The sequence below is a fragment of the Amblyraja radiata genome, chromosome 31 (assembly GCF_010909765.2).
Source record: "Amblyraja radiata isolate CabotCenter1 chromosome 31, sAmbRad1.1.pri, whole genome shotgun sequence".
In the NCBI taxonomy this organism is placed as follows: Eukaryota; Metazoa; Chordata; class Chondrichthyes; order Rajiformes; family Rajidae; genus Amblyraja; species Amblyraja radiata.
Window position 1 is genome coordinate 26,480,383 of NC_045986.1, and position 70,913 is coordinate 26,551,295.

Consider the following 70,913-nt stretch of genomic DNA (forward strand, 5'->3'; position numbering starts at 1 on the left):
CAGAGCAAGACTGTGAGAGAGAGAGAGAGAGAGAGACAGAGACAGAGAGAGAGAGAGAGAGAGAGAGAGATCAGGAGAAACTACAAGAGAGAAGGTAAATTAAAGGAATGGAAAAAGTTGAGGGACAGAGAGACAGACAAGCTATGAAAGAGCAGTGAAGATGGTGTTGGATGCGAGGGAGAAGTGAAAAGATGTTGATTTAAAATCACTATTTGCTCCCTAATAATTCTGAAATTAACTGCATTTATATAGATTTACATTCATATTTACATTTGCTATTTTTAACCCTGTGTGTGTAACGGAATACCTGTCGAAGCTACTTTCAGATGATGTTTGATGAAGTTGCGTTAGTTTCAGAAAGTTGGAGTGTATAAAAGAAACTATCAAGAGCTCATTAACTGTCCAAAGAGGGAACAGTGCAGGGCCTGACATGAAATGGACCCCTGCACGTGGAACGTCACAACTTCACCGGATGGAGCTCAGTAGGAGCAGGGTAGAATCAGGAAGATATGCAAGAGTTGCGACTCTGCACTTTGGAGAAAAGATGTCGGGGTGATCTGACTAAAACCGATGTGGTGATGAAGAAATGGACTGTTTTTGAGTTGAGTTTTGTTCTAATTCCATGAGATCGGAGACATCAGCCGCATAGTCCCTTGACTTTCCTCAAGACAACCCATCCATTTCCCAGACCCCCCCACTCCATTAAACCAGAAATCCATATTTCTCCCACTTAACTCCACTCGGTTACTGAGCATCCAGCTCGCTGGAGTAGAAGGTTCCAAAGTGAAGACTTTGCTTTTCATCAATTTTGTCAACAACTGCTCCTTCCCCTGAGCTCCAGTTCCAGGCTCCTCCTTCAGGGGACACTAACCCTCTTCAAGCCCACAGATGATTCCATCAGTTTGATTCCTTGATTCCATCAGCGGCTGGTGGAGTCAAGGGATATGGGGAGAGGGCAGGCACGGGTTATTGATTGGGGACGATCACCCATGCTCACAATGAATGGCGGTGCTGGCTGGAAGGGCCGAATGGCCACCTCCTGCACCTATTTTCTATGTTTCTAGATCATCCTGTTCTTTAAATCCCCTCAGGCATCTCTGCCCATTTCACTTCAATTGTTTGGGGAATATGGGGGTCACCAGGTTGTACAAGATCCAATTTACCTTGGGTTAGAATGTCAGATGGCATTACCTTCGGGGAATACATCAGCACTAGTGGTGGGAGAGGTAGTGGGGGAACATTGCCTTGTTTCTGGCAGGGGCAGGTACAACATGTGTTCCCTTCATTAACCGGGTGCGAGAGAGAGCCATGGTAACGGAATCTCCCCTGTCTTTATCCTCCTGCAGACTACCTGAGGATTTGGGTGAAGAGGATAGTGGAATAAATCGTGGCACGTGGAGAATTTCACTGGGTGAGACAGGTTGGATGAGGGCTGATATCCCTCCTTGCCTGCCTGCCTGCCCGCTGCTGTTGCCAGTGGACTAAGCAGCGTCTTGCGTGTCGATGGGGGAACACCAGGCTTTTATTGGCCTCAGTAACACCGTGTGAATGGTTCACCCTTGTCACAATGATAAGAGCTGCTGGTTTTTAAAATCAACTGCAGCTCTGAAGATCCCAGCAAGTTCTCCATTCCCCGGCACTGGGTTCACGTTGGGTGAGGATGAAATTTCACGGGGGGAGGGGGGGGGAATGAGCACCAACCAGCAAGTTAGACAGGAGCCTCATTCAAAGCCCTCCAGGGGCTTCAGCACAGAGATCCAGGCCATTGTGTGGCCTTCATTCCACACTCAGTAAACATTCCCAGATGTGTCTTGAACGGGAAGATGTGACTCCTTCCCTTCCTCCTGATGTGGCACCGAGTTGTCCAGCCAGCTGGCCTGGGGCACCGCCACCACAGAAGAACCATTCTCCTTCCACTTCTCCGAATCCGAATCCCTCTGTTCCTCCTGGATTGGGAACCCCTCATCCATTTCAATCCCCTGCTCCTCCTCGGGAGCGCGACTCTGGTCCACGTCCAACCCTGGGCCAGAGGACTTGTCCTCCTGACAATGGTAGCAGTTGACGAAACACTTGCCGGTGTTTATCGTAACGCTCACCGTTGGGTTTCCGCTGAATTCCATGATGGGTGACGGGGTTCCTGAACAAAGACACACCAATCAGTGCTGACAAACCAACCACCGTATCACAAGAGCAATGAATAGCCTTTCATAGGGACTACTGGATTCAGGGGCATCACGTCGCTTGGTACTCCAGTGGAGTTGGAACTCCAGTGGGCACAGCCTCTGAATGGAAGCCACTGTATCAGGGGAGATGTCCTCTCAATTCACTTGATGAAGGGACCAATCCTGTACTAGATCAAGGCACTAATTTCCTAAATGGCAATCCACAGAAAGCAACTTTCATCTCATACTAAGGGTAGTTGAGTAGGCTCATACACCAACACACTGGTGAATCAAACAGCAGTTCTCTTCTTTGCCTAGTCCTACATCAGTGCCTCCCGAGCAAAGGTTTGTGGTCTGATGCTTGATTTGTGGATATTGGGGCCAGGCCGGGATCGGATGCGGAGATAGTGTCAGCACTTGACTCTCCATGTCCACACTGCTCTGGCCCGGGTATAGATTTAATGTAAACTCCATGAACCTGGTCTTATCCTACCTGAGCTGGGCCGGGATTCCCGGCTGATGTATCCCTGGTCTTCTTGACAATCCCCCTGTGAATCATTCTTCAAAAGAGCATCGTGAGTCTGCAACTGATCCACCTCCTTCAGGCCATTCTTCCTGGCGTCTCGTGACTCCTCACTGCTGGACCTGGACAATGAAGAGCGATGGTCGCCCAGTGACCCTACTCCACCATTCTGCTCCCAGGTCCTGCTCCCAGGCAACTGCTTGGCTTCAGTCTCGCTAATTAAACAGATCGTCTCCACTTGGGCCACATTATTCAGAGGCTGGTGGAGGAAGTAAATGGTTAATTAAAAGCATCTCAAAAGCATCATCACTTTCTCTCTATCCTTCTCCCCCAAACCCCCCCCCCCCCCCCAGCAATGATCAGCACCCTGTCACTAGGCAAGAGGAAAGGAATGGCACACTTTAATATAAAATCTGCTCTCATTATATTATTTTATGTAGTCTGTGTATTCACTGCCCTTCAAGTTACCACTGAACTCCTGGTCCCCCCACTATAGGAACAGAACATTGTGCATTGTAGGAATGCCGTGCTGGGGCCCTTGTGGCAGGAGGTCACCACTGATCGTACCCCGAGAGTGGACACTCCTGTTGTCTCCAGTGATGTGTGGAGTGGGGTTTTGCACATTCACCCTGTGCTCTAGTTCCCCGTGGGCCTGCGAGTTGGTAGGTTAATTGGCCTCTGTAAATCATGTCTAGTGCATCGGTGAGTGGTAGAAACTGGGGGCGGTGAGAATAAGGGGAGGATTTTTTTAAATTGGGGTTAAAGAATGATGAATACAACTGAGTGGCTGGTGGTCGGTGTGGACGCGATGGACTGAAGGCCTGTTTCCGTGCTACAATCTCTCTCTCTGGCCCTGTTGCCTGAGCTTGGTCAGTGGGCTCACATGCAATATCTGTTGACAGAGAACTTTAATCCTTACCACTCTATCTTTTGGATCAGGATCCCGCCCTGAGGGAACAACAAAGAAAAAAAAGAGTTAAATCAATGATGTAGGGTGGATGAGGAGTACAGGTTGTAATCCAGGATGCCAAGCCCAGCTGTGGGGGAACAACAGTGGAGGAAAGTTCCCTATTCCCAAATGACATCCATTATTTATTCTTGAATGGAACGTTGACATCACTGACAAAACCATTCCCTTTGAGATTTGTGAGTCACCTTGTTGAATTGCTGCCATTTTGCAGCCGCAGAATTTTGACCCAGTGGCAGTGAAGAGACTGTAACACATTTCCAAGGGAGGCCGTTCTGCATCTCGGTGGGGAACCTGCAGGTGGTGGTGATGTTACTGAGCACCAGCTCCAGGCTCCAGTACTGCGGTGGAGCTGCAGGCTTGAGTGGAGCTGCTGAAGCAGCCTTGGCGAGTTGCTGCTCTGCATTTTGCACTCGCACGTGTGGTTGGAGGGAGTGAAGATCTACAATGACCCAGTCTGGTGGCCCGCTTTGTCCTGGAATGTGTACGGATGCAGTAAGGGTCGGCCCAAGAAGGAAGTATCTCCCGTAGTTATCTATCTCTCTATAATCACCATCTATATCTCTCGTTTCCCTTTCCCCTGACGCTCATTCTGAAAAGAAGGGTCTCGACCTGAAACGTCACATATTCCTTTTCTCCAGTGATGCTGCCTGACCCGCTGAGTTACTCCAGCTTTATGTGTCTGTGTCAAGTATTGGGGAGTCAGGAGGTGAATCAGCTGCCCAATAATTTTCTTATGTGACGAATTGTGCGGTGAGCAATGCGTTGGGCCACAAGGATAGATGGTGGAGGATGGTTCCTGTGATTCCAATTGTCCACAGTGCATCGTGGTTGCCTCAGAGTTAGTCTCCACAAGGATGGTACAACAGGTAGGATTGGTGAGTCAAGGGTGAATAGGCTCATCCTTCACCTAGGTTCTTTCGTTGTCAGCAGCAGTAACTCAACCAATGAGTTACTCCTGACTACACGCGTTCGAGTCGCTCATCTAGAGTGCACCTTACTGCTTCTTGCACCTGGTGCCCAGCAGTCGAAGTAAAGGGCATGTCCCACGAGCATGCGGCCTGCATGCAGCAAGCGCCACCAAACCGGAAGCGGGGTCCGCGCGGAGGTCGAGTGAGTGACGTGAAGTTCGACCGAAGTCCGCGGGAAGTTCGCGCGTGATGTACGGCGTCAAGACGCTGCATATGCCCGTCGAGGCGGTGCGTACGGCGTCGAGGCGGCTGCGTGCCGGCAGGCGTTGCCGCCTGGAATTTTCGAACACGGTCAGTTTTTCGGAGCCCCGCACAATGTCAGGACCAGCTCCGCACAATGTCGGGACCAGCTCCGCACAACTCCATACGGCTCCGGCGATCAAAGTGGGACCGGCCCCGCGAGGCCGTACGGCTCAAGCGACCACGTTAGGTCGCGCTAGCCGCATGGAGTCGCATGCTCGTGGGACAAGCCCTTTACAATCTCTCAGCTGGACCAGGGCAGTCGATAATCAGGAGAGTTTATCCTTGTCTATTTAAGTTAGTGCCACAAGGGTTCTACAGAAGACACTGATGACTCCCACAGCCACTTTCTCCTGACTACAGTATGAACCACTGGTGGATTTGTCCTGCTGGTCAGACGGATCGCCACGATCTGGTGGACATCTCTCCCAATTGAGGCCAATGTCTCCTGACGTTCATGATGAAGAATTTACAAAGATGACTGTGTCCAAAATGCCTCCAGGGAGATTTGCATTTCCAATTGCACTTTCAGGGCATGAATTAATATGAGCAAGTGGTTTGTTCAGCCGAGTAAGTGGTACAAGTCAAGGTTGTTGTGGGCGCTCGGAGCCAGGCAGGGAGAGGGGATTGACACTGTGAATCAGATGGCCAGACAATGAGTTCAAGCTGCCACCCCGGGTCCTGAACACATTGCAGATCACAGGCATTCACTGTCAGATAGGCTGGGCGCTCCACACACAGGCAGTGGCTGCGATGGCCACCAGAGGGCAGGCCGTTGCAGAGGCTCAAGGCCACAAAGTGACTCTTGGGGATAAAGGAATAAATGGATATGGGGGAAAAAGCAAGAACGGGATACGGATTTTAGACGGTACACAAAATTGCTGGGGAAACTCAGCGGGTGCAGCAGCATCTATGGAGCGAAGGAAATAGGCGACATTTCGGGCCGAAACCCTTCTTTAGATGATCAGCCGTGATCATATTGAATGGTGGTGCTGGCTCGAAGGGCCTACTCCTGCACCAATTTGTCTAAGTGTCTCTGTTTCTTTGACTTACTGTACCTTTTCTCTTGTGAAGGAAACAGACTGTAGCCACAACGGCCAAAACGATTAAGGCCAAAATCCCAAAGCCAATACCTGGAAAATAACAAAAGCAAGTTCAATATTAACTCTGAGACAAATCAACGTGATGGAAGGTAGGGGGTACAGTTTGGTGAGGTCACTGCGTTACCAAGGGCTGCACAGTGTTGCAGCGGGTAGAGCTGCTGCCTCACAGCGCTAGAGACCCTGGTTCAACCCTGACCTCAGGTGCTATCTGTGGGTTCTCCCAGTGACCGTGTGGATTTCCTCCGGGTGTTCCAGTTTCTTCCCACATCCCAAAGACGTGCTGGCTTGTAGGATAATTGGCTTCTGTTAATCGCCCCAAGTGTGTGGGGAGTGGATGTGAAAGTGGGATAAATCAGAACCAGTGTGATTAATGGATGGTGTGAACTTGCTGGGACAAAGGGCCTGTTTCCACGCTGTATCTCTGAACTGAACCATGGCCTTGGGTCAGAGGTTGTTGGGTTTCATCCCCCCCCCTAGGGACCAGATTTGATGGCGAGCTGCAAGGCCATGGCCGGAGGGGGACGTCACTGCGATGAGTTTGCGGCTCAGAGTCCAACCAGCCTCCCCCCACCCCGGGGGAGAGGGATGCGGACACCTCCACCACTCCTGCAAGGAGGTCCCATCCCTCACAGGGGATGGAGTCTGCTGGGACAGACACCAGGTCAAGTCAACTTCCAAACTCACCCAGCAGCCAGGGACGAGAAGGAACGTGCAGGGGGGGGCCGCTGCCCGTGGCAAGAGTCTCGTTTATTGGTTCCACAGTTGTCTCAGATGTGACCTGGACCGTGAGACAAAACAGGACGTGAGTCAACACCGAGGCTTTAAGCAAAACCCTGAAGAACCCAGAGCAAGGTTGATGAGACTGCCTTACTCTGAATGGTCCACTGACCTGTACAGTGATATCAGCCAATAGCAAGAGAGGGGAGCTCATACCTGTGGCAGTGGCGGACCACCTGCAACCGTTGCAACGATGGTCCTCGGAGTCGGGGACCGTGGTTGTAGTTCATCGCTGCAAACTACATCTTCCTCGCTGGTTCCCTCCTGTAAAATCTTTCTCCCCAGCGCTGGACACCTGCAGACCAAGCAGCACATCAAACCTTGTGCATTCCTCAAGTGAAGTCCGAGGCAACAAATGAAAGCAGCAGCTGGGAAACCAATACAAGCTGCAGCAAACCCCCAAACGAATTACAATATCCTGCAGTTTCCAAAATCCATGCTTTCCCTTTGACATGTTCCCACCCACATGTATGTTGTATGAATCAGCTGCTTGTGGGCACATGTGACCTTTCCTTTCTCAATATCAAAACCAAGCGGTCTTGTGCTGGGAGTAATTGATGGAGTGGTGTAGCAGCTTTATCTTGTAGCCGGCCCATGATGTATCTCAGGTACACAAAAGGTGCTGGAGAAACTCAGCGGGTGCAGCAGCATCTATGGAGCGAAGGAAAAAGGCAACGTTTCGGGTCGAAACCCTTCGGGGGTATCTCATTGTCTATCTGAGACCACCTCTGTCTCCATGAGGAGCAGAGTAGTAACTTCTCAGAAAGCCATAAACATCAGCATAATGCAATGAAACACTTACTCAGTGTGCAGTTTGCAGGCCTCAGTGGAAGAGATGCTGTTCGAGAATGTTCCAGAAGCACATGGAGCACATTTTACATCGGCGTCTTTATCTTCTAGAATTCATAAACAGAAAATTAAACCTTGCAGGAACATCCTACCCTCATGAAACCCAGTTATCCCCAAACGTGATCTGGCCATACCTTGCGCGATCACACCAAAACCAGCCTTGCATTCATGGTGTTTCTGGCATTGGTTACACGTCCTGTCAGAAAGATCAATGCAGTGGAAGCCCTGGCGGCAGCGACATATCCTCATGGTGGTCAGTGTGCAGGGCTGCTCCTGTTCCTGGTCTGTAGTAGAGGGGTGGGGAGGAAGACATTAGGATGCGATTTGTACAACTTCCATGGCACGATGCATCTTGTATCTCACACAATGCTGATTCCGGGCGGCAGATCCAAAACCAAACCCTCCACTAGCTGCCACAAGTCGAATAACTAATGTACCTTCACAGGTGCTAAGATATACTCAAGCAAACAACTTCCATTCATACAGCACCAAGTCGGGGTAGGAGATTGCAACCTTCACGTGGTCCACCCTGTTTCGACTAATGCAATCAACCCGACGTGCACAAACAAATAGATCAAATAGAACACGTCGACTTGCAACTTTAGACTGTGCACGCCATACGCAAGAATAAGAAGAAGAACCAAGTCCTCAGCAACATTCAACACCCATCTATTGTGCCATGCCAATCTCTAGCACAGCAAAACATCCCAAGGTAGTATCAAACAAAAGACCAGTCCGAGCGCATTATTGCAGCAGATAACTAAAGGTTTGGTTAAGGAGGTATGTTTGAAGGCGAACCCTAATGGAGGAAAGAGGGGTGGAGGGGTAGACAGAGTCGGGGAGGAAATGTTGGAACTTAGGCCCCAGGCAAGATTGACGGGGTGATTCCCGAATCGAGGGCCCAGGATTATAGAGGAGAGCGGAACAAGAATGATTATTGGGTGAGGCCAGGAGCTGATCAAAAAGATACTGGGTAGACAAAAATGCTGGAGAAACTCAGCGGGTCAGGCAGCATCTATGGAGCGAAGGAAATAGGGACCCGAAACGTCACCTATTTCCTTCGCTCCATAGATGCTGCCTCACCCGCTGAGTTTCTCCAGCATTTTTGTCTACCTTCGATTTTTCCAGCATCTGCAGCTCCTTATAAAACAAAAAGATACTGGAACTCTATTCTATACCAAAGAAAAAGCAAAGGCCGTGACCAAATGTTTTTTCAAAGTCCGGAACGATTTATTAGAATGGTGAGCAACACATGCTTCCATTTGTAGAGAGGCTGAGACTAAGGGCCCTTATGGAAGTCACTAACCAAACCAATTGGGAATTCAGTCTTTACCCAAAGAATGGTCAGAATGTGCCATTTGCTAACATACGTAACGGATGAAAATGACAATGTTGCATTTGGCAAAACCTAGCTGAGTGCATTTGGAAGAACGTGAGTAAAGGAAATGCTAAAGGGTTTTTTTCTAGGAGAGGGAGGAACAGACTAGTTCAGCACAAGTCAGATGGCTAAATGGCCAGTTTCTATGCTGTGGGATCATGCCATTTTGTATGTAGAAAACTGAATCCAAGGGCACTTTGAAATCAGAGCAGTCGCATCAGAGAAACCAACTGATACTGGACAAGAATGGGATGGATTAGTGTGACTTAGAGGAGGGATGTGGATGCCAATCACACCCCACTCATCTGTATCCACCCATCACTCTGGCTCAGAGGGCGGTGGAGGCAGGTTCTCTGGATGCTTTCAAGAGAGAGCTAGATAGGGCTCTTAAAAATAGCAGAGTTAAGGGATATGGGGAGAAGGCAGGAACGGGGTACTGATTGGGGATGATCAGCCATGATCACATTGAATGGCGGTGCTGGCTCAAAGGGCCGAATGGCCTACTCCTGCACCTATTGTCTATTATCTCTGGTTAGGGTCTCGGGAGAAGTCCGCCAATGATCCCTCTAGTTGGGGAACGGGTGAGTGGTCTTGGTCTTGTGATGGGATTAAGGTTCGCAAGGCCCTCGTGAGTGTACTATATGTTGTTGTTGCTCGCCTCTGGGGCTCCTCAGCGTTATCCAGGGTTGGTTCATGCATCATCACCTGACCCTCTGCCTTTAGCTCAGGGAGTGAGTCAGAGGAGACTGTGTGGACTTCTCCCGAGACCCTAACCAGAGGGTCAGGTGATGATACATGGACCAATGTGACCATGGCTGATCATCCCCAATCAGTACCCCGTTCCTGCCATCTCCCCATATCCCATGACTCCGCTATTTTTAAGAGCCCTATCTAGCTCTCTCTTGAACGCATCCAGAGAACCGGCCTCCACCGCCCTCTGAGGCAGATAAATTCCACAGACTCACCACTCTCTGTGAGAAAAAGTGTTTCCTCGTCTCCGTTCTAAATGGCTTACTCCTTATTCTTAAACTGTGTGGCCCCTGGTTCTGGACTCCCCCAACATCGGGAACATGTTTCCTGCCTCTAGCGTGTCCAAACCCTTAACAATCTTATATGCTTCAATGAGATCCCCTCTCATCCTTCTAAACTCCAGAGTGTACAAGCCCAGCTGCTCCATTCTCTCAGCATATGACAGTCCCGCCATCCCGGGAATTAACCTTGTAAACCTACTCTGCACTCCCTCAATAGCAAGAATGTCCTTCCTCAAATTAGGGGTACAAAACTGTAGACAATACTCCAGGTGTGGTCTCACCAGGGCTCTGTACAACTGCAGAAGGACCTCTTAGCTCCTATGTTCGATTCCTCTTGTTATAAAGGCTTTCTTCACTGCCTGCTGTACCTGCATGCTTATATACTTTAACAGCCTCACCCCCCCCCCCCCCCCCCCCCCACCCCTCCCCCCCCCCCCCCTCCACGTACCATCCGAGCACTGAGCTGCACATCCCTTGCATTTCTTCATCCTGTGCCAATATGCCGTGAACTGCTTATCCCCGCAGGGCTTGCATTGTGTGTCCATCTCCTTCGTGCAATACTGGGCCACGCGGGTACCTGAAACACAGACAAGATCGCGTAAACCAGCGGCACGCTGCCGTCCAAGATCAGAAACTCTGAGCCAGAGGCAGCAAATCCCAGCGTGTGCATCAGCCCGGGGTAAACTGACTTTCAACCCGGTCCACGGGAGGAACCTGAAGTAAGGATGCCGTCGAGGGGGTGGAGGGTGATGGTGGAGGCAGATGCGATAGTGGTGTTTAAGAGGCATTCGGATAGGTACATGGATAGGTACATGGATAGGTACATGGATAGGTACATGGATAGGTACATGGATAGGTACATGGATAGGTACATGGATAGGTACATGGATGTTCAGGGAACGGAGGGATACGGATCATGTACAAGCAGAGGAGTTTAGTGAAGAAGGGTCCCGACCTGAAACGTCACCCCTTTTCTCCAGAGATGCTGCCTGACCCGTTGAGTTACTCCAGCACTTAGTGTCGATCTTCAGTCTATCTAAGCCTCATGTTTGTCACGGACATTGTGGGCCGAATGTTCCTGCACCGCATTGTTCCATGTCTATGTGATCTTACATCTTAGACTCTCAACAAAAGCGAGGGCCCAGGTTAGACCAGGAGATGGTGCCAAGTTTTGCCCAAGCCCTTTGCATTCCTGAAAGTGTTAATGATTTGTGCTAAACCAGACTTGGAAGATTCGATTTCCTGAAGACAAGGAGTTTCTCATTTACGGTATCGCTCTCTCTCAGATGCGCACTCTCGCCCCGGTTCCTCAATTGTCATTTCCTGAATGTTTTGCAAACATTTCCTATTCTCTGAGCTGGCGATGAACTCAGAACACAGATCTCTCGGAGCCAGAGAGAGGGGGGAGGCGTGACGGGGGAGGCTGAGGGTCAGGGAAAGCAGTGACTGGAGTGGGAGTGAGCGCTGGGGGAGGAGGTGTAGATAGGAGGGCAGCTTCGTAGTCTGACCTCCCACTGCTCAGTCTTAGAAATTCGGCCGCAGGGGTCTCACAGAAGAGGAATTTATTTGGACAGTAGGTGGCGAATCTGTGGAATTCAAAGGTTCAAAAGTTTCAAAGGTTAGAGGTGTTTTATTGTCACGTGAAAGAGAGAGAGAGAGGGGGGGGGAAGAGGGAGAAAGAGAGAAAGGGCAAGAGAAAGAGGGAGACGGGAGGGTGATGGAGAGAGAGAGGGGGCAGAGCCCACCATGACTATGTTTATGCAGGCTCCTGTTCTATTGGATTGCCGTCCCCTGCGGTCACAAGCCTCTGCCTCATTGCAGGCAGCAGCGCTCTTACAGGAAGTCCTGCAAGCGATTTCTGCTAAAGCTCCACCAAGAGTTTCATTTGCAAGCTCGTGTTTCTCAAGGCATACATACATACATGTGTTGCTGCTGAGCTTCCTCCCTGACTCACGCTCTCTGACTCACAATCATAACTTCTGAAGATTATACTGGTGCCTAAGGCTCGACGTGGCACTGTGCCCTGTTAATACAAGGCCGCGGAAATATCCTGCATGTCAGGATAATCCTCCCGATTACAAACCGAGTGGGAATACTTTTCCAACACACTTATCAGTCATCCCTGGAAGTGGACTACACGCCATCTCCAATCTGAGTCACCCTTCTACATGTTCAATACCCGGGCAACACATTGTCAGAGCCAGAGAGGTCACGAGTCCACAGTTCACCTGCACCAGTGAATCATCTTGGCATTACTCCACACATGGGAACTTCTGCATTTTTGATTCATTTATACAGAGTACATTGTCCCACAGACCAAACGTCAACAGTCTACGCACAAACCCATTCCTCTTAAAATGATGACGTGTGCAGATTAAATGCAGTGAACCCTTGGCCTGGTTGAGCTAAGGCATGAACTCATTACAGGAGCCAGGCCAGCCATGAGACTCGATCTCTGTGCGTTTGACCAGGCTCTTGGTTCTTCTGAAGGGAGACAAAAATGCTGGAGAAGTTCAGCGGGTGCGGCAGCGTCTACGGAGCGAGGGAAATAGGCAACGTTTCGGGACGAGACCTTGCCTATTTCCCTCGCTCCATAGATGCTGCTGCACCCGCTGAGCTTCTCCAGCATTTTTGATTATACTCCAACATTTTGTGTCTATCTTCGGTGTAAACCAGCATCTGCAGTTCCTTCCCACACATCCCGTCTACTCAATAAACGCTGCTCATTTCCATCTTATTCTTATTCATTGTCTAACAAACGTTTCGGGCCGAAACCCTTCTTCTTGGTTCTTCTCTACGCTATGTGCCCCAAGACCCTCTCAAAACTCCATCTTGTGCCCTGCTGCCCCCAGTCCCCATTTCCAAGCCCCCACCTCCTCCCCCCCTGGCTTCAGGTGAAAGGGACACCATGGATAAAGTGGAAGGAAGCTCTGGTACCTGCCTGGTTGTGCTGGCTGTTTGGATTTGCCTCTATGACCCTGGTTGAGATCGTGGCTGGAGCAGAGAAGGTGAGCAAGCACATTGGGCGTTTGATCACTGCCAACAGTTTAAAAATTAGCTGGGTAACCTGGTCTCCAAGATCCGATTGAGGGCATTTTTCTCTGAGTGGGATTTTTGTGCCTTCATTGGAGAGTTAAGGATTGCCCAGAAGATGTCTTCTCCAAGGTGCAAACATCATAACAATTGTTTTCTTAACAACTTGGGCGGAATGAACAGACTAATCCAATGCCTGTTATTTCTTTTGCTTAATCTCAAGGGAAAATTAATTCCGAGTATTGTCTACAAATGCTTGCATACACAAGATTACAGATATTACGAAAAGCAATCAAGCTTTAACCCTTCACTTCCTGGAGGTCACCAACATTCCCACAGCATGTACTGACTTCAAAGACGGTAAAATGGTTTGATTTTCTCGATAATGAGAGGTGACAATTTATTTCAGGGTATCTGAGTACGTTAGAACAAGCAAAGCCTCACATCGGTCTGATGTGTGTGCGTATGCAATGCTGCACTATCAGACTTCCTATCTCTCGACCACTTCCCAATGCAAAAGTCTGTAGTTTCCAGGCTTGTATTCTTTCACAAGATACTGTGGTTCAAATCAAATATGCTCGTTTAACATGACAACATTGAACTACCAAGATAAAAAGAGTAACTGAATAATAAAACCAGCAAAACAACAACTATATTTTTGATGTTAATAACAGATGTATTTCTATGGAGTCATAAGAAATGGCGGACGCCAAATAAAGGTAACAATATCAAAATAGGAGAGACACAATTTCACAATGTGGAATCTGAATTTACAACCTGCTTCAGGAAAAGCCTGTGAATATTGAGATCGATTCGTGCCTTTCAGACTAAGGTTGATAAATGTGATTTGGTTTGTGGCATCAATATAAGTACATATGATAGACACAAGGAACTGCAGATGCTAGTTTACAAAATAAGACATAAAGCGCTGGAGTAATTCAGTGGGTCAGGCAGCATCTCCTGGGTTACTCCAGCAGTGTGTGCTTTTAAAAAAAAATATAAGTACATAAAGTTTAGGTTGTAGATCAATCATGGTTTGAGTGCATGGGTGGACTCCTCCAAGACTGCTTCCTCTTTTTCCTAAACTCCTCTCTACAATGGAGCCTCTTGTGCTCCTGCCCCTCCCCCCTCCCCCCAACACACTCCTCCCTCCCATTAACTCTCTATATAATTCCAGGCCACAGTCTATTTCTCCTCCTCATACCCCGACTTCATTCTTCCACAACTTGCTACTAGATGTGCAAACACAATGGTTCTGTGCAGCGGGACCCATCATAGCAATACATCTGGTGAAGTAGCATCTGTGGAGGCAACGATAGATCACGTTTCATCTCTGGATCCTTCATCTGACAGATTGTGCTGGGGCATTGGGGTGGGTGAGACAGGGAGAAAACTAGAAAAAGATTCCAACATCTGTCGTTCCTTCGTGTCTTCTTTATTGAAAATAGTTTCCATTAATCCCACCATTATTTCAAACATCGGACCGAGGTTAAATCTACCGCCATTAATAAAAAGTCAAGGGAGTATTGTGCAGCCCTACCTGGTTGGCAATTGCTGCAGCACAAATTTAAATCTTTATTGAAGTATTCTGTTGTTTTATTCAGGCAGTCAGATGCACTTTTCATTGGGGGAGAATAATCCTGCACAAACACAAACACAGGTACAAATCATACAGGGTGACTAAATATGTACACACAGGGCATAGCAGAAATACAATCCCATATAAATACACCCACCATATATATTCACCCTTCTTTCCTGTGTGTTTCCGAGCCTTTACATTTAAATGCCTGTTAAGCTGGGGGAAGAAAGAATATAATTGTTCTGTAGCTGGTAAGTATGAACACGACAATCAAACACCCAGGAAAATGGCACCTTCCAACTCCCCTTTTACTTGGGGGCTGACTTGCTGATATTCCTCCGTAGCCTCCTCTGTCCCATAAAGAGAAGTTACATTGCATGAATCAATGTTCCCCTGAAATAAAACTGCCCCAGCTCTGGCAACATCCTCACAAACAGGGCTGTGGAGGTGGAGTCAGAGTCGGGTGTTTTGGGTATCGACTCCACAGCCCTGCTCACAAACACTGTCAATGTTCTGCCTCCCCATCCCATCCGCTGCTCGCCTGCTCAGCTCCATGTTCCAAAGTTGCCCAGAGATACCCACCTCAACTCTGCAGCCTCTGTGCCCTTCACATCTTTGCTAAATAGGACGAGGGGCTGAGGTGCTGAGGGGATGTCTTCTAGCGGTGTAGAAAATCATGACAGCAACTGATCGAGTGAATGCACAGAATCTTTTCCCCAAAAGTAGGGGAATGATTAACTGGAGGGCATTGGTTAAAGTGAAGAGAAAGAGTGAATGACTCGAGAGGCACCGTTTTCACACAGACGGTGGTTGCTCTACGGAAAGAGCTACTGGAGTAATTATGTATAAGAAGGAACTGCAGATGCTGGTTTAAACCGAAGATAGACACAAAATGCTGGAGTAACTCAGCGGGACAGGCAGAGAGAAGGAATGGGTGACGTTTCGGGAAGTAGCTGTGTCAGGTACAGTAACAGTATTTAAAAGATATTTGGATAGGTACTGTACATGAAGAAGAAAGATTTAGAGGGGCCTGGGCCAAACATGGACAAATGGGCCTAGCTTTAGAAGGAGCATCTTGGTTGGCAGGAACGATTTGAGCCAAAGGGTTTATTTCTGTTCTCTATGACTCAATATGACTCAATAATACAAGGATAGGTCATTTTAAAAAATAATTACTGCCCATTTATTTTTGCATCTCGAAAATATGCCTGAATACTTACATTTCCAATTCACTGAATGCTTAAAACTTTACAGCTTACTCCTATTTGTCCAAATACCGCTTTTATAGTCCTCAGTTCAAACAGTCTGGCCTCAGTTATTGACTCCACCAATCTAACGTTAATCCTCACACCATTGAATAAATAATACAACTGTTCCCGTCACTCTGGAGGTCAAAACGGCCAATGTGATGCCAAATGACAAACAACAAGGTCTGATGCAACTTTAACACTTGTTGCAACTTCTACCCACAAACTAATCCCCACATCTAGGAAGAGAACGGGTCAGGGACCTCAGAGGTGCCATAATCATGACCACCTTCAAGAAAGGAGTCAGATCAGAGTGCGATTAGCCTCCATACTCAGGGAAGTCTTCCTACTGAGTGCCACAGGGAAACCCATCGCAAGGCTCCACCTCAACTACCTCCTCCCAGCGGCCAAAGAGGTACCTCTGGATTGCAGTATGGAGGTTAATCATCCCAGGAGCCACGATTAACATAACTTTCATCTCAACAGAAATGTAGGAAGTATTACTAATCCTTGTACAAGGCCAATTTGACAAAAATCCTTTGACCTCATCAACAGAGGTTGCAGAGTTCAATTTTGCTTGTCCACAGATATTCATTTCCAAGTAAACAATTATCTTAACAATCCGGTTGAGTCAATGAGTCCTAAATTGGCCTATTTGGATACTTTGTAACCGGGATGAAAACATGTCACTGTCAACTGCAAAGGAGAGAAGGCTTCTGTAGTGCTTTGGATGAAGGAATGTTTCACACCAAAGATGAATTATGAGACATAACATATGGTGGCAGAAGCTACAGACCAGTGGCGAGGGAAGGAAAAACTATAGCAAATGGAATTCAATAATAATAATAATAATAATAATACATTTTATTTATGGGCGCCTTTCAAGAGTCTCAAGGACACCTTACAAAAATTTAGCAGGTAGAGGAAAAACATGTAAGGGGAATGAAATAAATAGTAGAGACATGACTAGTACACAAAGTAAGGACAGAATACAATTCAAAACACAATATGAGGCAATTAATGCACAGATGAAAAGGGAGGGGGACGTGGGGCTAAGGATAGGCAGAGGTGAAGAGATGGGTCTTGAGGTGGGACTGGAAGATGGTGAGGGACACGGAATTGCGGATCAGTTGGGGGAGGGAGTTCCAGAGCCTGGGAGCTGCCCTGGAGAAGGCTCTGTCCCCAAAACTGCGGAGGTTGGACTTGTGGATGGAGAGGAGACCGGCTGATGTGGATCTGAGGGACCGTGAGGGTTGGTAGGGGGAGAGGAGGTCAGTGAGATATGGGGGGGGGGGGCAGATGGTGGAGGGCTTTGTAGGTGAGGACCAGGATTTTGTAGGTGATCCGGTGGGAGATGGGAAGCCGGTGAAGTTGTTTGAGGACTGGAGTGATGTGATGTGGGTGATGAGTCGGGCGGCTGCGTTCTGGACCAGTTGGAGTCGGTCAATATTAGGAAGCTGATCATCTACTTTAGATCCTCACATACTTCCTTAATTTTAGGTTTTAGAGATACAGCATTGAAACTGTCGGTCTACCAACATGCGCCAACCAGCAATTACCCACATGATAGTTGTATCCGATACGCTAGGGACAATGTTACAGAAGTTACACTCTCACATGATACACGTCATATGAATAAGTGACGTTTAGGAGGTGACAAATCGGAGACTGTCATATGAGGAAAGATTGAAAAGACTTGGCTTGTATTCACTGGAGTTTAGAAGGATGAGGGGTAAACCTAATAGAAACATATAAAATTATAAAAGGACTGGACAAGCTAGATGCAGGAAAAAAATTCCCAATGTTGGGCGAGTCCAGAACCAGGGGTCACACAGTCTTAGAATAAAGTGGAGGCCAGACTGAGATGAGAAAAAACTTTTTCACCCAGAGAGTTGTGAATTTATGGAATTCCCTGCCACAGAAGGCAGTGGAGGCCAAGTCACTGGATGGATTTAAGAGAGAGTTAGATAGAGCTCTAGGGGCTAGTGGAGTCAAGGGATATGGGGAGAAGGCAGGCACGGGTTATTGATTGGGGACGATCAGCCATGATCACAATGAATGGCGATGCTGGCTCGAAGGGCCGAATGGCCTCCTCCTGCACCTATTTTCTGTGTCTATGTAAATGACAATTTACAGAAGCCAATTAACCTACAAACCGGCACGTCTTTGGAATGTGGGAGGAAACCGGCGCACCCGGAGAAAACCCACGCGGCCACAGGGAGAACGTGCAAACTCCATACAGGCAGCACTTGTAGTCAGGATCAAAGCCATTCCCTGGTGTTGTCAGGCAGCAACCTTACTGCTGCACCAGTGGAAAGGGACTTTTGAGGAGCAAAAGCATTTGGATGAAAATGTATAAAATCTCTGACAAACAAGACAGAAAAGTGCTGGAGTATCTCAGCAGGTCAGACAGCGTCTCTGGAGAACATATCATGATTTTCCGTAATGCAAAGCCATGTCACCTGAACCAGGAATTCAAAAAAGTGTTGTGTTTATTTATTTACTTTTTCAGATAAATTCTGTACCTGCCTCCACCACCACATCTGGTAGGATGTTCCAGGTATCCTCCACCTTCTGTGTAAAAATAACTTGCCCTGCACATCTCCTTTAAACTTTGTCTCTCTCACCTTAAAGCTATGCCAGTCTTTGACATTTCCACCCTAAGGAAAAGGTTCTGGCTGTCTACACTCTCGATGCTGCCTATCATTTTCTATACTTTTAACAGGTCTCCCTTCAGCCTCCTCTGTTCCAGAGAAAATAATCCAAGTTTGTCCAACCTCTCCATATAGCTAATATCCTCTTGTCCAGATAGTATTCTGGTAAACCTTTCTGTACCCACTTCGAGGTCTCCACATCCTCCTGTAATGGGACGACCAGAAATGCACAAAATATTTAAATCGTGGTTTAACCAAAGTTTTATAAAGCTACAACATGACTTCCTGACCCTACATGCTCAATGCCCCGACTGTAGAAAGCACTTTACCACTCAATCTACTTGCCATTTTCAGGAAGCAATGGACTTGGACCCCAAGATCCCTCTGTACATCTCTGAAAAAGAATCACAACCCAAAACGTCACCTATTCATTTTCTTCAGAGATGCTGCCTGACCCGTTGAGTTATTCCAGCTTTCGTGCCTACCTCTGAATACATCAATATTTTTTAAGAGTCTTGCCATTAACTGTATATTGTCCTCTTACACTTGGCCTCCCAAAGTGCCAACTTCGCAACCTGAGGGAGTTCCGCGACAGCTGGGCACCAAGGGGGGTTGAATGTATCCTGGACAAGGATTGCAATATAGTTGTTTAGCAGTTGCTTAGAATATTTGTTCGTCTTGTGTTATGGTGGTGTTTTGTTTTATTGTATTGTAAATACTATTTTAATATTTGAATAAATATTTTTGATTTCTTTTTTTAATTAAAAAAAGTTCCAACCTCTCACATGCTTGGTTTAAATCCATCTGCCATGTTTCCACTGTTATCTGTAACTGATCTATATCTGGCTGGATTCATTGACAGCCTTCCTCACAGTCTACAACACTACCAATGAGGGAGAGGGAGAGGGAGAGGGAGAGGGAGAGGGAGAGGGAGAGGGAGGGGAGAGGGAGAGGGGAGGGAGAGGGAGAGGAGGGAGGAGGGGGGAGAGGGAGAGGGGAGAGAGGGAGCCTTCTCTGTTGTCTCGGGGAGAGGGATGAGAGGGAGAGAGGCGCCTTCTCCTCGAGAGGGTTTCCTCTTTTCTCTCTTTCTCCTATTGCTCTCTCGAAGAGAGAGATAAAGGGAGACACACACAGAGACAGGGAGAATGACAAAAATGAGAGGAATTCTCCTCCTTGCCCACAAATATTTGACTCTAACTGGTGTTCCGGTCAATGGCAAGTAATTACTAATCAGTTTTGAAAATGTTTTGTGCAGCAGAAGAAAGGAAAACACAACAATAAATCCAAGAACTGCTCTTTGTTGTTTCCTTCATCTGGTTATGGAACTCTGAGCAGAGACCTGATGCAAATAAGCAAGAGTCTAAAAGCAAGGGTTGGATCATTAACGAACTGGCAGATCACAACTAAACATTGCGTTTGGAACAATTCCCAGCACTAGTAAACAGGAAATGTAGCACAGAGAGAAGAGGCACCAAGAGGGCGCCACAGTGATTCCCAAGGCAGGTCAGAACATGAGAGAGATTAAAATGCATCGCCAATTTCTTTCTTGTGTGCAGTGCTGTCCCACGATGTGGTTTCCACAAGCATATAAATGCCTGTCTAACTCAACAGCAAGAATCTAAGCAGGACATTCCCCAGTTCTGGTCGCTTGGAGATTCCATCCCCACAATCCTGGGTGCTGCTGATATTTCACTGATGCATGTCTAGTTCCCATTTAGTTCCAAATCAAAACTGACTAACATGTGGCCAAACACTCTGTAAATATGGCATTCAACCAGACAGGAATGATATGCAATGATGGGGGGGTAAATCTAATATGAACCTGAGGGCAACTTTTTCACACCCAGGGTGGTGGGTGCATGGAACGAGTTGCCCGAGGAGGCAGTTGTGGCAAGTACTTCCGCAATGTTTAAGAAACATTTGGACAGGTCCATTGACAGGGCAGGTTTAGAAGGGCATGGGCCAAACCCAGGCAGGTGGGACTAGTGTAGATGGGACCTGTTGGCCGGTGTGGGCAAGTTGGCCTGAAGTGCCCGTTTCCACGCTGTATGACTCTATAACTCTCAGACTTCAAATGTCATCGCTATGTAATAAATCAGAAACCATTCCTTCACAATCCTCCCCCAGGTAATTCCGTCTTAAACCATTATATTTTCTCAAACTAAACAGATGCTAGAAATGTATAAGAAAAACAGGTCAAGCAGTATTTGTAACAAAATATTTTGAATCAATGGCCTTTCATGGGAACTACAAATTGTAACATCAAAGATGATGCATCTATCAACAGCAGATAATTGAAGTGAACTGCTGACTCCACCTTGTGAATGAGCTAATTCCATGAGAGTTCAGCTCTTTTCTTACCCTGAGGGTTTAGGCTTTAAAAAAAAATGTCAGGTATAAACTTTATTCAGAATTAATAAATATATCCAAAGCAATAACAGTGCAAAAACTCTTCATACATTATTAGCTTCTATAGATTCAATCGTGTCATAATCAGTAGTGTTAGCACCTGCCTGTACACAAAACACCCTTATCACTCATGTGGCCCCGACTGGGGTGATATCCCTTCCCTTGTTTGAGGGGTTGGCCCCACTAGACTCTGTCCCTCAATGTCCAGCACAAGGTTTCCCGCTCCTCCTCCCCTGAAGAGGGTGATGCTTGCTGGAGGACAAGGCAGTGAAGCTGCTCCCAGCACCACAGTACAGAGGCGGTGATTAGGATATTCAACTGGGAACCACTGTCCAATTTTGTCCTGATCCAAATTTCCAATTAGTTCTCATTGGCCAAGGATGTAGACGAGGAATCGAGGATGTTTCACCCCTTTTGTTGCAACCCGGTTGAACCATCTTACAGACACAGTCTGGTGCAGATAAATCGCCACAGTAAGCCGTAGCCGCTATAAATAGAAGCCCTTTTCTTACAAGGTGTGGGTGTCATTAATAAGGCCAGCTCGTTTCTGCCATCTCACACTGTATCAAATATAACCACAAAGAGAATATTTGCATAAGAAAAATTCCAGTGTAGTGCGGGGCGTCTGAAAATATCCTTCAATATTCTGTCCTCATCCACTCCCCCCCAGGACCGGAAGGCATGGAGATGATCGGCTGTGATCCCGGACAGAGACCATTTCTACATCTGGAGGCTTCTTACAGAACAGCAGCAGCCAGCACGAGTGATACCTGGCCCAACTAAGCACCAGATATCTCTGCTAATTAACTTTAATATATACACAGGTCCACAAATGTAATATAACTCCAGCAGACTGTAGCTAGCATTGTTGGTCAGGATACGCTACTGTAGGACTGTAGTAGATCAGGATGGTGGATAGACACAAAATGCTGGAGCAACTCAGCGGGAACAGGCAGCATCTCGGGATAGAATGAATGGGTGACATTTCGGGTCGAGACCCTTCTTCAGACTGAGGAATGCAGCCTGTCCCGCTGACTTACAGTTACTCCAGCATTTTGTGTCTATCTTCGGTTTCAACCAGCATGTGCAGCTCCTTCCCACACAGATCAGGACCGTAGTTCAACACCACCATCCAAAGAAGAATTAGTGATTAGAAGTGAGTGTTAGCCTTGCTGGTGAAACTCACACTCACAATAAATGTCAAATAAAACCAGCAAACAGCCTACGCAGGATAGGGGGCAGTGCAGGTGGGGTGTATGGGACAAGGAACAGCATGGACAGCATGTGCTGGAACAGCAATGGTGCAGACAGCATAGAAACATAGAAAAAAAAAATAGGTGCAGGAGTAGGCCATTCGGCCCTTCGAGCCTGCACCGCCATTCAATATGATCATGGCTGATCATCCAACTCAGTATCCTGTACCTGCCTTCTCTCCATACCCCCTGATCCCTTTAGCCACAAGGGCCACATCTAACTCCCTCTTAAATATAGCCAATGAACTGTGGCCTCAACTACCTTCTGTGGCAGAGAATTCCAGAGATTCACCACTCTCTGTGTGAAAAATGTTTTTCTCATCTCGGTCCCAAAAGATTTCCCCCTTATACACAAGGTACAGAGCAAATGGTCTACAAATCAAGAACTGCCACTTTTGGCAGCCATAGAGGACAGGGTACACAAGTAATAGTATATGGAATTGGTCGCAGGATAGACAGGTAGTATACTGGAGAGGGTACAGGACAGGCGCAGCACAGATACAACAAGGTACAGTTCAAACAGTGGACAGTTCAAACAGGATAACGTTCAAGAAGGAACTGCAGATGCTGGAAAATCGAAGGTACACAAAGATGCTGGAGAAACTCAGCGGGTGCAGCAGCATCTATGGAGCGAAGGAAATAGGCAACGTTTCGGGCTGAAACCTGACGGAAATAGGCAACGTTTTGGGACGAAACCTGAGGGAAATAGGCAACGTTTTGGGCCGAAACCCGGAAGGGTTTCGGCCCGAAACGTTGCCTATTTCCTTCGCTCCATAGATTTGCCTATAGATTCAATTCTCCATAGATTCCTTCGCTCCATAGAATTGCCTATTTCCTTCGCTCCATAGATGCTGCTGCACCCGCTGAGTTTCTCCAGCATCTTTGTGTACCTAGGATAACATTCAACCAGTGTAAAGGAACGGGTACAACAAACACACAGTATACAGGATAGTGCCGGGTTCCACGTGTATATGGAGTGTGAGAGGATCCGCTGTTCCAGGTGTCAACTTCTCTACATCGGCGAGACCAAGCGCAGGCTCGGCGATCGTTTCATTGAACACCTCCACTCAGTTCAACCTACCTGATCTCCCGGTGGCTCAGCACTTCAACTCCCCCTCCCATTCCCAATCTGACCTTTCTGTCCTGGGCCTCCTCCATTGTCAGAGTGAGGCCCAGCGCAAATTGGAGGAACAGCACCTCATATTTCGCTTGGGTAGCTTACATCCCAGCGGTATGAACATTGACTTCTCTAACTTCAGATACCCCTTGCTTTCTCTCTCCATCCCCTTCCCAGTTCTCCCACTAGTATTACTGTCTGCGACTACATTCTAGCCCTGTCCCACCTCCTCCCCTGACGCCAGTCTGAAGAAGGGTCTCGACCCGTAACGACGCCCATTCCTTCTCTCCAGAGATGCTGCCTGTCCCGCTGAGTTACTCCAGCATCTTGTGTTCACCTTCGATTTAAACCAGCATCTGCAGTTCCTTCCTACACAGTACGCAGGATGTTGTACAACGCAGCCAGTGAATTGCACCAGATCCTGAACGCGGAACACTTTGTATATACAGTATTGGCAACACGAGAAACTGCAGATGCCGGAATCTGGAGTAAAAACACAAAGTGCTGGAGGAACTCAGCGGGTCAGACAGCCGGACTCCAGCACTTTGGTCAAGATGGGATGTACTGTGAATATGACACAGCGTGGGCAGATCCCGGCTAACACTACAGTTTGGCCCCTATTGTACTTAAAACATTCCTTGTTGCAATATCCTGTACGTAAAATCAGATCTGACCACAGCCCTTCCTTCAATCCCCTGACGTTCGCCTTCGGTCTTATCTCTACCTCTTACCGATTCCCTACATTTGAGGAACAATCCAATTATATGGGGTTTTTTAAAAACATTTTCAAGGGACTCTCCTAAACCGAATCAGAAACGGAATCCGTTCTCAGTCGCCCAGAGTTCAGAGGCAAGATTAATTCTTTAATTTGTTTTCTCTCTCGGCTGTTAATTAAAATGCTCTCTTCAATTCCCCGTTACTCTCCACTCCACCCCAATCTCCACTTCTCTAATGATCTGATTCCACCTTCTTAATGCCTTGCCTGTACCTGGCTGGATCCTCCACTTCAGAATCTCTGTGGAGAACACACTCACCTGTTGAACCGCGACCCCGGGCAGCGACATCAGGAACACGTACAGAAGGCGTTGGAAGATCATTTCACCCCGGGGCAGAAGGGTCTCGGACGCCGGACAGTGTTAGCGGGCGCTGGGAAACTGGCTGCCAGAGCCGCTGCAAGCGCGGAAATATTAACTGTGCTCGGAAACTCAACGTCAAATGACTCACTGGGGGTGTTGCCGACCATTGCACAACTTAAAAGGGCCCTGCATCAAAGGGAACTTCAAACCCAACACAACAGTATCAGCCAGAGAAGCCCAGGGTCCAGGGACATGCAATTGAACCCAGCCACACTCACATAGTTTACCCAGTTCAACCCAGGGTCTCCCAATGGTGCAGCTGGTAGAGTTCATCCAGCATTGAGTTACTCCAGCATTTTGTGTCTCCCTTGGTCTTTGGAGTGACTTTTCCAATTGAGGGAGTGCAGCGTAGGTTTACAAGGTTAATTCCCGGGATGCTGGGACTGCCATATGCTGAGCGAATGGAGCGGCTGGGCTTGTATACTCTGGAGTTTAGAAGGATGAGAGGATATCTTATTGAAACATATATTATTATTAAGGGTTTGGACACGCTAGAGGTAAGAAACATGTTCCCGATGTTGGGGGAGTCCAGAACCAGGGGCCACAGTTTAAGAATAAGGGGTAAGCCATTTAGAACCGAGATGAGGGAACACTTTTTCACACAGAGTATTGTGAGTCTGTGGAATTCTCTGCGGTGGAGGCTGGTTCTCTGGATACTCTCAAGAGAGAGCTAGATAGGACTCTTAAAGATAGCGGAGTCAGGGGATATGGGGAGAAGGCAGGAACGGGGGTACTGATTGGGGATGATCAGCTATGATCACATTGAATGGCAGGGCTGGCTCGAAGGGCCGAATGGCCTACTCCTGCACCTATTGTCTATTGTCTATAGTTCGCAAGTTATAGGAGTAGAATTAGGCCATTCGGCCCATCGAGTCTACTCTGCCATTCAATCATAGCAGATCTAACTCTCCCCCTCCACCCCATTTTCCTGTCTTCTCCCCATAACCTTTGTCACCCGTTCTAATCGAGAATTTGTCTATCTCTGCTTTACAAAAAATCTACTAATGTCCTCCACAGCCCTCTGTGGCAATGAGTTCCACACATTAACTACCCTCTGACTAAAGAAGTCCCCCCCCCCCCCCACCTCCTTCCTAAAAGAGCACCCTTTAATTCGGAGGCCAAGACCTCTGGTCCTAGACTCTCCCACCAGTGAAAACATCCTTTCCACATCCGCTCTATCTGTGCCTTTCATTATTCTGTAAGTTTCAATGAGGCCCCCCCTCAACCTTCTAAACTCCAGTGAGTAGAGGCCCAGTGCTGTTAATCCCTCATCAAATGCTAACCCACTAATTCCTGGAATATTAGAACACATGGTATTACAGGGTGGGGTATTGACATGGATAGAGAACTGGTTGGCAAAGTTGGAACAGGGTATTGATTCTGGATGATCAGCCATGATCATATTGCACAACGGTGCTGGCTCAATGGGCCAAATAGCCTACTCCTGCAGCTACTTTCTATGTTTCTACAGGAAGCAAAGAGTAGGAATTAACGGGTCCTTTTCAGAATGGCAGGCAGTGACTAGTGGGGGGCCGCAAGGCTCGGTGCTGGGACTCCAGTTATTTACAAAATATATTAACGATTTAGACGAAGGAATTAAATGTAACATCTCCAAGTTAGCGGATGACACAAAGCAAGATGGCAGTATGAGCTGCGAGGAGGATGCTATGAGGCTGCAGGGTGATTTGGATAGGTTGGGTGAGTGGGCAGATGCATGGCAGATGCAGTATAATGTGGATAAAGATGAGGTTATCCGCTGTGGTGGCAAGAACAAGAAGCAAGATTATTATCTGAATGGTGACAGATTATGAGAAGGGGAGGTGCAACATGATCTGGGTGCGCTTGTACATCAGTCACTGAAAGTAAGCATGCAGTTACAGCAGGCAGTGAAGAAAGCCAATGGCACGTTGGCCTTCATAGCGAGAGGATTTGAGTATAGGAGCAAGGAGGTCCTACAGCAGTTGTACAGGGCCCTGGTGAGACTGCACCTGGAGTATTGTGTGTAGTTTTGGTCTCCTAGTTTGAGGAAGGACATTCTTGCTATTGAGGGAGTGTAGCGTAGCCAGGTTAATTCCCGGGATGACGGGACAGACATATGATGAAAGAATGGATCGACTGGGCTTATATTCACTGCAATTTAGAAGGATGAGAGGGAATCTTATAGAGACATATAAAGGGATTGGACAGGCTAGATGCAAGAAAAATGTCCCCCATATTGGAGGAGTCCAGAACCAGGGGTCACAGTTTAAGAATAAGGTGTAGGACATTTAGATGAGATGAGGAAAAACTTTTTCATCCAGGGAGTTGTGAATCTGTGGAATTCTCTGCCACAGAAGGTAGTGGAGGCCAATTCACTGGATGTTTTCAAGAGAGATTTAGATATAGCTGTTCGGGCTAACGGAATCAAGGGATATGGAGAAAAAGCAGGAATATTAATTCTGGATGATCAGCCATGATCATATTGAACAACAGTGCTGGCTTGAAGGGCCGAATGGCCTACTCCTGCAGCTACTGTCTATGTTTCTACTGCAGTCCACTAGATTCTGACACAGTCTAACACAAACTGAACCACATTGACAAAGGGAATTTGAACACACTCAGCAGATGCTAATTGTCGGTGGGCATTTCACCCTGACTCAGGCAGATGTACCTGAGAAACAGAGCAGAAAACAGCCAATCATCAGCTCCCCAATCTGCTACGGTTTCTCAAATCGCTCTGATAAGCTTTTGTTAATTACAGGTCTTGACATTTGATTGCATCAGATCAGGACCGTCTCGAGTGAGGTGTAAGTGTGGCAGGAAACCACTCAACCCCAATAACTGTAGATATAATAAAATGCTGAGGAAAACATTAGTTAAACATAGAGCATAGAACAGTGCAGCACAGGAACAGGCATATCTTAAACACCACTATAGTATCTGCCTCCACCACCACCCATGGCAGTGTGTTCCAGGCACCTAACATTCTCTGTGTTAAAACTTGCTCTACACACCTCCTTTAAACTTTGGCCCACTCACCTTAAAGCTCTGCCCTCTTTCCTTTAACATCTCCACCATGGGGCAAAAGGTTCTGCCTACCTCCCCTTACCTATCATAATGCCTCACATCAATTAATATCTTTTTTATCAAGTCTCCCCTTATCCTCCGACATTCTACAGAAGACAATCCAAGTTTGTTCAATTTCACGTAGCTAATGTCTTCTAAACCAGGCATCAATCTGGTAACCTCTTCTGTGCTCTCTCCAAAACCTTCACATCCTTCCTGTAATGGGGTGACCAGAACTGCACATAATTCTCCAAAGTCCTACATGGCTTCCTGGCCCATGTACTCAATGCCCCGACCAATGAAGGCAAGTACATCGTACAACCTCTTTCTCACTCCGTCTACTTAGTTTAGTTTAGAGATACAGCGCGGAAACAGGCCCTTCGGCCCACCAGGTCCCCGCACAATTAACACACTATCCTACACACACACACTAGAGACAGTTTTTACATTTATACCAAGCCAATTAACCTACAAACCTGTACGTCTTTGGAGTGTGGGAGGAAATCGAAGATCTCGGAGAAAACGCACACAAGTCACGGGGAGAACGTACAAACTCCGTACAGACAGCGCCCATAGTGGGGATTGAACCCGGGTCTCAGGCGCTGCAAGTGCTGTAAGGCAGCAACTCTACCGCTGTGCCACCAGGCTGCCACTTTCAGGGAGCTATGGACATGGACTCCAATGTACATTAATGCTACTGAGGGTCTTGCTATTAACAGCAGTGATGTTGTCTACATTGACAAATTGGTAGGCTAAATAAAAGATTGCGGACTCTTCACCACCCGTGTGTTAGAATCACTCGTCAGTCACAAGCGATGGCAAGACTGGACTGAATAGGCTATTGCAGAATGGAGTGAAGAATGCTCATGTCATGAACAACATGGCAACTGTGGAGGTCTTCAAAGTGGTCCTTCCCATGGGCATGGATTTCCACACTTTGACAACTTTGTTCTGAGGTCTCAGTGGGCTGGAGTCATGAGTACATGTTTTCGATGGCCTTGTCAGCTCTGCAGATTCCGCACATGCTCCAAGTTGCTGGACCTCTTGCACTCTTTCCTTCCATCATCTGTTCTCAGGGATTCCTATTGATGCACTCGTCAGCTTCTTCTCACTTACTACAACTACCTGTGTTTCGTAGAAACATAGAACATAGAAAAATAGGTGCAGAAGTAGGCCATTCAGCCCTTCGAGCCAGCACCACCATTAAATATGATCATGGCTGATTATCTACAATCAGTACCATTTTTTCCTGCTTTTTCCCCCATATCCCTCGATTCCTTTAGCCGAAAGAGCTAAATCCAACTCCCTCAATTTTTAAATTCTCACTTTAAAAAAAAACACACGCCCGACCCCCACCCCTGCCCACTAAACCCCCTTCAATTCTCTCCCTCTCTTTCTGCAACTTCCTCGAACTCTGAAGCCATTCTACATCTCTGCGCCTGACCTCCTGTTGATGATTGTCTACTTTAATCTTTCAACCATAGTCACAAATGCCTTCAGTCATTTGGAATTCCCCATTAAAATATTCTGCTTCTATCTCTCTCTCTTTCTCTTTGAAGACATCCATCCCTATGTATCTGTTTCTGCAACAAAGCAATGGTGCACCTGACCTAATATCTTATGTAACTCAGTGTCAAGTTTAGTTTGCGAAGCTATTTGGGATATTTTGGTACATTAAAGGCATAATATAAAAACACGTTTTTTGTTGCTACTGACGATAATGTGGAGGAGATTTAGCTTTTACCTCACTCAGAATACCAGATATTCAAACTGGTGTTGTGTGCCCCCTACTGGCTTTCTTTAGTGTTTCAACCGTGCAGAAACTAACACATTTGAATATTTCCATTTACACATGCTGAGGTCTGAAGAATACATTTCTTCATAAGTTCATAAACAGAATTAGGCCATTTGGCTCATCAAGTCTATTCTGCCATGTCATGGCTGTTTGTCACAGGAGGCCAAGTCAATGGATATTTTAAAAGGCAGAAAAAAATAGATTCTTGATTAGTATGGGTGTCAAGGGTTACAGGGAGAATGCAGGAACACTGAGTTAGGAGGGAGAGATAGATCAGCCGTGATTGGATGGCGGAGTACACATGATGGGCTGATTGGCTTAATTCTGCTCCTATCACATGAACTATCTCTCCCTCTCAACCCCATTCTCCTGTCTTCTCCCCGTAACCCCTGACACCCGTACTAATCAAGAATCTTTCAATCTCCACTTAAAAATATCCATTGACTTGGCTATCCACCAACCATCGGTCGCGAGAGTCACTAAAAATGAACACAAGGCCAGCGGAGGAACTCCAGAAACACATCAACAAAAGGGATAAAACATTCAGACAAAAATATCAGTGAAACAACTGTGATCTTCATTATCCAGCAGCAGTGTAACCAACCGATCACTGGAGATAGACAGGGTGAATGCACGCACACCTTTCCCCAGAGTAGGGGAGTCAGAAATTAGAGGGCATAGGTTTAAGGTGAGAGGGGAAAAGATTTAATAGAAACCAGAAGGGCAACTTTTTCCACACAGTATACGGTGGGTATACGGATCGAGCTACCAGAGGAAGCAGTTGAGGCAGGTACAATATCAACATTTAAAAGGCATTTGGACAGGTACACGGACAGGGATAGAGGCCAAATCTGAATAAATGGAGCAAGCTTAAATGGGGTATCTTGTACAGCATGGAAGAGTTGGCCTGAAGAGCCTGTTTCCATACTGTACAACTCTATGAATCTATAATACAAAGATAGGTTATTTACCTACCTTGGTCCCATGTCCCTCCAAACCTCCCCTAGAATCATACAGCATGGAAACAGGCACTTCAGCCCAACTTGGCCATGTCAACCAAGAGGACAGATTGTTTGAATTGAGGAATGAGTAAAGAGCAACTTCCATTGCACTCATGGAAGTAAACCGTAGCGTTTTAAATATTCGTAGAATTGGAAGTGTAAGTATTCAGGCATATTTCCGATGTACACAATAATTGGGCTGTAATTTAATCTGTTTTGGGGAGCTTATCATAACTACTTAATTCAATGTAAATAGAGAGTAAAAACAATAGTGAAGATTCAATAGTTAAGACATGCACCACTCTGTAAATATGCTATTTTTATTATGTTCTCATCCAGAGGGCGTTACTAACCATAGGGCCCCAACAGGCAGGTAGTTCTGCTATGATTCGATATTTACCTTCCTCCGAAACCTCGTGTTGTAAAAAAGTGTGTTACAAAAAGCAATTGTGTCGGTGGCTAAAAGGGATTAGGGGCTAGACACTTTCCCCACTCGCAACAACAAAGTTATTTTCCCCACAGGATTTTCAATAGGAAAGGTCTTTTTAATAGTTGTAAGCTTATGTTTGTCATTGCAAGCTAGAATACTCAAGGTTACCGACCTGGTAAGAAATGGGTGACGTTTCGGGCCGAGACAGAGTTTGCAAGATCTTCCTGTGACCGTGTGGGCATTCTCCAGGCGCTCCGTTTTCGTCCCACACTCCAAAGACGTACAGATTTGTAGCTTAATTGGCTTTGGTAAATCGTTAAAATTGTCCCTAGTGTGTGGGATAGTGTTAGTGTACGGGGTCCTCGCTGGTCTGAATGGATTCGGTGGGCCAAACAGCCTGTTTCCGTGATGTATTTCCAAGGTCTAGAAAACTAAAGTCTAAAGCCACACAATTGAAGAACTGGTTCATAAAGATCAAAAACATTGTGATTTTTCTCTTTTATTACCATTATATTTACAATAGTGAGTGAGCACTGTTTGTGACTTTATTCCCTCTTTGGCAGTTGTCCCTCATTTGGAGTTTGCAATGGAGAAAATGTGGAGGAGATGCACCGGGCTGTTGTTGCCTGGATTCGAGCATTACAGTGCTTGAACTGCCTCATATTGTGTTTTGAACTGAATTTCTGTCTTTAATTTGTGTAATAGTCATGTCTCTACTATTTATTTCATTCCGCTTACATGTTTTTCCTCTACTTGCTAAATCTTTGTAAGGTGTCCTTGAGACTCTTGAAAGGCGCCCATAAATAAAATGTATTATTATTATTATTATTATTATAAGGAGAGGCTGCATAGACTGGGTTTTCTTTCCCTGGAGCAGAGGAGGTTGTGGGGTGAACTGATAGAGGTATATAAAATGACGAGTTGCTATCAGAATTGAAGGTACAAGTTTAAGGTGACGGATAAAAGGATTTTGGGAGACCTGACGGAATTCGTTTCATATGGAATGTGTTTGGAGACAGATACTGATGGGATTAGTGCGAGTAGGTCCAATGAGCAGCATGGACATGATGTGCCACAGGGCCTGTATTGGGGTGGGAGATTGCAACCTTCACGTGGTCCGCCCTGTTTCAACGAATGCAATCAACCTGGCGTGCACAATCAAGTAAGATCAAATAGAACAAGTTGTCGTACAACTTTAGGCTGTGCATGCCATATGCAAGAAGAAGTAGAAGGGCCTGTATTAGTGCTGCACACAAATGAACTTGTGACTCTAAATTGAATGAAGGTATTAACAACAATGCTATCATGTATACTCACCGATAAATCTTTCACAAAGCTCAGGTTGTATTTTGCCACGATGATTCCTCCTGACATCACCACAGCCTTGGTGCAAACAGGGAGCAAACAGCTGGATTCCAGAGGCGATGATTGATGCCACAACCATGCTATTGGGAGATTATTTTTCTCTGCACTCATTAACTCATTAACGATCCTGCGCAATAATAGTCTGTCCTCTTCAGGCTTTCGCTTTCTTTACTTTCACAGAAGATTGAAGCTAGCACCCTGAATCTTCGCTGAGTCGTGTTATGAAGCCTGGGTTCGCCCGATCTCCAGTATCTGGGCAGCAATGAATGACTGCTTGCAATTACTTTTTCTCACTGAGGTGCTTCCTCTACCAACATAACAGATTCCACTATCCATGCAATCCCGTAACGTGACTAACGTCCTCCTCAATTTACGAGTGTACCCTTGAGTGAGTGTGGTAATCGTACTCAATCTGTGACATCGTTCGCAACAATTTTTCTGGATTATGATTAATCATTAAATTTAATCCACTGAACTATAGGACTGAGAACGGGGAACTTCTTCAATTAATTTAACAAAGTCCTCAAACGTTTTTTTTTTGTTTTTTTAAATCATCTGTTTTAGCGCCTACTAATGCGAAAAAATTGACTCTTTCTACCGCAATTTCTGGGGCAAAAGAGTATTCAATTTTGCTTACAAATTGAACCCAGCTGAATAATTATAAGAATTTAAAGTAACAATTGTGGTCAGCTTTATTTGACTGTTTCAAGAGAAAATGTACAAGTATAAAGGAAAGAAATGTCACCTGATCTCAACAATCGAAGCTTTTTCACATTCCCAAAGAAAATCACAAGTTACTTCAGAAAACATTCTGGTTTGCCTTCACTCATTCTTGTCACCAGTTATCACAACAGCACCCACCGTTCAGGATTACGTTCAGACATTCAGCAAAAGAAAACTCATGATTAAGCAGTTAAACATTTGCTGCCAGAATCAAGACATTTTTTATTTGTGTGGGACAGCTCGAGCATTTTGTGTTTATGTTCGGTGTAAACCAGCATCTGCAGGTACTTCCGACACATTTTGTATTTATGCATTCGTCCATTAGGTGGCGTTGGCAACAATAGATTCACAACCGTGTCTGTAGTAGGGTTTCGGCACGAAACGTTGCCTATTTCCTTCGCTCCATAGATGCTGCCTCACCCGCTGAGTTTCTCCAGCATTTTTGTCTACCTCCGGTTCTGTACACGCAGCTTTGCTCCTTGCAGGTGGACCATTGCTGCTTTGCACATTGATACAAGCCCCTACTAGCTGTTAGAGAGTCAACACACACATGTCAGGTGTATCATGCCTCATGCTTTACATGCAGTTCGATCAAACATATTTCTCAAAGCTCCCCTGAAATCCAGTGTTCAAACGATCAGACACACAGCTGTAACAGTCAGTCTGCGACATACAAAGAATGTCTGTAAAAGATGCTTTTAAAATCTAACTCTAGAGAAACAATTATAAAACGGCCTCGGTGACTGGCCACCCAAAGCCAGCAGCTCACCACCAAAATGTAGATGGTTCAGTACTGATACCAGAGGGTCAGCATGAGTACCAAGAGGGGGTCTCACTCACCGTGCCAAGAGGCTTGGTGTGTAACAGGGGAGGGGGATGCTCACAAGTGAACTGATGATGGGGGCTCACAGCAGATACTGGGGCGGGCCACTGCAAAGTGCCGATCTCAGCACAAGAATCAAAGCGTACACGTCTAGTGACTGCGGAAGGGACGGTGTCTCTCCTGGTACCAGGAGGCTCATCCCCAGTACCAGGATCTCACAGCCAGCAATAAATGTCACCGTCTGCACGAAGACCCATGTAGGCAGCTGCGGACAGTCCAACACGCAGACACACGCCCGAGATTCTTCATTCTTTACGTGGCGATGTTTACATTTAGTCTGATCAAATTAAGACGTTGGATTCTCCTCCGCCTTGCGCTCCACAATAATGAGATCAGCACTGCAACCCAGATACCTCATCAGCTGCCATTGTCCACCAGTGGTTTTTCAGTCAGTGGCCGTTGAACTTACTCCAGCTGTGTGTCCCCTGCAGGTACTGGGTCGTGGAAAACCTTCCCAGACTCCTCCACTGGGAAGGTGTGGGTCTCTGCTGTGCTCTGAGACTTCATTGACTCCTGCTGAGGGAAGTGAATGTGGGAGTCCAGAGGTTTGGCAACGGGATCTTTTTGATCGGGGCTGACACAGTCGCCGGATTCCACTCCGACGTACACAGTGCGTGGGCTCATGATGTAGATGGAACCTGACGTTCAAACAGAAAAACAGATCAGATCTGGTTAGAACAGACGAGGGAGAGGGGGAGCTCACTTTGATTCTGGAGATCCATTCCCAACAGAAACATCTATCATACAACTTCCATGCTTTGGACAAAAGCAATGTTTGAGGCATTTAGATCTTCACGACCAGGCAGGGACTAGAGGGAGTTAAACACCAGTAAAGTGCAGAAGAAGCTTAGCAGGTCAGGCAGCATCTGTGGAGGGAATGGACAGACGGCGTTTCGGGTCAGGTCCCTTCTTCAAACTAGAGGGAATAGAGGAATGTGGACCATATGTGTTCACCCGACGCCGGAGTTCCATCTTGCCGGCAAGAGGGCCTGAAGCATCGGGCTTCACGGAGGCCACAATAGGCCCGACTATGGGTGAACAGGGGACGGGAGTGGACTTTGCTGCCTTCCCTCACAGTGGGAACCATTGTGGGGGGATGTTTTTATGTTTATTGTTCAATTCTTTAATGTTGTGTCTTATCTTTATTCGTGGCAAGTCAAATTTCACTACACTATTGGTGTATGTGATAATACATGTCCTTTGTAATTGTAATTTGTAATTGTAATGTCCACACAGGTGGGGATTAGTTGGGATTTGCATCATGGTTTTTACAGATTGGGTGGGCCGAAGGGCCTGTTCCTTTGCTGCATTGCTCCTAATTCTATGTAAGAGGTGATAAATGCAACTGGAAAGGAAGTTGTGAAAAGATATTCCAGATGGGAAAGAAGAAGTCAAACACATGTTAGAAGTAAGAAGTGAGTGATGACGGACAAAATGTATTGTGTCAGGATTTGATGAGCAGGCAAGGTTGAAGAATGTGGAAAAGGTGGGGAGGCGAGAGTTGAGGGTTACTCTTCAATAAAAAGAGATGAGGTGAAGAGGGAAAAGGAATTTAGAAGGATGAGAGCGGATCTTATAGAAAATTATGAAGGGATTGGACAGGCTAGATGCAGGAAACATGTTCCCGATGTTGGGAGAGTCCAGAACCTGGGGTCACAGTTTAAGAATAAGGGGGAGGACATTTAGAACGGAGACGAGGAAAAACTTTTTCACGCAGAGAGTTGTGAATTTGTGGAATTCTCTGCCTCAGAAGGCAGTGGAGGCCGATTCACTGGATGCATTCAAAAGAGAGTTAGATAGAGCTCTTAGGGCGAGCGGGATCAAGGGGTATGTGGGGAGAAGGCAGGAACGGGGTACTGATTGTGGATGATCAGCCATGATCACATTGAATGGCGGTGCTGGCACGAAGGGCCGAATGGCCTACTCCTGCACTTGTTGTCTATGTATCTATGAAATGACCGATGTGGCTGCGATATCCTCACCTTTAGTTCTGTTGGATAAGAGTAGACTTTTGAAATAGTCCTTGCGGCTGAACAGCAAACTGGAGACGACCAGAATCAGTAGGAAGGCCAGGACCAATCCAACTATCAACAGTAGGTTGACTACCTGTTCTGTAACAATCCAAACAACTAAAATCAGATCAAAGTGTATGAGAGCTGGACAGAAACTGAGAGAAAGACTTGCAGGGGGTGCAAACGGCATTGACAGAGGTCGGAGTATATATATCACAGAGATAGGCAGATGGAACATACATAAACGGCGGGTGCAGAGAGTACGTGTAAGAAACAGACAGATAGAGAAATGTGTGAGGGAGAGACACAGGCCCAGGAGTGGCAGAGGAGGTGAGTTAGAAACTGCGAAAGGCAAAGCACACAAGTGAAAGGCCGAATGAGAAAGCGACTGGTGACAAGTCAAGTCAAGTCAAGTTTATTCGTCACATACACATACGAGATGTGCAGAGAAATGAAAAGTGGCGATGCTCGCGGACTTTGTGCAAAAAGACAAACAAACAAACAACCAAAGAAACCACAAACAGGATGGAATACGGAATCACATACTCTTTTACATGTTAAATATTGTGGGCGGAAGGAAAAAGGGGGGGGAAAAAAAAACCCAGCAATTTAAAATGAGAGTCAGAGTGAGGTACGTGGCCGGATGCAGATTGACACAGTTGGAGAACAAGTGTACAAGACAGGAATGGGAAGAGACAGAGGGAAAGGGAGAAAGTAAAAAAAACAGAAAGAGAGATAATAACAGGGAAATAGAAAGACAATAACAAATGGACCGCCAGATAAGTCAGTCACACCCGTCTCGAGAGCCCGTTTATGAGTCAGTTTGCACTGTACTGAGTCCTCTCCTCTGCCAAGTGTCATGATTGTCTGAGTCTCACACCTTCGCTCCTCATCTTTCAACTTCCGTGAATCAAACGTCATTCAAGCCCCAGTATTTATCCACCTTGAACCTTATTTCAAGCTTCTATTTCGGTTATTCAGGAATGCTTGGTTTGAGGGAGTTTTTACTTGAATCTTCCTTTGCGAACTGTGAAGGTTTATTCAGAATATTGATTGTGTTTTTGCCGATCCTGTCTTTCAATCTCCTTTTGCACATTTGCTTCCGCCTGATCGAACTCTTCTTGCTGTAACTCTGGAGGAAGATGTCACGTTGATCCTGGAATGTACGCTACCTCTGTGTCTCTCTGCAACTCTCCCGAAGGCATCATGTCCTTTATCTCAACTCCTTATCTTTTTGATGTTGGCTGACTGCAAACAGGCCGACAAGGAATTGGAATTGGCTTCAATATGTGAGTATGTGTCTATATACACACAAACTGAACCTTTTTATACACACACTGAACTCTTGTTTACAGTGTACTATGTTTACATATTCTGTTGTGCTGCTGTAAGTAAGTATTTCATTGTTCTATCTGGGACACATGACAATAAAACACTCTCGACTCTTGACAGTTCCCCAGTGCCACGAACTAGAATAGTCAGCAGACAGAATAAGGAGTGGGGGAAAGGGGCCGAGGAGTGCATTTGAGGGAGGGGGTTGCAAGTTAGTCAAGGGGAATAACATTCCAGTTCGGGGAGAAGTCCTAAATCGACTTACTGTTTCCTTTGGGAGCAGTGACTGCAATGGACAACGTTGTCAGGTGATCTAGCCTTGGGGTGGTGGAATGGGGGTAAGGCCTGACTGGTGCGGAGGTAGATGCGTTGGACCGGTTGGTGCTGGGCCGGAGGATGTTGGTTATCGAGCTGACAGTTTTCTCACACTCAGCATCTTCGGTGGCTGTACCTTCTTTAAACAATCTGGCACATCTTAGGAAAGAATAGACAAAGAGAAAAGTCATGGATGGCAAATGGAATTGTGATGTGAACCTAACCCTCACACATCAAGACATCTTTCCCTCTCAGCCCCAATCAAGAACCTGTCAATCTCCGCTTTAAATATACCCAATGATTTGGCCTCCACAGCAATGAATTCCACAGATACACCCTCCGCCCTCTGACTAGAGAAATTCCTCCTTATCTCCTTCCTAATGGTACGTGACCATATTCTGAGACTGTGCCCTCTGGTCCTAGACTCTCCCACTAGTGGAAACATCCTCTCCACATCCACTCTATCCAAGCCTTTCACTATTCTGTAGGTTTCAATGAGATCCCCCTCATCCATCTAAACTCCAGCGCCCAGAGCCGTCAAATGCCCAACATACGTTAATCCTGCTTTCATTCTCATAAGCCTCCTCTGGACCCTCTCCACTGCTGGTAAATCCCTTCTCAAAATATGGGGCCCAAAACTGCTCACAAAACTCCAAACATGGTCTGACCAGTGCCTTAAAGCCTCAGCATTTCATCCCTGCTTTAAATTCTCGTTCTCTCCAAATGAATATCAACGATGCGTTTGATGTTGACGTTGGAAAACCCAGAACCTGGAGAAGTGCTGAGGTGGTGATTTGACTAAGTGGGGCTGCACAGCTCTGTCTGTCCTATGGAAAGGTCAACAATGATGTACGGGAGGGTGAATGGGCAGGTGGTTGCTGGCACTTTCACACCCCCATGCACAGACCAGCCGCAGTATTAGGCATTGTGTGCCTCCTCCCTCTACTCTGGTTCTTCTCCAAAACAGTGCACATTTACATGGTAGACAAAAATGCTGGAGAAACTCAGCGGGTGAGGCAGCATCTATGGAGCAAAGGAAATAGGCGACGTTTCGGGCCGAGACCCTGTCACCACATGAACTGACCCCCAGCGTGATGTGTTATTTTCTCCCCCTCAGCCCTTATCACCACGAGCTGAGATCTCAAGTGTGAATCAGGGGACTAATCCAATGAGTCATTCGGGGGTAGACACAAAATACTGGAGTAACTCAGCGGGCGAGGCAGCATCTCTGGAGACAAGGAATGGGCGGCGTGTCTGGTCGAGATCCTTCTTCAGACGGATGTCAGGGGAGGGGGCGGGACAAAGTTAGGATGCAGGCAGAGACAGTAAGACTAGTGGGAGAACTGGGAAGGGGAAGGGGATGGAGAGAGAAAGCAAGGGCTTTCTGAAGTTAGAGAAGTCAATGTTCATACCGCTGGGGTGTTAAACTACCCAGTTATTTGGGCTACTGATCCGTACTACTCGAGGGACTATCATTAACTCGTACTCACTTGGTATGCGGCCAGCACTTGGTGGAAGGAGGCTTCCCATCAGAGAATGTGTCTGGAGGGCAGGACTCGCAGACATTGTCTGCTGTGGCAGTTCCTGGTGATAAAAGATGAAAGCCGATTATCGCATTCGCTGCTTGAAAGAATTAGCTCAGTTAACATTAAACTCAACCAAAAATTCACAACAAAAATCTGCACTAAAACTGCTGATAAAAAGAGCTGAAAAAACAATGTTTTTCCCTTTAAGTAAAGGGCCTGTCCCACGTAGGAGACCTAAACAGCAACCTCTGGTGACCTTGCCCGTCACCCAAAAAAATAAATCAAAGGGCGAGGTCAATAGACTCCGCTTGTACTCACTGGAATTTAGAAGATTGAGGGGGGATCTTATAGAAACTTACAAAATTCTTAAGGGGTTGGACAGGTTAGATGCAGGAAGATTGTTCCCAATGTTGGGGAAGTCCAGAACAAGGGGTCACAGTTTAAGGATAAGGGGGAAGTCTTTTAGGACCGAGATGAGAAAAACATTTTTCACACAGAGAGTGGTGAATCTCTGGAATTCTCTGCCACAGAAAGTAGTTGAGGCCAGTTCATTGGCTATATTTAAGAGGGAGTTAGATGTGGCCCTTGTGGCTAAAGGGATCAGGGGGTATGGAGAGAAGGCAGGTACAGGATACCGAGTTGGATGATCAGCCATGATCATATTGAATGGCTGTGCAGGCTCGAAGGGCCGAATGGCCTATTCCTGCACCTATTTTCTATGTTTCTATGTTTCTATGAGGTGACCTGCAACCTCCTACCACCTCCCACGCATATGTTGAAAACCTTCCTCGACTATGAAGAAAACCACTTCGACTAGACCTGCGACAAAAAAATGATCGATTTTTAAAACGGCAACCTATTTCTAGTCGAGGCCGGTTTTAATCATGATGAAAAAAATAGCAGCAACCTAGATGAAGCCTCGACCACGCGGAAACCACTTTCGACCATTAGGGAGAGTGACCAAAACCTCCGGTGACCTGATGGAAACCTTGGGTGGCGGGCAAGGTCACTAGAGGTTGCTGTTTAGGTCCCCTAAGTGGGACTGGGGCTTAAGGGAATGTCTGGCAGGGTGGGCAATGGGAGAATTTAAGTGAGTATGACGTGTATGATTGTTAATAGAATGAGTCAAGCAACAAAAAGACGGACTGAGAGAGGTGCGACTGGGAATAGCAGAATGATTATCAACCCGCTACTCTTGAATAGGTAGTAAAAATAATAAAAGAAATTGCGGAAATGAATCCCATGTCCAGAAATCTGAATACCAGTGACAGAAGAAGGATGCGTTCTTGCTTCAGCTTGAACTGATATAAATATTTCCCAAATATTCAATAATTCTGTACAGTGCATCAAGGGTTATGTGACAGGGACATTTTGTCCACCAGACCACTGACCCAGAACATCAGTGTCACCACATGAACTGAGCCAGGACATCAATGTCCCCCACAGGGTCTGACCCAGGACATAACTATCCACCACATGCACTGATCCAAGTAAGTAAGTGTACACCACGTTGAACTGATCCAGGAAACTCCGCCACAGGGTCTGGCCCAGGGTATCATTGTCTCCATGTTCTAACATCAGCCCAAGTCACCAAGTATTTCCAGTTCTATTCTCTCCCAGGAATAAAGAAGCCAAGATATTGGTTCGGTCTGAGTTTATATTGTGGATGAAAAGTCAGAAACTGAATTAGGCTTTTATGTCATCATCTACCAATGACATCCCAATGGAGCATGAACAACCCAGTTTTTCACCGGAATTCCCTCCCCATTTTGGTGTGCGCTCCACACACTGGGACCAAGTCTCACTCACCTGCTTTAGCCAGGAATTTTCCTGCCTCACAACTGCTGTGTTTAACACATTGCAAGCAGGAGCTAAGGGTCTCAGTTTTGCAGAACATTCCAGGTTTGCACTCGCAGATCTGTCTTGTCCTTGGGGTACAGTTTTGAACTTGTTGTTGAACTAAACATGGGAAGACATCGGGGAAATAATACCAGGTTAATCACATTTGCGGAACGATGCGACACGATACAATATGATAGAACTTTATTTATCCCAGGTGAGAGCATGGCCAGGGTGGTGTGGACCTTTGTCGCTGGCTGCCTTTTTGAATCATTGTCTCTTATAGATCCCTTCTGTGGTGTCAAAGTCAATACCCATGATGGACCAGACAGCAAACTCCTTCGTTGCTGGGAATTTGAGTTGCCAAACCAGGCCGTGATGCAACCACTCTACCAGAGCACTCTGATCCAAAACCAATGACAAGTACAGAGAGCCTGGCCGACTCTTCTAACCAAAGATCCTATAGCGGAGCAAGATAGACCACTCCTGCTAAATGCAATGGGCTGACGTGTAGTACGCAACAGAGCGGGCCCTTTTTTTCATCCATTTTTCATCCATTTCAGTAACCGGACCCGACCCGACTCGCAGTGTAATCAATGTTGCGGGGGAACTGTTTGTGTTAATAAATTAAAATTCTGAAAATGAGAAGATTTTTACCAAATAACTTTCATTTTTACGAGGATGTTTCCGTATCCGGCTTCCGTCTCCGCACTATTATCCTACGGGATCTTTGGTGCGGTGACGGAAGCCGGTTACGGAAATGGGGACGAGAATTACCCGTGAATCTGCCCATGACCGTACTACGGCTTTTTCGTCGAGTGGACGATCTTGCTCGCTGCAGGATCTTTGCTTCTAACCCTAACCTGAGTTATTGAGGCAATTTGAAGACCCTATTACATTAAAGTTAAATCTCTAGATATTCTAGTCTGCAAGTTAAGTACCATGCAAGAGGCAGGGGGCAGTGGTGAACGGGGATTCATAGTTAGTAAAGTAGGCGGGTTGCAAAATTTAGGTTAAGATTCTTTTTAACCGATGATTTCCCCGTAACATTATCAGCTTATCAGTTGTCATTGCACTTCTGCTGAATTTGATTCACTGGGTTTAAACCGTCAAGTGGTCATAAATGTAACAAACTTACGGTCTCCGCATGTCCCAACGCAGAGAGTGCAGTCGAATGAATCATTCCACTCCTCCTGGTACTTGCTGGGTGGACAGGGTTTACAGACAGTGTCATTTTTAGAAGTGCAAGATTGTTGTCGATGTTTTCCTGAAATCAAGATCACCAAAAAATATATTACTTTACAGTCTGTGTGAGGAAGAGCCGAAATCGAATTCGATTTTGGAAATCAGGCCTGGAAAATGACAGCACAATCGTTCACAGACAGACAAATTCTAGTGAGAAAAGGAAAGACATCTTTACAACAGCGCAGTTGGCAGCAACACAGACTGACCTAGGGCGGTGTCTGTGTGGAGTTTGCACGTTCTCTCTGAGACTACATGGGTTTCCTCCATGTGCTCTAGTTTCTTCCCATATCCCAAAGACATGCGGTTTTGTAGATTAATTGACTTCTGTAAAATTGCCCCTGATGTGTAGGGAGTGGACACGACAGGGGGATAACGTGGAACTATACCCTCCCAGTTTGGCAAACCCAACAAGATGATCACCCCTTCTTATTTCCCTGCTCCACTCATAAAGCCTCAATGGATGATCCCTCCAGGCCTGGTTTCCAATCGTTTTTCTTACTCCCTATACTGAAGCACTTCCCTCTGGGAGGCGACTCCGGACTGTCAAAGCCGCCACAGCCAGACATAAAAACAGCTTTTTTTCCACAAGCCAAAAGTCTGTAGCCTCCTTTAGCTCTGGTATTTTATTTTATTCTTCACATGTTTAAATTATAATGTTTTATTTTTAATTGTCTCCTGTATATCATGTTGTTATCCCTGCGAGCAAAGCACCAAGGCAAATTCCTTGTATGTATACATACTTGGTTAATAAAATGTATTCAATTCAATATCTATAGGAGAAGTATGATGGAGTGAGTGCTATTGGATAGTTCTTTCAAAGTGGACTGAAGAGCTATCTTCACTGTGTATCTCTTTACCATTCTATCCTCACCACTCGTATTCCAGGAAATCACCCAGTATTGTTCTGAATCATTGCTACTGAATTTATAGAGGACATTGTTTCTGTTTTAATTGTATTCAGATCGTCTTCTGGGAACCTCGAGATGTGGTATGAGGTCCACTTACTGATATTCTACTAACACGGTACATTCACTCCAGCTTTGACTGCTGCTCCCTGCACATTGACCTCATTGCACCAACTGTTGATGGTTGGAGATTAATAATGAAAATAAGATAGTGATGGAGTGAGCATGCGTGGGAGTTTGTATCACGATTGCCGACTCCAATCTGCCCAGTCAGAAAGAAATATCAGATAACAATTGAGAGAAAGACAATGAGAATTTGATGCAATCTACACGCCTGTCCACTTCGTAAAAATCTAAACCATTTAGCCGAAAGCATAAAGTTGGTCACTGATGTCACACAAAAGCACCGTGTGCAATCATTTCCAATACTCCACAGTCAGCCTATAAATGAGACAGCTGAGGGCTGTGGTACTTGATCGAGATACATATATTATTATTCGGGGCAGAGAAGGGGAAACAGCTTTATTCAAAGCAGATCAACAAATGAGCCAGAGGCCACAGTGGAAATTAGAACAGAATAAATGAGATCAGATAGTGGAAAACTAAACTTCACACCAAAAAATGTATAAAATCACGAGAGTGATAGATCTGGTCTTTTACCCAGGCGAATCAAAAAAAAGAGACAAATGTTTAAGATATGAGGAGCGAGATTTAATACGATCCAGAGGACCAACTTTTTCATTCAGAGGGTGTTGGGGGGTATATGAAATGAGCTGGCTCAGGAGGTGGTTGAGGCAGATACTATAACAGCATTTTAAAGATATTTGAACAGGTACATGGATATGAAGGATTTATCGGGAAATGGGCCAAATGGGACTAGTTTAGATGGGGTATCTTGGTCACCATGGACAAGTTGGGCCAAGGCCTGTTTCTGTGCTGTTTCACTCTATGACTGATAAATATTTCAAAATAATTTACCCAGCAAAGTGATGGCCACAAATTCTAAGTGCTGTACGGAGCTTTTCTCTGGATTAAACCATGCCTTGTTCTAGTTCTAGAACCATTCTTGTTCTAAGTGTCTGATAGAATAGTGTAGAAGGCACGTTACTCTGCACCTAGCTTGTGTGTGCGTGTGTATGTGCAGCATGCATGTGTGTGTCAGGGAGTTTTATTCTCACTCAGAGCTGGTGTTGCCGTTGATAGATTGCTTTTCAGTCATGACACAAGCTGCTGCCTCCCTGAGGAATGCAACGTTCACCCAAACGTTGGGAGGGGAAGGAGGGAGAAAGCAAGGACTACCTGAAATTGGAGAAGTCAATGTTCATACCTCTGGGGTGTAAACTACCCAAGCAAAATATGAGGTGCTGCTCCTCGAATTTGCGGTGGGATTCGCTCTGGCCATGGAGGAGGCCTAGGACAGAAAGGTCGGATACGGAATGGGAGGGAGAGTTGAAGTGCTGAGCCACTGGGAGATCGGGTTGGTTAATGCGGACTGTATGGAGGTGTTGTTATTACCCAATCATGAGCACTCGAGGGGCACAGAATCACAGCGTTAAAGAAGAACGTTTGTCCCATCAAATTCACACCAGTTCCATGTAAAGGCAATACAGCACTCCAGTGAATTATTTTCTATTGAATGCTATAAATTAATCTGCCTCCACACCTACACCCAACAGGGTGTAATCTGGACATAAAGAGAGGACACCAGGAACTGCAGATGCTGGAATCCTGAGCAAAACACAAAGTGCTGGAGTAACTCGGTGGGTCAGGCAGAATCTGTGGAGGGAAAGGATTGGTAACGTTTCGGGTCAGGACCCTTCGTCAGATCACAGATGCTGCCTGACCCGCTGAGTTACTCCAGTACTTTGTGTTTAGCTGAAGAGTAGACAAGCTTTGGCAGTGTGAGAATAAGTTGAGTTTGATGGATGTGGAGAAGGGATGAAGCCTTTGTGTGTTGGGGGGGGGTGAGGACAAGCAAAAATCGCTTCTCTCTCTCTTCGAATCGGTGTCTTTAAAAATGTGCCTGCTGGCCTGGCACTTTATTCTATCAGAGTTCAGGTTTTTAAATCTATGAGTCACGCCAGATATGAGTCAGAGATCAAATACAGCCCGATCAGGAAATGGTTACGTTGCTCTTTCATTCTGTGACAAAAGGACGTTGAGGCCCTGAGCAGAAGCACAAGTGGAGGGGGGGGGGGGAAATAAGGCAATCAACATCAATATTGTACAGCTTCATTTTTAACATTGAAACCTAAATCAAAAAAAAAAGACAAAAAGAAAAAAGAGAAAAAAGGAGAGAATGAAGAAAAAGTAAAATAAAAGAAAGGAAAGAACAGACCCGTAAACTGCCAAAGAAGTGCAAGAGGAAAGATGGAGATATATCTTTCCCCTGATTGATTGTTGAACGACCAGTCGTATTCACTGTCCTTAAATGTATCCGACCCACCACATAAAATACAGCCATAGAAAATCAGAACACTTACAGCACAGGAGTAGTCCATTCTGTCCATCAAGTAGGTGCAGGCTGTTTAGCTTTTACTATTCATGAGTTATACAATGGAATGATCTCAGTCTCTGCCTAAACACTTCTTGTGCGGAAACTCCCCCACCCTAGTTCTCAGACTAGTTTCATTGACCCTCTGATTCATTTTACTGATTGCGTGCCTCCTTGTCATGTTCCCCTCAGTTAACAATGTACCATTCTACATTTCCTTACCCTCGTCTGCTTTGATCTGTCATTTTCACACCTTACCCTTCCATATCTCTAGACTCCCTCTCTCCTGACTTTCAGTCTGAAGTTCATGAGCAATAGGAGCAGAATTAGGCCATTCGGCCCATCAAGTCTATTCTGCCATTCAATTTTGGTTGATCTATCTCTCCCTCATTAACCCCATTCTCCTGCCTTCTCTCTATAACCCCTGACACCGTACTAGTCCAGAATCTATCTATCTCTGCATTTAAAATATCCATCGACTTGGCCTCCACAGCCTTCTGTGGGAGAAGTGTCTCGACCTGAAACGTCACCCATTCCTTCTCTCCAGAGATGTTGCCTGTCCCGCTGAGTTACTCCAGCATTCTGTGTCTATATTTGAATGGACTGACTTGCCAGCTAAACTTCAACCCCATTGGAATCACTGACAGACAGACCAAGGAAAAATGGCAGATTTCCTTTCCTGAGGAAACTATTTAGTGGATTCATGGTCCCATTACTGAAAGCAGCTATTAATTCCAAATGTATTGAATTATTTAAATTTAAATTCCCCAAACTCTTATCACTGACTCCATGACCCACAGCTTGGATATTATCCCGGTGTGAAAATGTGCGATGGATTGGTAGTTAAGACACCACACAAGTAGCCAGTGCTCTGGGGTACTCATCTACAGACACAAGTTCATATCCCAGCATGGCAAATGGGGACTTTAAACTCGGGGCCATTCAGATAAATGTGGAATGATAAAACTAGTGTCAGGACAGTAGTCATATAATTACTGGGTTGTTGTAAACACATACTTTGTCTTCCAATATAAGGCAGGTAAGGAAATCTGCCATCCTCACCTTGTCTGGCCCATTTATGACCCATCAATTTGTTTAACACTTCAGAACATCCTCATTTCATGGGCGTATAAGGACGGGCAACGTGGCTAATATTTATAGAGATACAAAATAGCCTGCAAGTAAATTTAAAATAATAACTTTGTCTCTGTGCTGAGTTAGCACGTGTGTGATGGGGTTGTGCAGAGGCAGTTTAGTTGCTGACATCAATCTCGTGCTTCATGCACTGCACTGGATGAATCAGTTACTGGGCACAAACCTCGTTCAATTACGCGGATGAGAGTTAGTATTGATATAAGCAAGCCAGTGCCTGTGACACAGAAGAGTCATGCGTTACATGGAAATTGATCAGAGAGTGGAGGATGACGTATACCTGGTGGACAAAGGGAGCAGCAACGTCTTGCTTTTGAGTTGTAGAATTTATTCTCCTCACAGGTATTATCATTCTGCTGCCAACGATTCGAGCTCTGAAAAGAGAGAGAGAGAGAGAGAGAGAGATACTGTTACTGTCATTCAGGAATTTCCCATTGACAGGAATAAAGACACTGCTTTTCAAACCATGAATGATACCATCTATTTATTCCTAAATCTATTCAGTGACCAAAGGCCAGAGGGGAGGCAAGGAAGGCAAGGGGAATGGTGGTGGGGAAGGGGGGGGGGGGGGATGAAGGAAGAGCAGAGTGGAAAGGAAGAACAAGGTGGAGAGGAAGGGGCAAGAAGGAATACTGCGTGGCCATTAATGCCATCCCATAGGGTCTTCTTCTTCTTCACAGCCCCGTACGATGCACAGAACAAAATATACTTTCCATCTCATTTGTTCCTTTTGAAAAGAGTCCAGTGGAAAATGTCTCATTTGGAAACTAAATGAAATGAGCTTAAGAATAGAGAGTTTGTAATACTTATTACAGTTTCACCCTTGGCTGTTTCACATCACAATATGTCCCTCGCATATATATTGTATGCAAATTGCAGACAGGAAGATTTTCCATCAAGTTATAGATCATGTACTTCATTAAAACTAAACGAAAGGGAAGTTGTCAATACTCAGGTTTCAGCTGAAACAGGTGTGAGGTAACAGTATGAATTGGCTGCTGATAGGGGGCAGTGTAGAGCGAGGAAATTTACATCCAAATCAGAGGAGACCCGCCTGGAAGTAACCCATGGAGATAATAAAAAGATGTACACAGTATCTAACCATAGTTTCTCCTACAGTGGGGAGCTGGACACCAGCATCTTGAGAAGAATAGACGTTGTACTGCTCAGTCAAGCCACATATTGTCATTAATGAGATCTGCCTGCTTCACAGTTTCATATCGTTTGCAATTTCAGTCCTAATCTCTCTGTGCAGATGAGGGACTCTCCCCCAATTTCAAACTGTCTCACTCAGGCCGCATGTTGTCCAGCAAGAACACGATGTTGTGCACAGACATTGTGGGCTGAAGGGCCTGTTCCTGTGCCATCCCGTTCTATGTTCCGTTAAGACTTTATAATGAGCATAAATAACTGCACGTTTTTAAAATTAATTGTATTTTAACTTGTATTTTAACGTATTTTAACTTGTTATGTATGGAAGCCTTTTGAGGAAATGTGTGTGTGTTATGTTTGTCTTGAAGCTGTCGTGGCACTGTAATTTCCTGAAAAGGATTATTAAAGGAATAATCAAAATCAATCAATCAATCAATTATACTTGCTGGACAGTCACAGTAACATGAAGTATAGTTGATGCAGGAAAATAATGGGGGTGTAGAAGTAAGGATAACGCCAGGGAAGAGGTTAATGAAGGGGTTGATGTTAAAATCGTTAAAGCCCAAAGGAACCAACGAAGACTGCAGGCAAATTGCATCTGATAATCGCTCAGTGTAAGCAGGCAAGCAAAGAGGAATGGTTGATGTGTGTTTTTGCCACCTCTGGGGTTCCAAAGGCTCGACATTAGATCACTTGCATTTTTCACATATACTAATGATTTAGATTTAGATGTCCAGGGAATAATGAAGAGATTTGCAGCGGTTGTGATGTTGAGGAGGGGGTTAGTGCAATGAGGGGTGAGGGTGAGCTTGGCAGTTAAGTGTGAGCAGTCTGGAGTGAGGCTGGTATCTGCCCATGGGGTGAAAGCAATAGCATTGGGGAAGGGGATTTGGGGAGGGGTTTCCTGTCTGGGACATTAAAGGCCTTGGTAAGGACAAGATACTGGCCTACTGGGAATGAGGGCGGCGTGTGCCTGGGATAGAGGGTAGTGTCCATCTGGGATTGGGGTTGGAGTCCGTCTGGGATCTAGGGTGGTGTCTGTCTAGGATCGAGGGAGGTCCCTGCAGTGTGGGAACCCAGGGCTGTGATACATTGAAACGATCTGTGATTCCTGCCCGAGAGATGATGGGGCCAAGTGCCATTCATACCGTGATGGTGCCTGGAGAAGAATCGGTATCACTCTAGTTCCCTGTTGACTGCCCTCTGCAGTGTGAGCCACAGATTGAAACCCAAGCATCAGCACTCCGAGTCCCAAGATTCACAGCCGTGGCATGCGTTCCAAACACCAGGAGAGGGGACCTCTCAATTCCACTAAATGAAATTGATTTTAAAATATTTTCCTCGTTGCTTCAACACGATCCCCCCCCCAATTTGCAGACAAATGAGCCCAACACCTCACACGTCAAGACACAACTTACACTCTATCCTTGACTCAGAGTGAGGATCTACTCCTTACACATCCCCAGGGTTTCCCCTCCACACACACACACACAGTTGCTGCTTGGATGTACATCCAGGGACAGTCTCGTATTACCTATGATTCATTACAGAAATGGTAAAATACAGCCTGATGCCAAGTCCAGCCTTAAATAATCACCATAATGTCTTGCATGACAGAGCATGTTACAGTTTGCATGTTAGTGCCGTGAGTTCCACAGCAGTGGCTTTGTCTGCTCTTGACTCATTCAGCGATGTTTGAGGGGCCCTTGTTCCATTTGAACACCTGGTTGTTATGTAGATGTGATACCCAAGTTTCAAGGTCAGCTTAATGTCACATGTACCAATTAAGGTACAGTGAAATTTGAGTTACCATACAGCCATTGTAAGTGAAAAGCAACATAAAATAAAAGTTAACATAAACATCCCACCACAGCGGCTCCCCGCATTCCTCACTGTGATGGAAGGTAATAAAGTCTAATCTTCTCCCTCTTTAGTCTACTGCGGTCGTGGCTGTTGAACCATCTGCAGTCGGTTGAAACTCTCCGCGGCTTGGAGCTCCGGAATCGGTCTCTAACCAGGGACCGCGGGCTCCACGATGTTAACGTCCACAGGCCCGCGGTTGGAGCTCTCCACAGTCGATCCCTGGCAGAGGGATCGCAAGCTTCACGATGGTAAGTCCACGCCGCGCCCGCAGCTATAGCGCTGGGGCAGTCTCCAGGAAAGGCTGCGCCACTGCACGATGTTAGGCCGCAGCGGGGACGGAGATACGATACGGGAAAAAAAAAAATCGCATCTCCGCCGAGGTAAGAGATTGAAAAAGGTTTCCCCCCACCCCCCACATCAAACAATCCAAGTAACACTAAAACATACACTTTAACACGTACTTAAAATAACAAAAACAGAAGAAATGACAGACAGACAGTGGGCGAGGCAGCCACTTGCTGGCGCCACCCGCTACCTCAACATTATAAGCAAACCCATAATTACTGGGTGGGAATCAAGACTTTTTTTTTTTTTTTAAACCTGTAACTTTGGTTTACTTTTCCAAAAGAATCCTCTCTCGAGCCATGCTGCAGAGCAAATCCAGGCGGACAATTCAGTGTGCTGAGGGAGTGCAGCATTGTCAGCACACAGAGCTTTCTTCTGGTTGCGAGTATGGACCAAGATCCCATGTGCTCCTTCAGGTTATAGAGGCATACAGCACGGAAACAGTCACTTTGGCTCAAATCCTCTATGCCGATCAAGATGCCCCATTTAATCTAGTCCTTTTTGCTTGTGTAAGAAGGAACTGCAGATGCAGGTTTACACCCTAAGATAGACAAAAAAGGCTGGAGTGACTCAGCTGTCAGGCAGCATAGACCCTATGGATAGACCCCTCTTCAGATGGCCTATGTTCGGCCCACATCCCTCTGAACCTTTCCTATCCATGTACTTGTCCAAATGCCTTTATCATACCTGCCTCAACTACATTCTCCGGCAGCTTTTTCCGTATACCCACCACCCTCCGATGCAGAAGATCCATCATCTCTCAAGCAAGATAATAAACCCAACGAGGCTGGTAATATGGAGACTGCCAATCTTAAAAGGAAACGGTGCCTACAGACTTTCTCGTCCTGATCCCCAGCCAGACATTCCTTGCCTCCAGTCTGCTAAATATTGAGAAATAAATACTGAAAATGCTGCAAACACTCAACAGGCCAGGTTGCATATGTAAAAAGAGTAACAAACTTGACATTTCAGTCAAATACTCTTCAGCAGTTGCCTGGGCCACTGAATATTTCCAACATTTTCTGCTTTTATTAAAGATCTTCAGCATTTGTAGTTTTTTGATTTACACCTGTTGAATATCAAGAGCAACTTTAAAGATTGTGCACTGTTCTGTTTAGCTTATTGTCACGTGTACCGAGATACAGAAAAGCTTTTGTTGCCTGCTATCTAGTCAGTGGAAAGACAATACATGATTACAGTCGAGCCATCTACAGTGCATAGATACATGTTAAGGGAATAACGTTTAGTGCAAGGTAAAGCCAGCAAAGTCCGATCAAGGATACTCCATTCATTTCTCGAATTGGAGATGAATAGGAGTGAACTCCCTGACTTGTGAATGAACATACGTCAGATATAAACTCACAATTCCGATTATCCTATCCGGCCAGATCAGTAGGTCATGCATGAAGAAATACAGTATAATCAAACCACAGCTGATTGCATCTCACCAGTAAAGACCCATTTAAAGAACTGCAGCATCATCCCCCACTGTTTCCTCTCTTCATAAAGTGCATTCAGACTTCAGTACTTACCACATCGAACATCCCTCAGAACACTGTTTATCTTCCGCTCCAAGCATTCACAATGGTGTGATTGTATCACTGAGGGTAGGTGACAGGGAGGGGGTGGTGGGGGTGGTGGGGTGGATTGTTGCGGATTTACTCCAGTTACAAAAACGTGTTTCCTGTCATGATGAGGATGGCTTGTGCAACTAACAGCAAGTTGTTCCTCAATCAGCCCGTTGATGATTAGATTACTGAGAAAGATGAGGGCCTGTTTTTATGCACTTTTAAGCTGGTAAACCTCCCCTTCAAACAGTGACAAGCAAAGGGTCAACAACGAGGGTACAATTTGGAAATCACCATTGCTATTCAGGTCGGGTTGATGCTGGGTCGAAGTGTTACGCGAGGCATTTCACTCAGGTGTTCCTTGCACTGCCCTGACCCAGGGACAAGCAGCTGGCCTGTGATCCACAGTGTAAGGAGATCTATACGGAATATCTATGGCGTGTGATTTATTCCTCTTTCCATTCATGATGTCAGACCTACTCAATTTTGTCAGCATTTTCGGCTTTTATCTTATTTCAAATTTCCAGCATCTGCAGTTTTTTCTAAATTAAACGTTTTCTTCAATTAAATAAAACATGCCCCTTTTTACAGTGACTACATGGCTGGATGATGAGTCTCTTACGTGCAATATCTGCTGGCCTTTCCCTCTGATAAATATGTATTGCTCAGAAAATGAATGATTCAGATTCAGAAAGGTCAATCATCTTGAAATTTCATTTGGTTGCATTTGAAAGTCTGATCTTGCACGTACTAACCACATGAATTACACGGCTCTTGCCCAACTCCTGCTCACCCCATACGGAACATCTAGCAATGAAGTGTCGTCCCTTCTCCCTGCCAAGGAAATTCATCTCCACTCCCATGACTGCAGTCTGCATCCTGTTCCAGGCTAACGTTCGGCTAGCGTTTGAGAGGCTATAAGCCGCTGCCAGCAAACACCAGGCAGTGTCCAACGATGCCTTCTCTATCATTGCCCGAGACTTCAACAAAGCTATCTTGAAGAAGGCACTGCCAAACCACCATCATCACATTCCCAGCAGCACCAGAGAATCACTCTCAGCCACTGCTACTCCAATGAGATATCCATTGCTTTAATGCTTGTGCATTTGGAAAAATTGGACCATCTGACTGTGCTGCTTCTTCCTGTGTGTAGGCAGTGGCTGTAGAGTCCAGCTCCAGTGAAGGGAATTATACAGAACAATGACGTTGCAACTTCTTGGAGTCAGTAGACTGGATGATGTTAAAGGACTCTGCACCCAACCTAAACAAATGTGCATGGTTGTGACGAACTTCATCAGGAAATGTATGCAAGAGTGCACCCGAGTGCTCCCTAACCAGAAGCCTTGGATGAACCAGTAGGTCTACAACTACCGAGGACCAGATCTGCAGCGTTCAAGTCAATCCATCTGGAGTCGTATAAGAAGTCCATGTCCGACCTCCAGAAGGCTATCACTAATATAAGGAGACATTTTCATACTAAACTGGAGGCTCACACAGATATTTGGCAAATGTGGCAGGGTTTGCACGACATCACTTCCTACCTTGTAGCTCAAGTGACAGCGATGCATCACTCCCGATGACATGAATGCTTTCCACGCTCACTTTGAATGGGAGACGAGTACCTTCACAAGATCCGGCAGGGTCTGATGGCATGTAAGATGCAAATCAACTCCACTCCAATTTGCCTACTGCCATCGCAGGTCAACATCCTGGAGACCACTATTGATCGCAAATATCATGTGCAATGTCAAACTCGGGGAAATGTCTCTGCTCCTCCCGATGCAACTAAACTTTGACTTATCAGTTAACCTCGATTAGTACAAATTGGCGACACCACTTCCTCGCTGACCATCAACAATGTGACACCTCAGGGCTGTGTCCTCAGTCTTCCACTCTCCCTATAAACGCGGCTGTAGAGTCAGGTAAAGATCCAAAGCCGATGATATCACCATTGTTGGACAAATAACCAGTAACAGTGAGATAGAGTACAGGAGAGAGATCGATAATCCAGTTGAGTGGTGCTGAACAACGATCCTGCTGCCAATGTTAGCAAAGAGCTGATTGTTGACTTTAGGAAGAGAAAGCCAAGGGATCATGCACCCGTCTTCATTTGCAGGATGGCAGTGGAATCAACAGCTTCAAGCTCTTAGACCTACACATTAGTTTGGTTTCGTTTTGAGATACAGCGTGGAAACAGGCCCTTCGGCCCACCGAGTCCAGGCCAACCACACACACTAACACTATCCTACACATACTAGGGAAATGTTGCAATTATACCAAGCCAATTAACCTACACACCTGTCTTTGGTGTGTGGGAGAAAACCGGAGACACCAGAGAAAACCCACGCAGGTCATGGGGAGAACGTACAAACTCTGTACAGACAGCTCCCGTAGTCAGGATCGATCCCAGGTCTCTCGGCTGTAAGGCAGCAACTCTACCACTGCGCCACCGTGCTTCCCACCCTCCAGAAGTGGAATTGTCACCATCCATCCATCTCTGACCAACCTGGCTTATTGAAACCATCACAGAGAAAACTTACCGATGCATCTACTTCCTCAGTCAGAAGCATATCACAAAATACCATCTAAAACCTCTACAAGTGTATGATGGACTGGTTGCATTGCGGCCTGGCCTGGTTCCGGTAACTCCCAACACCTGACAACAAAGAAAGCTGCAGAAAGTGGTGGTCCATGGCCCAGTCCATTAACATTAACCTCCCAAACATTCAATGGACTTACAGGATACACTGCCCACGGAAGACAGCTAATATCATCAAAGACCCACACCAGCCTGGCCAAGCCCTCTTCTCCTGTTACCATCCAGGAGGTGGTACAGAAGCTTCCACCTTCGAGAACAGATTCTTCCCATCAACTGACAGGTTCTTGAACCACCCAGCACAATCCTACCTCAATACCAAACGTATTCAGACTTTGCAACACTATGGCTGTTCTACATCAAGGGTTCCCAACCTGGGGGGGGGGGGGGGTAAATGCCGCCTCCCCAAGGGGTACATTTGTTGATTCTGGATTTGTACAGATTTTTTCTCATTGACTGACTGTGTTTGGTTCTGGTATACCGGGATCTGTTCATCATTAGTTGTTCATCAATAAGTGAAATAACATTGTTATGTGCAATTAAAGTTGCCAGGACGAAAAAAGTTGGGAACCCCTGCTCTATATACTTGTGGTGGGGGGGGGGGGGGGCGCTATCATGTTCAACTTTAGAGTAAATGGTCAATTATTGTATTGTAGGTAGACAAAAATGCTGGAGAAACTCAGCGGGTGCAGCAGCATCTATGGAGCGAAGGAAATAGGTAACGTTTCGGCCCGAAACTCTTCTTCAGTCTGAATTTTTGTGTACCTTCGATTTTCCAGCATCTGCAGTTCCTTCTTGAACACAATTATTGTATTGTGTTTTGTTCAAGATTCCAGCTGCTGCAGTACCTTGTGTCCCCAGTATAGTCACCAAAGATCCTATAGTTACAGCGGTGGCGTTTGACGTCCACTGCTCCAGTTGATATCCGGTGCATGTGACACACAGAGACCCTTGCAACACGATCAACGCTTTCGGCCATTCCAAGAAAATTGAAACAGCACAAGAGTCAGCAGCACTAAGAAATGTTCTGTTAATCAAGTCCAATAAAGAACAAAACCCCCTGCCCGCAGTTCCCGCCTCCATCTAAGACGCTTACACCCCACCCCCATCCAGTCAAGTCACAAACCCACGTTGTCTCTCTCTCTCACACACACACACACACTCAGTCATCTTCAGTTCCAGGCAATTTGTGATTTTCTTCGCTAATGTTTTACGGGACAAGTTATTTTTCCCCACAAATATTTTAAATATTCAGCCGTCCTTCCTTCCAGCGGTAGAATGTCTCCTATTGCTTCCTTTAAAGTGTCATGCACATTTTTGTTTTCATTGAAACAATCGAACTTTAGATAGACACAAAATGCTGGAGTAACTCAGCATCACTGCGTGGAGGGAATGGGCGACGTTTCGGGTCGAGACACCGTTAGTTCCATTATTCCCAACCACAAATAATCCCGAAGGATCCCGACGCGAAACATCGCCTATTTCCCTCGCTCCATAGATGCTGCCCGCCCCGCTGAGTTACTCCAGCATTTTGTTACTCTTATCTCCATTCACTCCAGCAAAGCCCGATTTCGCAGTTTCAAGTCTCTCGCCGTCAATCTCGCCGTTCATAGTGACCAATACTAACCCGCCGTGGCTGGCTGGGATGAGCTCCCAGACCAGAGATAGACACAAGATGCTGGAGTAACTCAAGAGGGCCAGGCAGCATCCATGGAGAGAAGGAGTAGGCGACGTTTCGGGTCAGAACTCTCCTTCAGACCAGAGATCAGGTCCCGTGAGCAAAAACACAAACTGCTGGGGGAACCCAGCGGGTCAGGCAGAAACTGTGGAGGGAATGGATAAGGCGGCGTTTCGGGTCGTCAGGCTGAAATCGAGACCCTTCTTCATTTCCTACCCAGATATTGCCTGACCCGCTGAGTTCCTCAAGATTCTGCAGTTCCCCGAGACTCGCTTTTTTTCCCCCCCCCCCCCCCCCCCCTGTGCTTTTTCATTAAGAGGTCTCGTTCTGGAGCAGTTTCAGAGAGAGTGGTGTGGGGTGGAGAGAGGTTGCGAGCGATGAGCCTGGTTACCCGACTATCGGCGACTACTAAATCCTCGCGCTGCGGTTGGATTTTACTCTGGGAAATCTCTCTCTCTCTCTCTACTCAATAAAGAAGGACAGACACAAAATGCTGGAGTAACTCAGCGGGACGGGCAGGATGTGTCTGCAGAGAAGGAATGGGCGGTAGACAAAAATGCTGGAGAAACTCAGCGGGTGCAGCAGCATCTATGGAGCGAAGGAGACCCTTCTTCAGAAGGAATGGGCGACGTTTCGGGTCGAGACCATTTCTTCTTCTTCAGATCCGGGAACAACACCCATTCCTTCCTTCTCTCCAGAGATGCTGCCTGTCTGACCCCACGACTTACTCCAGCATTTTAAGAAGGAACTGCAGATGCTGGAAAATCGTAGATAGACAAAAATGTTGGAGAACCTCAGCGGGAGCAGCAGCATCTATGGAGCGAGGGGAATAGGCAACGTTTCGGGACGAAACGTTGCCTATTTCCCTCGCTCCATAGATGCTGCTGCACCCGCTGAGTTTCTCCAGCATTTTTGATTTACTCCAGCATTCTGTGTCTAGCTTCGGTGTAAACCAGCATCTGCAGTTCCTTCCCACACATCCCCGTCTTCTCAATAAACGCTGCTCATTTCCATCTTATTCCTATTCATTGTCTAACAATTGAAGCAAACAGGCGGGGGATGTGCTAGAGGGAATTCTGCTGACTATTCCCTGCTTTTTTTTTTGAACGGGTGGACAGGTCCGAGTCGCTGGAGCGCCGACACGAAATTACTATTGTGTAGGGAGGAACTGCAGATGCTGGTTCACCCCACGAAGACAGTCACAAAATGCTGGAGTAACTCGGCTGGTCACGCAGCTAGCATCTCTGGAGAAAAGGAATAGCCTCCGAAATTACTATCCAGTATTTAAATCTTGAACGATGGTGGGCGAACATCCTACAAATGCAAACGTGGATTTAAATGCTCTTCGTCCCGTTTGCAGGGAATGAATCCGACTTACAATACAATACGGTTGTATTCGTCACATTGCACATAAAGTGCAAGTGAAATGAATTTCAGACTTCAGTCTGAAGAAGGGTTTCGGTCCAAAACGTTGCCTATTTCCCTCGCTCCATAGATGCTGCCGCACCCGCTGAGTTTCTCCAGCACTTTTTGTCTACCTTCGATTTTCCAGCATCTGCAGTTCCTTCTTAAACACACGTGAATGAGACAAGAGCTGAAAGATAGGATTTATCACTATGGGACTTACCTCTCCGCATGCTGCCGTGGCCATCAACCAGAGCCACAACCCGGTGGCTAAACCCCGGCGACTCATCCTCGGTTCCTCGCTGACCAGTCTCTGGGGACGTGCGGGAGAACACTGAGCTAAAGGGACAGGCGCCTTTGAATTTTGCCGGTAAACTTTGGCCACGTGTGGCCCGGAATGGGTAGGAGGTGCCTGAGTGCTGACTGTTGCTGCTGCTGTGTTAAAACAAGAGACTGTAATTACTCAGCAGTTCAATCAGGCAGCGCTTGGTGAGTCTCTCGGCAAATGGAATTCAACTCAGAGCCCGGGGAATTGTATCTGAATCATACTGGAATCCGGTCGGTCGGTGGACACAAAGTGCTGGAGTAACTCAGTTAGGCAGCATCTCTGGAGAGAAAGGATTCGGCTCGGAACCCCTTCTCCAGCACTTTGTGTCTATCTTCGGTGTAAACCGGCATCTGCAGTTCCTTCCTACGCACGTGGTCGGTGGGGTTTGGAACGGCAACCAAATAGACAATAGGTGCAGAAGTAGGCCATTCGGCCCTTCGAGCCAGCACCGCCATTCTCTGTGATCATCCACAATCAGTACCCCGTTCCTGCCTTCTCCCCATATCCCTTCACTCCTCTATAAGAGATTTCTCTAACTCTCTCTTGAAAGCCTCCAGGGAATTGGCCTCCACTGCCTTCCGAGGCAGAGAATTCCACAGATTCACAACTCTCTGGGTGGAAATATGCAAAAATATAACAACAGATTCTTGATGAGTAAGGGTATCAGATTATGGGAAGAAGGCAGGAGAATGGGATTGAGAGGAAATGATAGATCAGCCGTGATTGAATAGTGGAGCAGACTTGATGGGCCGAATGGCCCAATTCTGCTCCTGAAACTTATGAACAAATTGCAAGCGGTTTTACATCAACGGGCAGAGAAGATTTGTAAAATCAAAGCTTGTGTCAATCAGAGGAAGAGACGGGAGAAAATAGAATGAAGAATGAAATGGGAGAGATGTCAAATGTTGTGCCTAACATCTAAACTGGGGACATAAAGTACATTTGAACATGACAGTGAAGATGGTTGTGAAAAATTGCAGCAGGATCTTGATCGATCGGCCAGATGGGCTGAGAAATGGTTGATGGAATTTAATACAGAAAAATGTGAGGTTTGGCATTTTGGGTCTAACATGGACAGGACCTACACAGTGAATGATAGGGCTCTGGAGAGTGTTGTAGAGTGCTCTAGGAGTGCAGGTGCATGCTTCCTTGAAGGTCGAGTCGCAGATAGATAAGGTGGTTAAAAAGGTATTTGGCACATTGGCCTTCATCGGTCAGAGTATTGAGTATAGAAATTGGGAGGTCATGTTGCAATTGTATAAGACGTTGGTGAGGCCGCATTATTGTGTCCAGTATTGTGGTCAGTTCTGGGCACCGTGTTATAGAAATATGTTGTTCAGCTGGAAAGTGTAGAGAGGAGATTTACTAGGATCTTGCCAGGGCTAGAAGGTCTGAGCTATAGGGAGGTTGAGTATGCTGGGACTCTATTTCTTGGAGCGCAGGAGGATAGACAATAGACAATAGGTGCAGGAGTAGGCCATTTGGCCCTTCGAGCGAGCACCGCCATTCAATGTGATCATGGCTGATCATCCCCAATCAGTACCCCATTCCTGCCTTCTCCCCATATCCCCTGACTCCGCTATCTTTAAGAGCCCCATCTAGCTCTCTCTTGAAAGTATCCAGAGGACCGGCCTCCACTGCCCTCCAAGACAGAGAATTCCACAGACTCACAATTCTCCGTGTGAAAAGGTGTTTCCTCATCTCAGTTCTAAATGGCTTACCCCTATTCATAATGTGGGATGATCTTATTGAAGTTTATTAAATCATGAGCGGAATAGATCGGGTAGATGCACAGAATCTCTTGCCCAGAGTGGGTGAATCAAGGACCAGAGGACATAGTTTTAAGATGAAGATAAAAAGGTTTAATAGGAATCTGAGGGGTAACTTTTTCACACAAAGGGTGGTGGGTGAATAGAGCAAGCTGCCAGAGGAGGTAATTGAGGCTGGGACTACCCCAACATTTAAGAAACAGTTAGACAGGTACATGAATAGGACAGGTTTGCAAGGATATGGAACAAACGTGGGCAGGTGGGACTGGTATAGCTGGGACATGTTGGCCGGTATGGGCAAGTTGGGCCGAAGAGCCTGTTCCCACACTGCATCACTTCCATGTACCTAGCCAAATGTATTTTATTGTCATAGCCATTATGGCCAAATTTATAATGTGTAGAAACACTCATAGTGGGGGATTTAATTACCCGAATGTTAATGTTACCCTAATGTTAACTCAAATTGAGGCAGCATAAAAAACATGGAGAATGCAGACTTCCTAAAATGCAATACAGAGAATCTCTTTAACCAGCTGATCCAGGTGGATTTCCTTTTAGGCAATATCGCTGGGCAGGTGGTAGGGAAACATTCTGTGGTAATTAAAATAATAATGTCATTTTTGGCATAGTGATGTAAAAGGGCTAAGATAAAGTCAAATAAAGATTCAACATTGGGGAAACCACAACTTTCTGAGAGAGAAGTGATTTAGCAAAAGTGCGATGGAAACAATTAGTAAAGGTAAATCCGTTTGGAAGCAGAGATGATCAAGTAGGCAGTGGAGGCCAATTGACTGAATGTTTTCAAGAGAGAGTTAGATATAGCTCTTAGGGCTAACAGAATCAAGGGATATGGGGAGAAAGCAGGAACGTGGTTCTGATTTTGGATGATCAGCCATGATCGCATTGAATGGCGGTGCTGGCTCGAAGGTACTCCTGTACCTATTTTCTATGATTCTATGTTTCTAAGTAGGAGTTCCAGGGTATTCAGGGTCAACATATTCCCACAAAGAAAATTGCTGGGACAAATCAAAACCTCCTGGTTGACAAAATGCACGGAGATTAAAATGAGGCCAATAATCTGAAGCTTATGAAAGATACTCATATACTGCTACTATACTACTAAAAACTAGTTTAACATAGCAAGGAGCCAGGAAAAGGATAGAATTGATTGGAGTGGAATAAAAAGGGAAATTAGGAAAACAGAGATTGGATGAAGCAATATGATCAATATGCTTTTATGCACATGAAGAGCACGAGGATAACTAGGAGACGAAGAGCTTATTTAGGATCAAGAGGATAACCTACATGTAGAGTGGATAAGTGTGGGTATAGTTTGTTTCATTTGCCATGTAGCGGGTACTTTATTGTAACCAATTAACCAGAACATCTTTGGAATGCTGGGGCAAACAGGTGCATTCAATACCCACTTCATAACAGGAATAACTACACATATATTAAGATTGAACCCAGGTCACTGGAACTGTGAGACAACAGCACCTCCTGAATAGATGGAAAGATTAGAGCAATGACAAAAATAAATATTCTTTGACCCAAGCAGTGGTAAATGGTGTGAAACTGACCACGTGGTAGAGAGTGAAGGTAGAAACCATCATGTTATTTAGAAAATGCTTAGACATGTACTTCTAGAAGTTTGGCTTGCAAATCTATGGCCCTAATAATGTAGGACGGTAAAATTGATTTGTTTTTCTTTATTAACCAGCAGAGATGTGTCACAAATATCTTAAAGTGTCCAAGTTTGGCGATGATACAAATCTAGATGAGAATGTACAAATTGATGGACAAGAAGGTGCCAAATAAATTGTATAGTGGGATATGAAAGATTATTATTTTCTAGGATGCAAAAGCAGATGTTTATTTTGAAAGGTAATATTAGTAAATGATAGTGAGCAAACTTTGGATGAAATATGTCAGTATGTTCATCTTTCTGCAATAAGAACTGTGGGAAGACATCACATGTTGAATGCAGGTAGACAAAAATGCTGGAGAAACTCAGCGGGTGAAGCAGCATCTATGGAGCGAAGGAAATAGGCAACCATGTTGACTTCAACCCAGTTGGGCTATTTAAATGATGAAGGAGATACTTGTCTTCAGGGGGCTACAATGAAGATTCACTGCATTGAATCCTGGAAGGAAATAACTTCTCTGAGGTGTGATTTAGCGAAATAACCCTCTATTAAATAAAAATAATTTGTTTATAGGGACAGTGCATATTAATGAACATTTGCATGTAAATATGCGAGATTGTAGCCAATCAGTAGCTAATTTCCGTCTCTATTCTCTGTGTTTTCTGAAGGCGGAGTAGATACAGGGAAGTTGTTTCCTCTTGCTGTAGTGTCTAGAACCATGGGCCATTGACTACGGATAAGAGGCCAGGCAGTCAGGACTGGGGATGAGGAGAACATTCAGAGGTTGTAAAATGTTGGAATGTTCCAGTCCAGAGGCTTGGCCAATCTTTAAGGCTAAGTTGTTACAGTGATGTTTTTAGCATCAAAGGAATAAAAAGATAGAGATGGGAAAGTATAAACCAATGTGAAAGATTGGCCATGTTCTTACTCTTCATAGTTTTTATTATGATGCAAGAAACATCAGAGTCTTAATCAAAGAACTTTACTTGACTACACTTCAATCAAAATGAACTGCCACCACTTTCAGCGTCAGCTTGTACTTCAAACAAGAAAGCCTCAAACATAAAAAATGAGCCGTGGTTTCAAACTCCAATTTGACTTGCTTGTTAAATGTACTACCGAAGAATTGTTAATCACCTTCTTAAATTTGTCCCTTAGCCTTGTAATTTCTGTTACTTTATTGAGATGACAAAGCAAACTTTCAGATTTGAGGCAACTGGTCCCCAATGAGTAACAGTATCAATCAGCACTTCCCAGCAACAGAAATGCTGAGAATGTTTTGAGTGGCTGAGACCTCCCCACCCTGATCACTTGCTCATTTCGAGGGCTTCAATGCACGTCTGTGAGGAGCTAGTTCAGATTCTTTCTGTGCAGAAAGGGTTTGGCAGTCTCAAAGACTGTCTCACTCCTTGAGCCTATGTACATATTGGCATGCATTGGATGAGTTCAACCGAATTCTAACTTTGCAGGATGTTGACTGATGCTGTGAACAGTTCAGTTTCAGGAGATTGTCGGGAAACACAGGATACTAAAACAGCTTTTTAAAACTAACAGCAGAAGCCAACGTATTACGTAATATTGGTTGAGAGTTGAGCTTCCAATTCAGTATATACTCCTTCCTGAGGACTGGCTGCTTCCACTGCCATTGTCCCTGTCTGGGGTCATCTACCACTGATTCAGACATTCGTTAACCTTAGATCGGACAACTCTATGCACTCCTGGTTAGTTATCTTCCATGTATTCACCCAAACAATCTGCTAAATGTAAGAGATGTGCAAGACATTTTGTTTTTAAAAGAGTTATAGGTGCCTGAAACAAGCTGCCTGCGGAGGTAGTAGAAGCAGATATAGTAGCAAAATGTCAGGCACGTTTAGTTAGACACATGTACAGATAAGGTAGATAGGGGGTATGAACTATTTGCAGGAGGATGGGATGGGTTAGATTGGCATCATTGTTGGCAGACATGGTGAGCTGAAGGACCTGTTCCTGTACTGTACTATTCTATGTTCTCAGTTGCTCCAGTTCAGAACAGTGTCACTTAAATGTGTGTTTATTGCAGGCTCTAGTGGGAGTTGTATACAGCACTCCTTGTAGCAAGGTGGAATGCATAGATAAGTACACAGGGAAGTCACATTTTGGCAGTAATTCATTTTCATATAGATTAGGATCAGTGGCCTAACTCTCAAAATGATGGTGAACTTCTTGAGCATGTTCAAGACAGATATGACAGAACCAGATATTCACTTCTCTGCCTCAGAGGGCGGTGGATGCAGGTTCTCTGGATGCTTTCGAGAGAGAGCTAGATAGGGCTCTTAAAAATAGTGGAGTCAGGGGATATGGAGAGAAGGCAGGAACGTGGTACTGATTAGGGATGATCAGTCATGATCACATTGAATGGCGGTGCTGGCTTGAAGGGCCAAATGGCCTACTCCTGCTCCTATTGCCTATTGTCTATAACCAGTTGTAGATCTGTCCATATTGGATTTTGTACAGAGTAATAATGTAGTTTTAGTTAAAAGCTTAACCATGCATGAAAATTGTTCAGTTAGTGACCATTATATGGTTTAATTCAATTAAGTATCTTAAACGTAGAAACCATTGTGAAATTCTAGAATTTCATAAAGTAATGTCGAGCTATGATAATCAGATTAGGCAAAATAAATGAACATAAGAGAAGCTGTAAAAACAGAATTTGTTGTGACACATAATTAGTATACAGTTCAAAATGTGCAACTAAGAGATAAGGAACAATCTATAAGCAAAATAAAAAACAGATAATCGAGTGCAGATCTTACATGCGAAAACAAAATGTGACAAAACAGATAGCAAAATGGAGCAATAAAAGAATTTGCTGAAACCAACAAAAAATTACATATCTGCACTATGATTCTATTCTATATACATTAAAGCAAATGTTATCTTTAGCCCAGTTTAGATCTTCAACTCGTTCATTTCTCGAAGGCTGAGCTTTGGCCTCTGTGTCAAAATTGGTTTCAAATTAAAATATTAGCTCTGGTGTTTGACACTCATCAATTTCAGGAGGCAATCATGAAGGATCTGCCTCTGTGTTTCAGGAGCTAATCCCCAAAAGTCTGCCTCTGTGCTCCAGATCAATCCCTTAGCCTTACATGGTCTCAGATCCACATCAGTCATAATGACATTCACCAACACCCAGCATTGTTCATATCTGCACTTTCATAATGTGAAGCACATCAGTCATATCCCTTCCACATCCACTCATCTATAAACTGCAGGACACCAGAAATGGCTGGGTCTCAGTTAAACCAAGAGAGAACAGAGTGCTTCAAGCAAGTTTCGTGGAGCTGCATGGCTTCCATGGGTGCTGTATCTACAGGAAATACAACTGCTGCATCTACAGGAAATACAAAAATAAAATTTGACCAGAAATAGTGTTAAGACGAGGAGTTTTAGACATCATTGAATGTAAGAAATTTAAAACAACGGTTAAGAAAAACTTCTTACACATCTGCAAGGCCATGGAACATAAGGATTATGGACTGAATCATAAATGGCAGCAATTAGGATTAGATTGGATATATAGATAAAGGAGAATAAATAACATTAGGAAATACATTTAAGAAAGTAGAGCCTGCATGGACTGCTTGGGCCAAGTAACCAGTTTTGTGCCGCACCTTGTCTATTGCTATGTTCAAGTCCGTTTCTACACACAAGAACAACCACGGTTAGAGTTTGAAGACAAAAGAGACTGCAGATACCGGAATCTAGAACAAAAAACAGAATTCTGGAATAACTTGGTGGGTCAAGCAGCATTTGTGGAGGCAAAAGGTGCAAGTCAACACCTCCTTCCACAGATGCTGCTTGACCCAGAGTTCTTCCAACGCTGTTGTTTTTTGTTTGATGTTGCAAAACTAGCTTAGGGTACAGGGTCTCATTGGCCCAACCTTGACTGGCCCAGTATGATTGATTGTCCTCATCTCCCTCGAGAGAACAAATGTGGGTGTCGATAAGGGTTCAGATCTGGTGCCAGGCCATTTGGATGTCAATGGAAGTTATGTTTCATGGTCAGTCTCACAGGGATATCAGGACATTGAAACATCAAATTAAACAGATTCTTTGTATTACGATTTATTTCCGATGACTGATTAGAGCTGTGATGCTGACCACTATGCAGTTGCCTGTTCTTCCTATCCGACATCGTCGATCACCGGGAGACTGTCGTAGGAATCTGCTGCAGCAGGTTTGGTGTTGTGGGTGCGCAGGTTGTCAGGAGCTGGCCGAGAGAACCGGTGGCCAAATCGTGGGGATGATGCGCCTCCGCCTGCTACCATTGGGCACTCATTGTGCTGACAGTTCATACAGTCGATGTGGGAACATGGTTTGAGCTGCCAGAAATCATCCAGGCTCACGTTGCTGTTTTCAGCATTCGTTGACACCACGAAATATCGGATGCGGCCTTGCTTGCCAATGTCGCACATACACACCCAGGGTTCCCACTCAATCCACTGGAAATCTGCACCATCTGGGAACACAGGAGGCATAGACTGTCACACCAAACTCCACGTTACAACATATTTAGTGCTCCCAGATGGTGATTAATATCTGGGATTCCCCAAGAATTTGAAAATAAAACAAATAGCAAACATTTCAAATAAATTGCTTCACCCAACAAAGCAAGTTCTGTTTAAATTACTTTCAGAACTTGCTGCTCGGTTTATCATAGCACCTCCCCCACCCTCATTTAGCCATTTAGATACTCTGAAATAAATAGAAATGTTCTGATCACAAATCTCTGCAGCCAGACATGGATCCATGCAGCACAAGAGGTAACCAGTTTATTCCCAATGTCCTGTTTCCCCTCCAAACTCATTCTTTCACATCTTTACAAACCAAGTGACTAATGGACACTGTTGTGACAATGCTCTCGGAAAAAAACAGTTCCAACCATCTTGTGTGAAATTAGCAATCTATTATCAAATCAGCTAGTGAAATGAATCACTCGTTAAGTACCTCATCACAAAAAGCTGTGCGCAGAAGAAGGCCATTGAGTCCATGGCAGCTTTTTGCAAGAGCAATCTAGTCCCTGGCTTTTTCTCCACAGCCCTACAAACCACCCATCTGTCTGCAGGTGGCCATCCTCAACAGAAGCGTCTACACAAATCGCGGAACATCCCCCGCCTCACCTACCCACTGCCTCGGGAGCTACGTTTACATAAATGCATTTTTAAAAATGTGACTGAAGCCAGTTCTTCCTCTCCGACAGTGAATCATCATGTCTCCTTGACATATTCCACTATACAACACTAACCTCAACCATGAAGGTCTTTAGTTACATTAAGTACTTTGGGGTTGATTTTGAACTAGTGTCAGTAGTAACTAATTTATTGATTTTTAGTTTATTATATATCATCTGTGTGCACTATATCCACAGGCCTGTTATGTTGCTGCAAGTAAGAATATTGTTTGGCTGTCAGTATATATGACGATTAAATACTTTGGCACTTTATAAAATAACTTCATTCTGTAAATAAATGTGAAAATGAGCTCCCAGCTACCCTTCCTTTTATTTCTCTATCTCAGTGTGACTGATTTCTCTGTCGTCAGCATCCAAAGGCATTCCAATGAAAGTCAACATTCAACTAAAATCAAATACCATAGAAATCTGAAATAAAAAGGCTTTCTTTTTCCACAGATGCTGCCTATACTGCTGGGTGTTTCTGGTACTTCCTCGTTACATTTCACAAGATCAACATAAGCCCGAGGAGCATACCTCATCTCTTAACTTGGCACATTCTGGACTCAGAGTTCGACTATTTAGAAATATAAGTGTGACCAACAATTGTGTTTCAGATTACCAGCATTCTTTCTTTAAAATTACTTTCTCTAAGAAGTTCATGGTTTCTTTCGTGTCTCAAGGTTTTTCAAGTCTTTGATCCTAACTAGCAATATTGTAAATCTCCCTTGCACTTTCGCAACCGCTGACATGCTTCCTAAAATGGATGACACAAAATTGAGGTCTAAACAATGTTTTATAAAATCCAGTACAATGCCTTTGCTTTATTTTCTATTTCTATCCCAGTAAACCCAATAATCTAATGTTTTCTCAAAAAGGATCGTCCAAAGTTTTTGTCATGTTCAAGGATTTGCACACTACATCCTTGGTTTCTCTATTGATACATGGCTTCAGAACACAAGAAACTGGAAGCATGAATAGGCCACTCAAACCTGCCTCACCATTCAACATGATCGTGTCTGATCTATGCTGGCTTTAACTCCTGTGGTTGCTTGTCATCTATATCAATAAGTTGGATGAGAGGCTACAAGGCATGGTTGGTAAATTTGCAGATTACACTAAAATATGTGATAATGAAGGTTATCAAGAATTACAGCTGAGTTAGTTGGTCAAGGAAAGACAAATGGAGTTTAATTCAGATAAGTGCGAGGTGTTGCATTTTAGGAAGTCAAATCTGTATGACTTTCTCAATGAATGTTAAGGCCCTACGAGGACTGTGCTACTCAGGACCCTAGGACGTACATGGTTTCCTGAAAGTGACATCAAAGGTAGGCAGACTTTTGCGCACTGGCCTTCATCAGTCAGGGCACTGGGTACAGAAGTTAGGATGGAATGTTGCAGTTGGTAAGGCCACACCTGGGATATTATGGAGACCTAATATTTGGAGTATTGCGTTCAGATTTGGTCCCGTGCTACGGGAAAGATGCCATCAATCAGGAAAGAGCGCAGAAAACATTTAAAAGGATGTTGTCAGGAGAGATTGTACAGGCTGGGACTTTATTAATTGGAGTGTAGGAGATTGAGGGGTGATCTTGCAGATATATAACATAATGAGAGACATAGATAGGGTGAATGCACACAGTATTTTCCTCACGGTTGGGGAAATCAAAAACTAGAAGGCACTGGTTTAAGTTAAGGGGGAACCTGACTGGCAACTTTTTCCACACACACACACAATGGTACGTATAGGGACCGAGCTGCCAGAGGAAGAGGTGAAACATGTAGATGAATAACATTTAGAAGATTGGTACACTGATAGGAAAAGTTTAGAGGGATTTGGGTCAAATGCTGGCAAATGTATCTAGCTTAGATGGGCATCTTGGGCAGCATGGATAAATTGGACCGAAGAATCTGTTTCCATGCTTTCTCTTATGTGCTTATGTAATTTTTCCAGCTAACTATATCTTCCCATTGTCTATTCTTCTTACATTTATGGGTTTAATCTTCCTATGGTCTATTCTTCTTACATTTCTGGGTTCCAATTTTGAAATTAAGCCCCACCGTCCTAAGCTATAATATTTCAAAGAGAGCAGTAGTCCACACCAATAATTGAAAAAAAACACTAATAACTTCCCTCCAATCAGGAAAACAACTATTCACCAGTTATCCTCTGCTTTTTAATTCCCCTACTTAATTTTGCGTGTGTACTCCCTAGAATTTGAGATCTTTATTATCTTAATTGGAAATCCCCAAACCTTTGCCACTATAGTCCGACAGACCTCAAGTCTCAATGACATATCAACTTAACATTTGTTTCTGGCTCCTGCTTCAACATTTCAGCAAATGTGCGAATTTTCTGTCACATTGACAAAGCTTCTGGTATTCTATAAGGACACGCCCACTCCTCACTCTGTTTTACACCTATCCCATGGCTGTCGATTTTAGTGCTAGAGGGGGAAAAAGCATGGGGCCGAATTCATACCCATGTTATTGAAAGTAAGGCGATGGGAGGTAAAGGGGAGCGAGGGCGTTTGAAAAGGTCGCAGCAGTGTTTGACACAGTGGGCCTGCCTGCAGTAATGAGTGTCCAGCTGCTGACTATGTGATCATCAGGGTAGACACAAAATGCTGGAGTAACTCAGCGGGACAGGCAGCATCTCTGAGAAGGAATTGGTGCCGTTTCGGGTCGACAGAGATAAAATGTAGTCGGAGACAGTAAGACTGGTAGGAGAAGTGGGAAGGGAGAGGGGATGGAGTGAGAGGGAAAGGGAGGGCTACTTCAAAAATCATCAGGCCTTGTGATGTGACACACAAAATTGCTGGGGAAACTCAGCGGGTGCAGCAGCATCTATGGAGCGAAGGAAATAGGCGACGTTTCGGGCCGAAACCCTTCTTCAGACCCTTGTGATGTGATCTCGTTTGTCACATGGGCCGATTTCTCCAAACTCTACTGATTTAACTGGTGGTGGATCAGCTCCACCCCAGGATTAAGGGCAGCTCCTTCCAGCCAGCCAGTCAACATGTCCCCGGGGGTAAGAGTCTTTCTCTTGGACCTGGCCTTGCTTCTCGTAGACTAGTGCCGCCCAACCCTGGATCTCCCATCTTCTCTGATTACCTCCTGCCCCGGGCCAGGCCCCCAGCTCCTGCTCCGCTGCGGCTCCTCCCAGCAAAAGCGCCACCACCAACAGCAGCGACATCTTTCAATGTCAGGACGCTGTAACCAGGCAACCCAACCCGTGCCCTCGATGCGCGTGTGTATCACAACCCGTGGTTGTGGCAATGTCTCGCTGCACCATGGAGAACTCGTACTACACCGTCATGCAGCCGAGGCATATTCGGCGCAGCTGAATATGGATATAGAAGGTAGACACAAAAAGCTGGAGTAACTCAGCGAATTGCTCCACTGACCCGCTGAGTATCTCCAGCATTTTGTGTCTATCTTCGGTTTAAACCAATATCTGCGCTTCCTACCCATCCATGGACATAGGAGGGATTAATCTGCTTAAACAGTGGCTAGAAAATCATCCAAATGGAAGTGCTCTATCCAGTGCGTTCATTTTGCCGCAAGAACTCATCACTAACTCGTCAGTTAGGATGCAGCCTCCAAGGTCAAATCTTATCTCTAGAAACTCCAAATTCTTGACGTGAAGTATGGCAAGACTCTGAACAGCGTCGTGGCTCGAAGGGCCGAATGGCCTCCTCCTGCACCTATTTTTTATGTTTCTATCTATGTGCAGAGTTAGAATCCAAGTTCATCCCTCATTGAAGGTGGCAGCACATTTCGATAGGGTGGTAACAAAAGGTGAATGGGCTGTTTGCCTTCATTGCACGATGCAACTGTGTAGGACATTAGTCACTTTCTAAAGTCTTTATTTATCCTTTATAATGTGTGATCTGGTCCCTGTCATTGCACCTGGAAATTCTGCTGGAGTATACTAACTGCAGCTTTCAAATGATCAACTTCCTGTCTAACCATGGCTGATTCATACCTTACTTCATTCAACTCCACAGGTGATCATGGGCTTCAATGTTAGCTCTTCAGATATTGGCATATTACGTTTTCTTGTTGACTACTTCAATGAAAAGCTAATATTTTTAATGTCCTTTAACAGCAAGTGCATTACGTTCCCCCAACTTCCCTAGACTACCTTATTATTTTATCTGCTGTAGATATGTCAAGACATAAAAACAGCTTTTTTCCCCATGAGCAGTGGCTTTACTCAATAGCCAAAAGTCTGTAGCCTCCTTTTGCTCTGGTATTTTATTTCATACTTCACATGTTTAAATTATAATGGTTCATTTTTAATTGTTTACTGTGTATCGTGTTGTTACTTGCGAGTTGTTAATTCCTTGTATGTTTACATGCTTGGCTAATCAAATTTATTCAATTCAATATCGACAGCTAAATCGGCAGAGCATTAACACATCCACACTGGAGAATAATGCAGCAGTTTGCTTAAAATGGTTAATTCACCATCAGACCTGCTGATGCATGTTTATGCACTGACTGATCAGAGGCTTATTATATGTGTGATGTACAGTTTAAATGTTCCAACAACATAATACAGAATGCATCTGACCTAAAGGTACTAATAATCTATATTCACTTGAACATTTTTAATCCAAATCGTTCTATGTGCCAATACTTCTGTGTACAGGTAGAACAGATCAGAATTGTGCAATTCAATTGAATTTAAATATTAAGTTTATTTGCAGAAAATATTACCACACACGTTACCATACATATACACGTCAAAGGTGAAGTGATTGTGGGTGACGTCCATACAAGATATGAAGTGGGAAAGTCAACGTTCACAAAACCCTTGCAAAAGAAGCTCAAGTGTGGCTCATGGTACCCA

At 45.4% G+C, this 70,913-nt stretch overlaps 2 protein-coding genes across 2 annotated transcripts; both read right to left on the reverse strand.

Annotated features, from left to right (window-relative positions):
- Window positions 1–1,172: 1,172 nt before the first annotated feature.
- Window positions 1,173–24,482, reverse strand: LOC116990494 (tumor necrosis factor receptor superfamily member 1B-like). Its single transcript, XM_033048229.1, has 11 exons — window positions 24,331–24,482; window positions 14,575–14,674; window positions 10,450–10,578; window positions 7,727–7,876; window positions 7,546–7,639; window positions 6,900–7,038; window positions 6,651–6,744; window positions 5,922–5,996; window positions 3,605–3,633; window positions 2,656–2,944; window positions 1,173–2,137 (listed from the first exon to the last, which is right to left on the reverse strand). The coding sequence occupies exons 1-11, from the start codon at window positions 24,391–24,393 to the stop codon at window positions 1,788–1,790; spliced, it is 1,512 nt and encodes a 503-aa protein (XP_032904120.1). The 5' UTR covers window positions 24,394–24,482; the 3' UTR covers window positions 1,173–1,787.
- An 8,502-nt stretch (window positions 24,483–32,984) lies between these two features.
- On the reverse strand, window positions 32,985–57,482 carry LOC116990496 (tumor necrosis factor receptor superfamily member 1B-like). Its single transcript, XM_033048230.1, has 9 exons — window positions 57,324–57,482; window positions 46,775–46,868; window positions 41,837–41,965; window positions 40,669–40,818; window positions 38,824–38,917; window positions 37,284–37,492; window positions 35,657–35,785; window positions 34,084–34,312; window positions 32,985–33,319 (listed from the first exon to the last, which is right to left on the reverse strand). Exons 1-9 carry the CDS (start codon window positions 57,387–57,389, stop codon window positions 33,316–33,318), a joined length of 1,104 nt encoding a protein of 367 aa, XP_032904121.1. The 5' UTR covers window positions 57,390–57,482; the 3' UTR covers window positions 32,985–33,315.
- Window positions 57,483–70,913: the final 13,431 nt, after the last annotated feature.

Coding starts and splice junctions, on each gene's coding strand:
- LOC116990494 (XM_033048229.1), bottom strand. CDS start 24,393: ATGATCTTCCAACGCCTTCTGTACGTGTTCCTGATGTCGCTGCCCGGG. Junction 7,039..7,545: donor GCCTGCAAACTGCACACTGA/GTAAGTGTTTCA, acceptor CTTGGTCTGCAG/GTGTCCAGCGCTGGGGAGAA. Junction 5,997..6,650: donor TTCTCGTCCCTGGCTGCTGG/GTGAGTTTGGAA, acceptor GTTATTTTCCAG/GTATTGGCTTTGGGATTTTG.
- LOC116990496 (XM_033048230.1), bottom strand. CDS start 57,389: ATGAGTCGCCGGGGTTTAGCCACCGGGTTGTGGCTCTGGTTGATGGCC. Junction 46,869..57,323: donor CCACGGCAGCATGCGGAGAG/GTAAGTCCCATA, acceptor CTCTCTTTTCAG/AGCTCGAATCGTTGGCAGCA. Junction 41,966..46,774: donor CTGCTCCCTTTGTCCACCAG/GTATACGTCATC, acceptor TCTTGATTTCAG/GAAAACATCGACAACAATCT.